We start from the raw sequence: 70534 nt of genomic DNA on the forward strand, positions 1-70534 counted from the left end.
TTTATTTTTATTTTGAGGCAGGGTCTTGATAGGTCCCTAAATTGCCCAGGCTGGGCTCAGACTTGAAATCCTCCTGCCTCAGCCTCCCAGAGTGCTGAGATTACAAGTGTGCACCACTGTGCTACTGAGGTTAAATTCTAACTCAGTCGAACACTAACTACACTTCCTTTCTCTTCCTCCTTCTCAGTGTCCTCCTGCATGAAACAGGAGCAGCCCTCTAGCTAATTCACAAATTGAGAATAAATTGAAAACTGTGGTGTGAGTGTGCATGTGTGTACAAGAAAGCACTTGTTAACTACAGAACAGTGAGTGAATGGGTAGGGTGCCCCTCCTGTGCCATTTGTATAAAAATAGTAAGCACTAAATTAATATGCATCAAATTTTAAAACATTTTAGATGCATTAGAAAGAACCCATTTATAGAAACATCCCACTCCTCTACATTGTTTTAAAAGCTAAAGCCAGGAGGCTGAGGCAATAGGATTATTGCAAGCTTGAGGTCAGCCTGAACTATATAACGAAACCCTGTCTCAAAAAACTAATAATAGGAAAATCTTCTCTAAAGCTCACCCTCCTCTCTCAAGCTATCAAAATATGCATAAACCTTTAGCCCACCTTATCAAAAAAAAGGAAAGAAAAGGCACAAATTCATGCAATTAAGAATGAAAAAGGTGAAGTCACAACAGATCCAACGGAAATCCAGAGAATCATCAATACCTACTTCAAGAACCTGTACTCCAATAAAATGGAAAACACAGAAGAAATGGGCAGATTCCTAGATACATACAAATTGCCAAAGTTAAATGAAGAAGATATAGAAATTCTAAACACCCCAGTTACAATGAGTGAAATTGAAAATGTAATAAAAAATTTACCAACAAAGAAAACCCCAGGTCCTGATGGCTTCACTACTGAATTCTACAAGACATTTAAAGAAGAACTATTGCCATTACTCTTTAAACTCATCAAGGAAATTGAAAGGGAACCAATACTTCCAAATTCATTCCTGGAAGAAAGTGTTACTTTGATTCCAAAACCAGGGAAAGACACAACCCAAAAAGAGAACTACAGGCCGATCTCCCTAATGAACATAGATGAAAAAAATCCTCAACAAGACACTGCAAACAGAATACAGAGGGACATCAAGAAGATCATACACCCTGACCAAGTTGGATTTATACCAAGGATGCAAGGATGGTTTGACATTCGTAAATCAATAAATGTAATACACTATATTAACAGTGTCAAGGACAAAAACTATATGATCATCTCAATAGATACAGAAAAGGCATTTGACAAAATCCAACACCCATTCATGATAAAAACCCTGCAGAAAATTGGAATAGAAGGTCTTTATCTCAACCTGCTTAAGGCTATTTATGAAAAACCAACAGCCAACATCATACTAAATGGTCAAAAACTGAAAACTTTCATGCTAAAATCAGGAACAAGACAAGGATGCCCACTATCACCACTCCTGTTCAATATAGTTCTGGAAACATTACCCACAGCAATTAAAAAAGAGAAAGAAATAAAAGGAATAAAGATAGGAAAGGAAGAAGTTAAACTGTCATTATTTGCTGACAATACGCTACTTTACATAGAAGACCCAAAAAACTCTGCCAAAAGACTTCTAGACTTAATTGACAGATTCAGTAGAGTAGCTGGATACAAGGTCAACACTTAAAAAACAATAGCCTTCTTGTACACAAATAACAGACACTGAGAGAGAAATTAGAGAAACAATTCCGGGGATGGAGGTGGGAAGCTTCCTTCTGGGTGCTGGGACCCGCTGAGCTTCTCTCGGAAACAATTCCTTTTACAATGGCATCCAAAAAAATGAAATATCTAGGAATCAATCTAATAAAGGAAGCAAAAGACCTCTACACTGAAAACTACAGCACTCTGAAAAAAGAGATCGAAGAGGATACAAGAAAATGGAAAGACATCCCTTGCTCCTGGGTAGAAAGAACCAATATAGTGAAAATGGCCATACTTCCAAAACAACTATATAGATTCAATGCAATGCTGATTGAAATTCCAACAATATACTTCACAGAACTAGAGAAAACAATCCAAAAATTCATTTGGAACCAGAAGAGACCTAGAATACAAAAGCAATTCTAAGCAACAGAGACATGGCTGGGGGTATCACAATCCCCAACTTGAAACTATACTACAAAGCTACTGTGATAAAAAAAAAAAAAAAACAGCATGGTACTGGCAAAAGAACAGACCTGAGGATCAGTGGAATAGATTAGAAGATGCAGAAGAAACTCCAGACATACTCAGCCACCTTATCTTTGACAAAGGAGCCAACTACCCTCATTGGAGGAAAGAGAGCCTATTTAATAAATGGTGTTGGAAAAACTGGATTTCAACTGGCCAAAGATTAAAACGAGACCCATACCTATCACGATGCACTATACTAAGATCAAAGTGGATTAAAGATCTAAGTATTAAAACAGAAACACCAAACTTGCTGGAAGATATGTTAGGTAGAACTCTTGAAGACATTGGCTAGGAAAAGACTTCATGAACAAAACCTCAGTAGCATGGGAACTAGCACAAAGAATCAACAACTGGGATCTCATCCTATTAAAAAGCTTCTGCACTGCAAGAGAAACCACCAACAGAGCTAACAGACAACCTACAATATGGGAAAAAATTTTTAGCAGCTGTACCTCAGACAAAAGACTACTATCTAGAATATATGAAGAATTGAAAACAATCAGAGCCCCCAAATTCAAAGACCCAATTCAAAAATGGGCATCTGAAATGAACAGATATTTCTCAGACAAGGAAGTGAAAGCAGCAAACAAATATATGAAAAAATATTCAACATCACTGGTCATTCAAAAGATGCAAATGAGAATAACAGTGAGATTCTACCTCACCCCAGAAAGAATGGCTGCTATCAAGAAATCAACCAATAACAAATGCTGCCAGGGGTGTGGAGAGAAAGGAACCCTTCTCCATTGTTGGTGGAAGTGCAGACTGGTGAAACCACTATGGAAATCAGTATGGAGATACCTCAAAGAACTAGGACTAGAGGTCCCATTTGACCCAGCTATTCCCCTACTGGGTATCTTCCCAAAATAATTAAAAGGATCATACCACAGCAATATATGTGCACCCATGTTTATAGCAGCACAGTTTGTAATAACTAAAGCTTGGAAGCAGCCACAGTGCCCATCAACTGGAAACTGGATAAAGAAGATGTGGGGTTTTTTATAAAATGGAGTACTACTCAGCCAAAAAGAATGAAAAACTAGAGTCATTTATAGCTAAATGGATGCATATTGAGGCCATACTCAAGTGAAATAAATAGGACACACATGTGTAAATACTGAATAGTTTCTCTAGTGTGAGAAACTGGTAGTGTAAACAAGGGTTAAAATGATTAAAATGAAGAATTGATCATTTGAAATAGGAAAAAAGGTCCAAAGACGAAGGGGTGAAGGGAGGGGAAGGGGAAAGGAAAGGAGGGAAAGAAAAATCTATGAGAAAAGAAAAAAAATGGAAACGAAGTCTATGTAAATAGGGAAGGGTGGAGGGAGTGAAGGCTGCACAAGGAATGGGGAAAAAATAAGAACCAAGATATATCATGTACAGGTACAAGCACCCAATGACAAATGTAAACGAAGTGTATACCTAAAATGTACCAATAAATCTTAAGCTTTTTTGGGGGGGGTAGTGGGGATTGAACTTGGGTCCTTGCGCTTGCGCAGCAGGCGGCGAAACCACTGAGCTAAATCCCCAGCCCCAAACTTAAGCTTTAAAAGAAAAAAAAAAAAATCACTTCGCCATATTAGTTTCCATCGTGATCTTAAAATCCATATAAAAGGACTGACTTTGGAAGAATCCCATATACACACGCGCACATGTATGTGCATGCACTAGACTAATGTTCTCCCTCTGCAGAGAGCAAGTAAACCATCCAGTATTCCACTGAGATCCTTGGCAATTCAAAGATGCAAGCGAGCCCCAGGGCTCAGAGGGCCTGGGATTTGGGAGAAAGAATCCACAACCCTCCGGCAGGGTGCCCAGGGCCACGGATCTCAGGCAAGGGACTTCATTCAATCTGTTTCAGGGCTGTCCTGCCTCCCAGTACTGTTACTCAGTACGCTGGCTTCAGAAGCACATAAAATAATTGGACCAAGCCAGGCATGGTGGTATATGCCTGCTATCCCAGCACTCTGAGAGGCTCAGGCAGGAGGATCCCAAGTTCAAGCCCAACCTGGGGATCTTAGTAAGACAATGTCTCAAAATAAAAAATAAAAAAGGGCTGAGGATATGTCAGTGTGATGACCTTGGGTTCAATCTCCAGGAATAAGACAGAGACAGAGAGACAGAAACAGAGAGAGAGAACAGGAATAAAAAGGGGAGGGGGAGGCATACTGATGTAGTCTTTTTTTTTTTCTTATGTACTCTTGTAATCGCAGCACTCGGGTGGGCTGAGGCAGGAGGATCACCATGAGTTCAAGGCCAGCCTGAACTGCATAGGGAGGCCCTGTCTTCAAAAAAGTGAAAAAAGGGTTAAAAGGTTTATGTGAGCAAAGAAAGAAAGAGGAATAAAAAGTGAAGAAACGGTTCATACGTGTTAGCTAACATTATTAAGTAAAGCAGAAAACAAACTAAAAGCCCCAAGCAGGGGGGAGCAGAGGGTGTTTAGGAGGGGCGGGAGCAAGGATGCAGCGACGCCCACGACCCAGAGCCAGGCTGGTCTCAAGGAGAGGCCCAAGTATCCATCGTACAACCATGGAAACGTCGCCCAGAAACCCCGAGGGGCCGGAAGGCAGGGGACTCCCCAGGCTGCAGGGACCCCCGGCCTGGGACTGAGGACTGCGCGCCCCCCACACCAGGCGCTGTCCCCAGGCGGCCCCTGGATCACCCGTGTGGGCGCCCCGGGCTCCCGGGGTCTCCCCATGAGGCACAGGGCCCGGGTGAGCAGTCCCGCCACCCCACCCCGGAAGCGCCTTTATCCGATGAGCTCCTCAGAGCCCCGGGGCAGCTGTCCCACCTCCCTCAATTCTGAAGACTTTATTCTTCAGAGCCATTTCAGTTTCACAGTAAAACTGGACCGGAAAGCACAGAACTCGTGGGGGCCCTGTCCCCAAACCCGAAACAGATGTGAATGTTTCCATTTTAAAACATTTATCACAGTAAAAGGCACACTGCCCTCAGTCCCCCTCAAAATACTCCCTCTGTGGTTGTGCAGTCAATTTAATCAATTCAAAACATTTGTCTTTTGGGGTCATTTTGACTTTAGGGAAGACCCGGCAGTGATACCAGGCCAGCTCGGGTGAACAAAGTGGATGAGGACACACTGTGAAGTTTTTATTTGGCAGGAATTGCCCTAAATGTCTTGAATCCTGACAGAACATCAAGGCAGCTACAACAGCCCAACTAAAGACCCTCATGAAAGAGGACGTCCAGACCTGCCTCCGAGAGTGGCGAGGATGGGATCAGTGCGTTCCACGTGAGGGGGCCCAGGACGATGTGTCTTCTGCTGTGACGATGATTTCCTGCATGGTTGCTGTATTTACCCATTACCCCTCCTACACTGGTGAACCTTTCTCACTCAGAGCCTGCATCCACCCCGGGCTTCATTCACCCTTGGTGTTCTGTGCTCCATGACGTTTAGTTTTCTTTTTTCATTTCATTTTTATGAGTCCATTTTTGCAGTACATAGTGACCATGTTCATCAATGGGAGTTGATACCTGCATATAATGCATCCGAATTTTTTTCATTCTCAAGGAAGAAACAGAAAGCGTGGGTGGAAATTCATAGACCATCAGTGGAGGACCCCTCTCCTCAGCCAGAATGTCCTCCCACCCCCCTTGTAGAACCTCTTTCTTCTTCTACCATAAAGCAAGGGAGCCCGGAGCCGATGAACACGTAGGACACATTGTTAGAAAGGGGTTGGGGAGTCATCTAAAGTCTCAGACTTGCTCAGGAGCCCAAGCTCTTAGGAGTCCCATGAAATCCAGACTTAGTGGTCAAGGTGGGGCTCAAGGCATCCATATGCAGGCATTGGCCACACTTTGAGAACCAGGCTTGAGAAGCAGGGCTTCCCGGGGAGCAGACTCGGTCAAGGCACAGCTTGGCCAGTGGCTGTGTCCATGCAAATGGACAAACCAACCTATCTTGCCAGATTCCACTTTTTTTTTAGAGACAGGATCTCACTATGTAGTTCAGGCTGGCCTCGAACTCACTGTGTACCCCTGGCTGGCCTTGAACTCCTGCCTCAGCCTCCTGAGTGCTGGGGTCACAGCATTCACCACCAGGCCCAGCCACGGTCCAAGGCTGGGCAGGCAAAGCAGCTCCTTCTCATTTCTCTTTAGTAAGAGGCACAGCACCTTAGAGAACCCGCAGTCGGTCTCTGACCTCAGAGTCAACCACGCCCAGGGGACGAAGTTACTGTCCAGTTGGGTGGGGTTGAGGTCACCGGCTAGCAGCAGGTGACCGCCCCAGGGGGTCAGGGGACATTCTGAGCATGCAGGTCTGCGCGTGCCTGGGGAGAAGCCCTAGCATGTGTGGATTCTCAGTCTTCTCCTGGGTCCAACAACACACAGCCATCACTACAGGAGATCACTTCCGCTTCTGGGGCCCTTACTTTCTCATGAAAACTGGGGAGTTGGGCTGGGGCCAGGTGGGAAGGGTTCTGAATCACACGTGAGGCCAGGGCAAGAGGACCTTGTCACCCGACTGTTCCCAAAAGCCAGAGGGGAAGACTTTTCACAATGTGCGTCATTTACAATTTGGGGCGGCCTGCGTGGGGGGAGGCTCTGTTAACTCCAGGGCCCTCCTTATTTTCTGAGGTGTTCTGAGAGACTGAATGCCAAATTTTTGTGACCTATATGGCTGTTGTCCAAAAGTAGGTGATATACTTTTCATGCAGAGATAAGTAAAGGAAAAACTGACCCAAATCAGATCTGCAATGATAATAATAGCAACAAAAGGACAGCAGTCATGGTTACTGCTTGGCTTGTTGAGTGCCAGTTCTGCCCTGAACTTTGTATTCATTACCTCATCAAATCTAGCAAGACAGAGCCGGCATGGTGGCACACACCTGTCATCCCAGCACTTGGGAGGCTGAGGCAGGAGGATTGCAAGTACAAGTCCAGCCCAGGATGCTTAGGCATTCAAGGCCAGCCCGGACTACCCTGTGTCAAAAAAAAACAAAAATAGGGCTGGGGATTTAGCTCAGTGGTAGAGTGCTTGCCTAGCATGTATGAGGCCCTCGCACTGTAACCAATAAATAAAAAATAACAACAATAAAATAAAATAAAAAAGCTGGGGTTGGCAGTGCATACCTTGTAATCCTAGCCCTCAGGAGGCCGAGGCAGGAGAATTACTGAGAGTTCAAAGCCAGCCTTGACTACATAGCAAGACTCTATCCCCAAAACATAAAATAAAACAGAAAACAGGTAGAGGGTGGAAGGAGAGCTGAGTGGTAGTGCACTTGCCTGGCATGCCTGGGCCCGGCTCCAGCTGGCAGAGATAAATACATAACAGTAGAATATACTAACACGATCTCCAGCAGCCACAAAGGAAAGGAAAAGTGAGAGACCTTCTCCTTTGAACAGCGGAACAATGGAAAGCAACCGCTTAACAGTGACTGACCACCACCCAGGAACTGGTTAATAGTAACTAGCAGCGGCTTAGGGCTTGAGAGGCACCCTGTGGAGGGAGAGGGTGAAATTACTGAGGCCCAGCAAGAAGGAGGAGGCTTCGAAAGGTCAGAGCTCAGGTCGGTTATTATAATTATTTGGTTTCTTGAGCCAAGCTCTCACTATGTAGTTCAGGTGGTCTTGAACTCAATACCTGGCCCAGGTTGACCTCCATCTTGTGCTGATCCTCCTGCCTCGGCCTCCCGAGTGCTGGGATGATAGGCGTGTGCCACCCTGTCTGGTTTATTGTCTCTATTACTGATGGTATTCTAGGTGTTTTAATGCAAAGTAGTGGGGGGGGGGTCTCTTTTTGTGATGATGGAGATCAAACCCAGAGCCTTGAGCACGCTGTAGCGTGGAACTGTAATTCTTTTCTATGGACTGCTGGAGTCTTTTGAGGCCTGGAGAGGCTGGGAGGGACGGCACCCAGATGACACCCAGGACGCAGCCGCCCACCCTGGAAGCCCAGGCCCCTTGTGGGCCCCTCCCCCGACACCTCGGCGGTGGTTCTGTCTGCAAAGCTCCCACCTGTGGGGAATTGAGCAGAAAGCAGCATTTCCTGTGGTGGTTCATCCATCTTCCTAGAGGGAGGGGCTGCGGGGGTCCCAGAGCACAGACTGTTTCAAGGGGAAGGCAGCCCTCCATGGCCTGGCCACCCCTCAGCTGTGACGCACTCCACGGGGGCCATGACAAACAGCAGATGGGTCCTCCTCACCAGGAGTGACTTAGCTCCAGCTTCCTGGCCGCACCTCAGGGCTCCCAGACTCCAGGGAGCATGAGGAACTCATTCACCTTTGAAGTCAATTTTCTTCAAGAACTACACTTGGCCGCCACAGGCAGCATTTCAGAGGATTCCACCACCTCTGAGACCGCACACAGCCCTCATTCTGAAGATGAAAAGACTGGGGTTCAGAGAAACTAACAGTGATCGGCAAATTCACACAGCTAGTAAGTGGGAAAGGCAGGATTGAAGTCTGGATCTGTGCCTTGTAAAGCGCTGGTTCTTTTCAAAGGCTGCACTTTGGGTCCGGACTGGTCCCCAAAGGCTTGGGTGTTACTGAAGGAGTGGAACTTTTAGTAGGTGATGCTTTGTGGGAGGATGTTAAGTGACTGGGACCCTGAGCCTTCCTGTTTATTTGTTTTGTTTGCTTTGGTTTTGTTATTTTGAGACAGGGTCTCCCTATATAGTTCACGCTGGCCTTGAACTCAGAGATGTTCCTGCCTGAGCCCCAAGTGCTGGGATTACAGACGTGCACCTCCACACCCAGCTTCCGTCCTCTTTTTTTTTTTTCACTGCTGACATAAGGTGAACAGGCTTCCTCTACCAAGCTGTGCTCCCAGCACAATGTCCTGTGCTGCCACAGGCTACTCGACCATGGACTGAACCCTCTGAAACCATGGGCCAACATAAACCTTCCCCTTATTGCTCCTCATCGAGTTGACTGTGTGAGGTGTATGTCAGAGGGCCACAAATTGGACATCACACTGACACACTCAGGGCCCCAAGCTACCAGGCAGCTGTTCAGAGAGCAACCAACCTGTCTTTTCCTGCTGGGAATCCACCCTCCTTAGAAGACACACATCACCTATTTTTAAACCCAGAAAAATGTGTGACAATGTCCCATCACCATGATTAAAGGACATCACTTTTCTGGGCAGTAAAGCATATGATGTCTATTCTCAAAGTTAAATGCTGTTTGAAAATATGAAGCCATTTCCAAAAAAGCGCAACAGTCTCAGCTGCGATTTCCTCACATTCTCTGCAGGGGCAACACTAAGGGATGAGGCAGAGAAAGGTGATGGTAACCTAACCCTAACCCTAACCCTAACCCTAACCCTAGCCCTAGCCCTAGCCCTAACCCTAAGCCTGAAGCCCCTACCAACTGCAGCATCCCTTTCCAGTGCAGCCTTTGACTCTGGACAGCCCAGCACTGAGGGTCAGTGGCCTGGGTCGTGGAGGGTGCTGGTGAGTGTTGTATGGCCAGACTGCTGCGTGACTCAGTGTGCCCCGTCAGCTGTTGCTGGAAAGGCGTTTCGGGTGGGATTAACATTACTTACCCTTCATCGCATGGATGGGCCCCATCTGATCAGTGGAAGTCTGAGTTTTCCCAAGGAAGAAATTCTCCTCAAGATTCCAACACAGAAATTCCTGAGCCTCCAGGCTCCTGCCCTGCAGATCAACACTTACCTGAGTGCCTGGCCTGCCCTACAGATTTCAGCCTTACCAGGGCCCATCCTCAGGTGAGCCAGTTCCTTAAGCAAATCCCTCCGCGTGTGTGTGTGTGTGTGTGTGTGTGTGTGTGTGTGTGTGTGTGTATGAACACCTGGCCCTGTCTCTCTAGAGAACCCTGACTGCAGCTTGAAGCCGAGCAAGGGAGTCCTTCAGGCTGCCCCGGGCCATGGAAAGCGGCCGGCCCCACGTGGTCTCCCACCTCCCGCCCACATCCCTCAGCCTGGCCCTCCCCACACTCAGGCTGAGGGGGCTTCACAGGAGACGGCTGGGCCCGGTTGGCGGAGTTTCTCCCCTTTCCAAGGTGAGAACGCTGTGTATGGCAGGGGGTGTTGCTGAATGCTTTCCGAGTCCAGGACCAGTGTGCAGAGCCCACCACAAATCCACCTTCGCACGGCTCCAAGAGCCAGCCTGGGTCTCCGAGCTGCTCCCCAGTCTGTGCAGATCCACAGGCCGAGTCCCCCTCTCGTGTTAATCCCTGAATTGAGAGACAGAGGGCACTCAGAGCAGTGAGAAGCTCCCAGCCTCTGCTGAGCCAAGCTCTGAATCGCTGTTCAGCTCCCAAGTTTCCCTCGACGGCCTCCAGCCTAGGCCAGAGCCACGCCATTGAGTGCCAAGTCCAGAAACCCAGGTTCCACACTGACCAGCAGGACTCTGACCTCCCGCACACCTCGGGATGGTCTCTTCCGTCTCTACAGATTGAAATGAGTAAGTGCATCATGAAGTAGGCATAATTCCTTGATCAGATAATACTAAGCTGGGTGTGGTGGCACACACCTGTAAACCGGGGAGGCTGAGGCAGGAGGATCACTTCGAGTTCAAGGCCAGCCTGGACTACACAGTGAGTTCAAAGGCAGCCTGGGCCACAAAGCAAGACCTTGTCTCCAATCACCAGGCCACACCAAGAGCATGATTCTCATCAACACCTGAACTACCAGCTGTACGAATAAAAACTGCAAGTTCCCTCAAAAAACACAAGAGAACTGATGGAAAAAAGTTATAAAAACTTAGAATGTTTCTGAGAAAGAAACTTAACATATTCTTCAGGAATGGAAACAATGAATTAGAGGTTCTCCTGACTTCAAAAAGTACAGAATACCTGAAAAGAAACTTAGCCAGAAACATGCACAAGACTCAGATGGAAAAAAATGTTTTCAGATGCTGAGCGACACAGAAAAAGATTTAAACAAATAAGAGCATGCCTCATCCTGAACAGGAAGATTTAATCCAACAAAGATACCAATTCTCCAAAAGCTATTCTATAGTCTATACAGAGGGCAGAGGGTAGAGCCAGCCCTAGCTTCCATCCCGGCACCACCAATAAAACAAAATAAAATTTGTATGGAAAAAATAAATCAGCAAAGATAGTGGTCAAATTCTTTTAAAAATAAGATTAATGAGAACTGACTAACCTATATATGAAAATACTTTTTCAAAGCAATACAGTATTGAGGAATTAAATAAATCACTAGTACAGAATAGGAAATCCAGAAATATACTCAAATATTAATATATATATTTGTATTAAATATCTCTACATAGGAATTTATATTAGAACATATGTAGGTATGACAATTTATGTTTTTAAAATCCCATTTTGATTTTTTTTTTTTTGGTACTGGGGATTGAACTTGGGTCCTTGCTCTTGCGCAGCAGTCAGCGAAACCACTGAGCTAAATCCCCAGCCCTTAAATTCCCATTTTGAAGCAGTAGGAAAGAAATGCATTATTCACAAAATGATGCTGAGAAAATTAGGTTGCCACTAGGAAAAATGTAAAGCTGAATCCATAATCCACATGTTGTAACAATAACAACCAATAAAAAAATTCCATAATTGGAAACCTCAGAAGTAAAACCATAAAAATACTAGAAGCAAATAAGACTTTTAGAAATAACCTTACCAATAGGGAAGGCTTTGTAAACATTATACAAAATTCTGAAGCCATAAAAGACTAATAAATTGAATTACCCTTTAAAAAGAAAGAGTCAGCCAGGCATAGTGGTGCACACCTGTGATCTCAACACTTGGGAGGCTGAGGCAGGAGGACTGCCATGAGTTTGAGGCCAGCCTGGGCTACGTAGTAAGCCTGCACTATAAAGCAAGACTCTGTCTCAAAATTACGTTAAATTTTACAAAAGAAAACGTCATTACAATTTTTGAAAAAGTATAAAATAACCAAAAAGGAAGCCAGGAATAAATATATATATAATATTTCAGGCCAGGCACTGGGGCATATTCACAATCCCAGCACTCAGTAGGCTGAGGCAGGAAGACCGCCATGAGTTCAAGGCCAGCCTGGGCTACATAGTGAAAACCTGTTTCAAAAAACACTTTTTTTTAAATAAAGTGTTTTTCAGGATGTGGAATGTAGCTCAGTGGTAGACTACTTGCCCAGCAGGCACCAGGCTCTGAGTTTGATCCTCAGCACTGCAAAAAAGTAAAAAATAGATTATATTTCAGACAAAGGGCTACTTTCCTTAATATTCAAGGGACTTCTCATGTTAATAAGATCAATAACTCAATAGAAAGAATAGGTTGAGGATCAAAGCAGAGACAGGCAAAGAGTTCACATGAGAAGAACTACACATAGCTCTTTTTTTTTTTTTTTGGTATGGGGATCGAACTCGGGACCTTGGGCTTTCGAGGCAGGTGCCACTGAGCTCCATCCCCGGCCCGACACAGCTCTTAATCATAGGGAAAGACCCAGCCTCACAGTACAATCAACATGAAACGGAACTCAGAGACACAAGGCTGAAATAGAAAACAGTCAGGCGTGCCGAGAGAGGCCAAGAGAGGCCGAGAGAGGGTGGGCCAGACCCGGGCAGGCTCTGTGAGAGCAGCCGGCCAGCGACCATCAACGTGCCACCTCCAGGGCCCATTTATAGGCGCATTGGCATCTGCGCGAAACGACACCAACGTGGGGCATTAACTGCAGTTAAAAGCAAAAGGTGGGAATAAGCATGAACACAGGTATAAGCAGGGAAACGGGGAGTGCAGTGCTTATAGCTACAAAATGTGCAAAAATAAACTGAAATACACAGCTGGGTACGGTGGGGTACGCCTGAAATCTCAGCACTTGGGAGGCTGAGGCAGGAGGATTACAAATTCAACCCCAGCCTGGGTGACTTAGCCACTTAGTGAGATCGTGTCTCAAAATAAAAAAGGGCTGGGATATAACTCGGTGCAAAGGCACTGGGTTCAATCCCCAGTACCAAAAAGAAAAGAACATATCCGATCATGGGATAAAGAAATATGTAAATATTTTTACTAAATAAATGTAATTCTTATTTTTATTTTTAAAAATTCTCCACAGGACTTCTGCCACTCCTGGAGCTGCTTGTGCGCTCGTTCAGTGAGGGCTTGGTACCTCTTTTGTGAAGCGGCAGCTGAGAAGACTCGGGCGCTCGCTATGGCCGACGAAAAGCCCAAGGAAGGAGTCAAGACTGAGAACAATGATCATATTAATTTGAAGGTGGCGGGGCAGGATGGTTCTGTGGTGCAGTTTAAGATTAAGAGGCATACACCACTTAGTAAACTAATGAAAGCCTATTGTGAACGACAGGGTTTGTCAATGAGGCAGATCAGATTCCGATTTGATGGACAGCCAATCAATGAAACAGACACACCTGCACAGCTGGAAATGGAGGACCAAGATACAATTGATGTGTTCCAGCAGCAGACAGGAGGGTCTACTAAAAAGGGAACCTGCAACAACTCTACTCCAGAACTGTGTTCTTACAGATGCAGAATACATTCTCAATTAGAAAACTGCGATTTGGTTCCACCACATCCTGACTACTACAGTATAGTTTTCTCTATTCTTTCATTTACCCCTTCCCCATTCCTTTATTGCACATAAAGTATCTGGTGTATGTGCACAAGCATATTCCTTTTTTTTTTAACTAAATGGCCAACAATATGTTTTGATTAACATCAGATGGAGACGGGATGGGGAGATACTGGTTCTGTGAAAATAATGCCCTCTCTCCATTAGTGGCATGCTCATCAGCTCTTATCTTTATATTCCAGTAAGTTATTTTGCTCTCACTGTTTTAACAGAAAAGACAACAACATAAAAATCCTTGTGTACCTTGTTTGATTGGAGAATTTTAATGTTTTTCATTTATCGTTGTAAAACCAAGGACAATTTTATAACTCTTTTGTACGTAGCTGTTACATGTAGGGCAATCTGTCTTTATGTAGGAGTAAATTACTCTTTGAAAGAAAAAGAATCCTAGATAGTTTTTCCTTTAAGTCAAGTGTCTTGCTGTTTAAATGAACTTCTTGTTTAAAAAAAAAAAACATTCTCCATAGGAGGATCCAGAACTCTAATTTTAACAGGAACGTGGTTCTCATGGGCCCAGGAGTTGGGGGGACCTGACGCACCCACGGCCTTCAGGACATAGTATGAAGGCGACAGTGACACCCAGGCATCCACTGGGACCATGGCTCTGAATAAAACCCGAGGCTCCGCTGCCAAAGCCTCACACAAGTTTGCCTGAAATAGAATTCTTTGGCACAGCTAAGCACAGAAAGATTTTACGCCACAAGAGGTATTTCCTGTGCTCTCTGGTGTTCTGTTTTCGCCACTGTTAATAATTTCACCAGCTTCTTATACTTTGCAAAATGCCCAGAGAACACGGTGTCTCCAAACATCTACTCTTCGCACTACCTTGGGCTTTCAGAGCAAACACCTCCGCCAGGTACATGGTGCAGGCCTCCTCGTGCCCGCTGCTCAGAGCTGAGGGAGGAGGATCTCTAGAGCCCAGGAGCTCAAGACTCGCCTGGGCTACACAGTGAGATCCTGTCAAAGAAAACCGAAAGAAAACAGAAAGGAAGGAAGGGCAGGGGAGCAGAGGTGGTGGACGGAGAAAGAATACAAGTAGCCAACTGGAAATGCGCCTCCCGTGGCCCAGTGACCTCGGTCCAGGCACACCTGGGTCACAAATCCTGAGATGCTGAGAATGAGCCACAGCCTGAAACGCCAGCCAGTGCGGGGCTCCCCTGTGCGCTTCCATTTCGTCGCCTCACTACATGGTGTCCCGATGAGGCTGCACCAGGGGCTCAGGCTCAAGTCCCTGCATGTCAGGCCCTCGGCAGACACATCCATGACGGAGGGACCTCAGGCCTCGCTGAACACTCAGTGCGTGCAGCACTGTCACTTCAAGCCAGCCTTGGAGTGAGGGAACAGAGTCACAAAATATGGGTAAAACCACAGCAGGGAGGGATGTTGTGTACCGAAACTGTCACCAAGGACAGTTCCTAAATACTCGCCATCACCTCCATCCTGGAGCCTTAAAGGCAGAGAATTGACAAACACGTCCAGAGGAACCCAAGTGGAAAGACCGAAAGGAAACTTCTGGAACAGCTAGCAGAAGACACGGAAGGCAAACAATAAAAAGTTGGTTGTTTCCAGGCAAGAAAGAGCCCACTATGAGACACTGTAGCCACAGGCCAAGCAAAGGCCAAGCAAAGCCAAGCTGTTTTTTCCTTGTTCCCAGTCACCCGGCTGCCAGACTCTTCTGTTTCCAGTCTGGGCCAGGAACCCTGCAGTAGTTTTCTGTCGGGCTGCAGACCAAGCAGGCAGTGTGGGGGCAGCGGCCCGATTTAGTTCACCGGCACCCTCGGCCTCTGTGGACCAAGCCCTCAGGAGACAGGGCAGCAGGAAGAGGTCAGCAGAGTCCAGTGCCCGGTCCCCAGTTACGGGGCCCCTCAGCCTCGGGGAACTCAGGCCAGGCCCCAGCCCACTGTTACCTCACGCAGAATCTGTTCTCGAGACCGTGGGAAAGGGATGCAGGTGGGAGGAGCCTTTGAGTCCATGCGGGCAGATGTCTAATGAGGAATATCTTAGGAGAGGAACCAGGACAGCTGGAATATAAGCACTGCTATAAGTAAACATTATTCATCACTAATTGCTATAGTTTAGCCACGGGGCGGGGGTGGGGGTGAGACAGGGTCTATGTAGTTCAAATTGTCTTTGAACTATGTGGCCCAGGCTGGCCTCAAAAGTCAAAGCAATCCTCCTGCCTCAGCCTCCCAAGTGCTGGGATCACAAGCGTGTGCACCAAGCCCGGCTAGTTTAGCTTTTTTTTTTTTTTTTGGTACTGAGGATCAAACTCGGGACCTTGTGCCTGCGGGACAGGCGGTGGAACCACTGAGCTAAATCCTCAGCCCTACTTTAGTCATTTTCAAAATCTTTTTTTTTTTTTTAAAGAGTCTCATTACATAGTTCAGGCTGGCCTTGAACTCACAGCAATCTTTCCTACCTCAGCCTCCTGAGTGCTGGGATTATAGACACGTACCACCAAGTCCAGCCTAAAATGTTTGTTCTTACCCCAAAAAAGCCACCGAGACAAATACAACGATCTATTTAAATAAAATAGTGACATCAGCTATAGAGCGGTCACTCTCTTGTCACAGTGCAGCACAAGCACCAGTTGGCACCTGGCTCCCTGATGCAGAAGTGGCAATGCTGTGGGACACAGGGAGAGGAGCTGCTGTGACAGCAGCCCCCAGATGTGACACGCCCGACTGTCCTCTAGGAGCTATGCAGAACCAAACACCAGACTCACTGAGCAATTCCACAACATTTCTTTCCCATTTAAAATAATCAACTCTCGCCACACGTGGCGGTGTGCGCCTGTCATCCCAGCACTCGGGAGGCTGAGGCAGGAGGATTGCAATGTCAGGGTGTGCATGGGCTCTGTGAGTCCCCAAATCCACATGCACGCACACCAGCCCCGAACCTGGCCACCAGAGATGCCTATTTCACAACAGAGTGGCATTGCACCTACAGTCCTGCCACTAGGGAAGACGTCCCTCCTCTACAGATTCAGACTCAAGGCCACAGAGAGGCCCCAAGAGGAAGGGAAGGAGGTCCCAGGCGCCACACACCTTGGGGCAGAGTCTTGATTCCCACGGCATCCACCCCACAATGGGAAAGCCAAGCTGTTGGGATCACCCCGAGCACCTCCCAGAGGGGCAGGTCTGCAACCTCGCTGAGCTGCGTTTCAGGATGGTCTTCGAAATGGAAGAGTCAGAAAGGAAATCCTTCTGTTTTGGGGCCTCGCAGCATATTTCACTCACAAGGGAAGAAATTTTGGACTCCCTCAAATGTGTTTCAGCACTGACCGTAAACAAAATGCTTATAATCTCAGATAAAGTCATTCAATACTAGGGTCCAGGCTGGGAATGGTGGTGCACGCTTGTAATCCCGGCACTCGGGAGGCTGAGGCAGGAGGATCACTACAAGTTCAAGGCCAGTTTGGGCTACACAGAAAGACCCCGTCTCAAAAAAAAAAAAAAAAAAAAAATACTGGGTTGGGTCCTTTTCACTTACGAAAGTTGTCACTAATTCGATGTGCCAACTTCACGTAAACCAAGATACACAACATCTCCACAAGTTCAATTCCTGGGGAAGAGGGTGCTCCGAGGTTTGCAAGCATCACGTGCTCTTGTTTTATACCAAGATTCACAGCCTCACACAGCATCAAAGGAAGGCTGAAAGGGAAGGACTCGCCGTAAAAGAACACAAAACAATACCCTTTTTATTTTAAAAACTCTGGTGTGATAGCTTTCCATAGGACATCCCATTTTTTTAAAAAAATGAATGCAAACCAACCTGTGGGTTAGTCACACTGTACAACTTCCGAGTGTTTACAGATGCCTAGAGTATTTACAAATGCTATTCGTTAGGTAGTAAAGTTCTTCCAGCTCATATTCCACAGTCCAAGAAAGGGGTACAGCGGTGTTCTTGTATAAAAATCCTTAACAAGTGGACGAAGGCAATTTTCCTGAGAAGATTTGTTCTTGAAATCGTTTTTCTTCAACAATTGGGAATATAGAAATGGGATGTAAAAGTTGTAAGAGAAGCACAAGAATGTCTACGTTAACATTGTTTCTTTTAAATTATTTTAAGTACCATTAAGTTAAAATGTTTACATTCATTATAAAAATGCTGTTAAATCTTATGCAAGTGATTTAACACTGATTGCTGCAACGCAAATTGCACTTTTAAAAAAAAATTATTGTATACATGGAAGAAAAATATTTTGTTTGCTACCCTGTTTACAAATGGCGACCGACCTCACGTTGGCCAGCGCGCGAGCTGAACGTGGAGCGTCAGTCACGGTGTAGTCAGAGTTAGACGCACCCTCCTCGCAAGCTGAGCTTCGCTCTGGATGAGACCTGGGGACCGACCCGGCCCGCACCGCGCACCAAGCGCCCTCCGCGATCTCTCCGTGCGCTCGGCGTGGGAGCAGGTAGGAGAAATCCAGGAGGAACCACGTGGATCAGAAGAAGCACACGATTCGGGACAGTGTGTGAACCCTTTTCTGAAGACTCCCGGGGGGGCGGCCGGCGGCCATGTCCCCGGTCATCTGGAGGCGGCCCTGGCATGCAGCCCGGGCACAGCCGTCTTCTCATCTCTTCTAAAGCAAAGGCACCAAATCCCGTGTGCGTCGGAAAAATGTTCCCTTACCACCATGGGGACACGGGGTGCAGACCCCCAACGTCCTCCCGCTCCCAGCCGCGCAGCTCAGGCCAGGGCCAGCGCGCACCAGGAATCCTGTCGGACGGAGGACGTGACCTCGGCCGCGGGCGAGGCCAGACTGACGCCGATGTACAGCCCGTCCTGACCCGGATACTTGAGCTCGCTGCTCTCGGCGGGGTTGGTGCCCTCGGCCACGCCGGACATCGCAGGGGGGCCGGCCTGGAGGACATGGGACAGAGGAGAGATGGTTACGCATCACTTCGTCAGCTGGCCCAGTATCCCGCCCGTCCTGGTCCCAGCCACCAGTGCTTTGCACGGGCTGCAGCGGCCACAGAGCCACCAACCTGACGCTGGCACACAAAAACGTTCCCGCTAACAGTCGGTTTTCGAGACAGGCTCTCACTGTGTAGCCCAGGCCGGCCCAAGTGCTCGGCGATCCTCCTGCCTCCCAAGTGCTGGGGTCACAGGCGTGCGCCTCCAAGCCCGGCCCTCTGCTCACTTTGGAGCTCAGCGGCCGGCCGGGGTGTGGCTCAATGACAGCACTCGCCTCGAGTTAAAACACACAGCAAGCTCAGGGACCACGCTGGGGCAGAGAGAAGGCAGCGGAGTCCTGCCTGCGACACAGCCGACGCCAGGGACTCTGGGGGCAAAACACAGGGTGCCACACAGGTGAGCAGCACCCAGGCCTGGACGATGCACACACGACCATGCACTTCGTAAGAGAAAACCTGGGGCTCTGCAGGCACACACATGCACACACGTACACACGCACACACACACGTACACGCAAGCCGTGGTTATGTCACACTGGAAAAAGAGGTGACATGGCCACGCACTCCCGGACACATGAGAAGTCCGCGCCAAGCTTGCGGAAGTAAGCGCCTGTGTGTCACCTCTGACGTCTGCCTCCCTCACGCCAGCAGCGGGCCACGGCAGGAGGAAACGCTAAGTGTCCTCTCCATCACGAGCCTGGCCGTGATTCCTCCAGGCAAAAGTTCACCTTTCCCCCTTTCCTTAATCTTTCCATCCAAACGAGAGAGAAGCCAAAGAGAAAACATCACGTCACTGAGTAGACGCAAACCAAAATAACCACCATCTGTTTAGGCTACGAGTGGAGAAAACAGCGGCGCCTGAAGGACTTTCTCAAACCCAAGCCCAAACCGTGCTCTCCCTGATCGCCTTCTTCCTTCTAAAACCCAGAAGCCCCTCGTTTCTTCTACACTTCCAGGGTTCTGTGAACATTTTCCTACTGTGTAAATGATTTTTCTGCGCGCGTGACCCCATCAAGCCCTTCTCTGGCCACACCAGTGTTGCGGCCTCCCACAGGGGCCAGGTACGACCGCCAGGTACGACCGCGCGCCTTGCTCTCGGCCACCTGAACTTTCTCCCAACCAGACGGCCCAACTGGACACTGCCAATCCTCTCCCCCAGCACAACTGGGGGGTTCTGAAAATCCAGCAACCACAGCACCCCCGCCCCAAGTTTTGTTTAAATAGCACAAGCACAGAAGCCCAAACTGAGGGGGCATCAAAACTGAAAACTTCACAAAGTGATTGAGCTGTCTAAAATATAAAATAAGCCGAGCATAGTGGCATACACCTCCAGTTCCAGCACTCAGGAGGCTGAGGCAGGAAGGTTGCTCCCAGCCTGGGCTACACAGTGAGTTCAAGGCCAGCCTGAAGGAACCGAGACCCTGTCTTCAAAAACAATAGCAATTAATTGTAGCTCTTAATTCCAAAAAGCCAGTGTGGCCTCAGATTTAACCCAGAAAGACAATATTCAATGACAAAGCAATCGTTTGTTGTAGAAAGGAACTGTCTTGCTACTAGAAAAAGAGCCCCTGTAAGCATGCGGATCGCACCCAACTGGCATCAGTGCGCTCTCCTCCAGTGGGGTCCCCAGCCTGACCGGCGAGCTGAGCATGGTTTTCTGCCCTGCAGAGGGGGCCCAGGGGGCCCGGGAGCAGCCGCCTCAGGAGACCAGGGACAGTGGGTGTGGCAGTGCCCCTGTGGTCACCAACAGGGAGCCTGTCAGCAGCTGCACCCTAGACAGCAAGACAGGACAGCGTGACAGTGACTGACGGGGAGGAAGAGCAAGGTCGGGAAAGGGATGGGGCAAGAGGCTTCCTGCGAGGGCCGACAGCAGGCACCTCGGGGATCATGGCCGCCTGCCGGGTGCGGTCGCCACCCTCTGCCCCCCTCTGACTCGAGTCCTGGGACCCTTGAATTATCTGCCTCAGGGATGGCTACAACAATTAAACGGGATCACTGCCGGGTGTGGGGACACAGACCTGGCCCACACCTAGACTCCTAGCACTCAGGAGGCTGAGGCAGGAGGATGGCACAAGTTTGAGACCAGCCTACAAAGTGTTCAAGGCCAGCCTATGAGACCCTGTCTCAGGGATTTAGCTCAGTGGTGCTGCCACCTGCCTCACAAGCAAAAGGTCCTGAGTTCAATCCCTGGTAACAACAAAAAAAAAAAGAACAAATTAAAAAGGCACCTATAGCCCTTGCAAGAATTAAATCAGTTAACAGAGCAATACATAAAGCCCTTATACTGGTATCAGCTTCTTCTATGGTTAAGGCAAAGGACCTAGGCCCTGTGTCCTCTCTGGCTCCCTGCCTCTGCCTGGAACAGAAGCTAAAGGGACCCATCCAGAGAGGAAGCCACCAAGAGTCGCCCCATCCCGACTGCTACTGCCAGTTTTTCACAAAGAGACACCAAAGGCTACGGAAGGCAGCCACTCAGACGGCCCCTGGCTGTTTTGGAAGGAAGCCACATTAAAGATCTTAACACCTCAATGTTATTCTTACACCTGAGCAATAATCCCAAGAGCTATCTGTTGAAATACCTTTTATCTACTTTCCCCAGACAATGTTAGGCATTATGCAGGCCCAGAAGCCCACACAGGGCAGATAAACCCCAAATTCCATGACAGCAGAGCCAGGAATGGTAGCACACAACTGTAATCCTAGCACTTGAGAGGCTGAGGCAGAAGGGTCTCCCTGAGTTTGAGGCCAGCCTGAACTTCATAGCAAACCTTGTCACAAAAACAAAAACAAAAAAAGCAACACCTGAGTTTTTCAAAAAAAAAAGGGAAGGGGGGATGAGGAACTTGTGCCCAAGCCTTGACAATTTTAAAGAAAGGATGTAACAATCACACGTGAAGTGCCGCAAAGGGAAATGTTTTTGCTAGTACGAAAGGCCAATTTAGATGATCTCCAGTCCCCTCATCCCTGGCCAGCAGGGCTGGAGTCCATCCGAAGGTAGCAGTAGTGTCCAGCGACATCAAGAAGTCTGCTCCCTGCTTAACCCTGTAGCCTCACTTCTGGAAATGTTCAAAGGGAAGCCATCTGCCATAGGGTACTTACCATGGTGGAAACCATGGAAACAATCTAAAGCCTATGCTGTGGGAAGGGTCTGCAAAAGCAGAGTACATCCGCTCAATAAGCTACTAGGCAATTAAAAAAAAAAAAAAGATCGGGAGCAAGATGGGAAAAACCGTGTCATACAACGTTGCGTGAAAACCAGCGGGATGAGAACTCTCCATCCTAGCACAAGTACCTTACAGGGTCCAGGAGGGTGGCGGCCAGGGCCGGTTCTGGGCACCCAGACCTCTCCGGAGCCTAAACTGCAAGGCAGAGAACAGGACGCATCAGGACCAGGAACCCCAGGCACCGCACCCAAGGGTGCAGCCAGTCTGGACAGAGTCAGAAGGCATCCTGCAAAACCAGGGAGGCACCAGAAAGCATCTCTCTGCCTCCTGGCACAGGCTGGGGCTGGGCAGCCGTGCACACGTGGAACACACAGCTGCACATAAATTCAACACCAACACGCGGTATCCCTGCATCTGAGTCACTTGAACTGTGACAGAGCGGCGATTTGCTGCAGAAAGACTGCAGCAACGGCCGGGCATGGTGGTGGACGCCTGTAATTCCAAAACTCAGGAGGCTGAGGCAGGAGGATTGCCACCAGCTCCCCTGAGACCCCTGGCTTATTTTATGTCCTTTCCCTCCTAGGGGTTCGTGAGGTACCAACTAAGAATCAATACCATTTTGGGGGAAACAGAAAATGTATGAAGACCAAGGAGTCAGCACCACACACACACACACACACACACACCAGTTGGTTCATGTTTTCCTGCACTGAATTAAGTCCTGAACTTGTTAGTTCAGATCGGGTACCTAACCCAACCTCAACCAAACTCCTTCGCAGAGCCCGAGGTGCATGGGCTCCTTCCCCTCGTGGCCCTCCTGGTAGGAGGCAGCCGAGGTCCCTGCTTTCTGGGGATCAAAGTGCAAGCAGAGGGTGGAGCTGAAATCTGCTGTTTCCATCCCTGCTTATCTCCCCGAAGCCGGGCAGGACAGCTGAGAACTGGCCGCTTCCTGTTGAAAGAATGTTATCAGCCAGGCCAAGGCGCAAAGCCCAGCCTGGCCTGGTAGGCGGGAGACACGGTGGGCTGGAAAAACTCCCTCGGAAAGGAAGGAATGATTCAGGGGCAGCGTGGCTGCTGATGCGGCCTGCATGGAGAAAGAGTCCCTGGCCTGGGAAGCACGCACACCCAGACTCCTTTCCTGTGGAATTTATCTGAAAAATCCAAGACTCCTGATGCCATATGTTCATGAATTTAAGTGCCCAGTGGACTGTCCAGCTGTTTGTGGGCTTCCCAAAAGTTTCACTCCTGTTCTTTTTGTTTTTTGAGAAACTGTCTCGCTATGTAGTTCAGGCTGGCTTTGAACTCTCTGTGGAGCCCAAGCAATCCTCCTGCCTCAGCCTCCCCCCGCCGTGCTTGGGTCACAGGTATGCGCCACCATGCTCGGTTATAAATTTCATTTTTGAAAAAAGAAACTAAAAAGGGGGTCTGCTGGGAGGGCCCGCTTACCACGCACAAGGCCCTTTGTTTGATTCCCAGCACCGTGCTTTGATCTCCTAAGAACACGTGGTCATGTGGAGGAGCGAGACTGGGGCCTGTGGGCCTCACCCTGGGCCCTCCCCGCAGGCCTGAGCTCAGCATGGATGCAGCACTCCTTCCCGCGAGAGCCATCAGTCCTCTCCCACTGCCAAGGACTCCTGCAGCGCCTGCCCTGCCGGCTGCCTTCCTCAGAGGGACAAAGGCCAGCTAGGCAGGAGCACCAGCCAAGGGCAGGTTGGTGGGAATCCACGGTCCTCAGTTTGGCAGATGGGAAACGGGAACAGATGCCAGAGCAGCACAGCAATAGTTTAGATGGCAACACCCAAAAGCCAGGACACGAGTCTCCTGCCCTCCAGGGCATATGAAAATGTCACAGCCCACGCCCTTTAATAAAGGGAGCATGCCACACCCGCACCCCTTCTGTGCCCGCAGTCCTGGCCCCTTGCGATGACCTCTCGGAGAGGTCACGGCTCCCACCTGCCCACTGGGCCCAGGCCAGGCTGTCCATGCAGTGAGGTGCAGCCCCTTCCTCAGGAGACCACGGCGGTGGGAAGGGGGCTACTGCCTCATGGGCGTGTGCACACAGCGGGGAACTGTGGCGAGGCCTGGCCCAAGTCATAAACACCCTCAGACTGGCAGCAAGTAAATCGCCCGGGGGAGGCCTCGTCCCATGAGGACAGGGCCATCCGCTGACCGAGTTTGAACTAGAACTCGGCACTGTTTTCGTCTTCCAATGGAGCGGCAAAGGTCCTGAGGCAAGATCTAAACCTGGTGACCTTCGATCTTAACTTTTATAACAAAACTGACTTTTCAGGAGATTGCATAAGCATCTTAATCTCCACGTCCATGAAAGAAAACACTACAGTCAACAGACCCGGTGGCATTGTGCAGAGAATGGGCAAAGGTGCCAGGGGTGGAAGGGAAGAAAAGCTGCTGCAGCAGAGAAAGAAGAACCTTTAAAATACAACTACTTCCCTAACAGACCAACTCTACATCTCTAAATCTCCACTTGAGGAAAGTAAGGCTTGCTGGGTGTGGTGCCGCATGCCTGCCATCTCAGCACTCTGGAGGCTGAGGCAGGAGAGTTAGGCCAGCCTGGGCTACACAGTGAGACCCCCCATCTCAAAAAAACAAACAAAAGAAAAAAGGAAAAGATTTATTTTAAATGTCTTTGGAGTTTAAAAAAAAAGAAAAGTGCCATGTAATTAAAGCACCCGTCGCTCTCAACTTCCAAGGTTGTACATAAGGAGTGCCACTCCACTCACGCTTTGCAGAGCCAGCCCCCCCCCCCGCCGCCCCCCCCCCCCGCCCCGGCATGGAATCTCCCACTTGCGCTGCACCAAGCTCCCATGGGCGGGATGGCAGGAATCACTTCTCCCCTTTTGCAGAAGGAGGAACACAGGCATTTTACAAAGGCTTGGCGGCCTGTTATCAGCGCAGGACCACGCTGCTCGAGCCGCCTCTGGCTGCAGGAATGTTTCCTTCCAGATGCTCATCTGAAACCCCAGAATCAACTTCACTACAGATCAGAGACTAGATTTAATGAGGACTTTTCTTTTTGGTACCGGGGATCAAACTTGGGATCTTGCGCTTTCGAAGCAGGCAGCGGAACCACTGAGCTAAATCCCCAGCCCCTTAACGAGGATTTTAAATGCAGAATCTTTGTGCTTAAAAGAAAAATAGGATTATAGAGTACATGCCCCAGCTCTAGCAAAACCCTGCAAGCCCAAAACCCCAGCACGACAATGAAGACAATGAAATCAATGCTTTGTGGTTTACTCATTCAAGTGGTTCCTAAAAATCTCAGGTCAATAAAGTAACTTCTTTGTCAGGCATAGTGGCGCATGCCTGTAATCCTAGCACTCGGGAGGCTGAGGCAGTCGGATTGCGAGAATTCAAGGCCAGCCTGGGCTACAATAGTGAGTCTAAGGCCGGGCTGAAGTACATAGTGAGACTCTGCATCCAAAAAACCAAAAATAAATTAAAAATAATTTGTTGTCACTTTTACAAAGTCTGAGGACTGGATCTTTATAAAGCCAAGTGTGACAGGGAACTGGACGGTGCATTGTTACACTGACAGCACTTGTCTTTGAAGATGCCTCTTTAAATCCTCGCCATTTCAGAGAAAATGAACAGGTAGGTCTAAAAAGGAACAGACCCAGCAGGGCGTATGTGATTCATACCCATTAGATCTTCATATTGTTAGTAACTCTTTTGGCATTCGCCCATGAAATGCATAATAAATTACTTTTGTTCCAGGAAAGGAATTCATTTTCTTTGAAGATTCATTTGGCAATAACATTTCAGAGCATTCTCAGCCAGATTCCTTAAATTTGGCCACGTTTTCCCGTAACATTATTTCATATTTTGTGACAATTTTTGTATATTTTTACAGAGGCAGTGAGGGGGCTGGGGGACCAAGAAGAAGCTGTATCTGTGAGGGAAGGCTGTGTCCTGAGACGAAGCCAGATGCTACGGTGAATAGCTTCTGCCTCTACTTGGGCTTCACCTCGATTCTGGCTTTTAGGCTGCAATGAGTCACTTATTAAATAAACCACAGTTCTGTGATAAATGGGGTGGACATCTCTATTACAAACTATTTAAAAAAGTAATAGAGTTTTACTGCTTCCTAATATACACATGAAGCCACTGGACACGAATGCGGTGCGATGCATTTACCACTTACCAACACCCACATGTGCGCGCACACGCGCACACACACACACACACACACACGCACGCACACCGCCTGGTGACCAAACTGAAAGTGTGTCAGCTCTCGGGCCGCAGTGTCCCTGCCAGGTGGCGCGTGACCCTCACCAAGGCCCGGTGCACGGGGTGAGAGCCTGAGTAGCAGAGGGGCTGCAAACGGGAGCCTGGCACATGGCGGGCTGGAGATAAAATGCCAGCCAGTATTTATGTCCGCGGGGCGCAGCGTGCAGAGAGCGGACATGCATAACCCAAGGGTCGCCTGCCTCCCCAGCAGGCAGAGACGCCCGTCCCAGGCCCCACTTCAGCTCCGCCTGCCTGGCTGGGCCACCTTTGAGGCTGCTCTGGACCCTAGGTTATAAATGAGGCCGCGATAATACCTGACTGCAGCTCTCTCCAGGCCCCTGGGAGAGATGAATGCTTTTTTCACTCTTTTTTGATTCATTTAGAAAGGAGTGTTGCGAACAACAGACTGAAGAAAAATGCGCGCCTGCCTGCTAAGGAATACTTGCTTCATGAGCTCACAGAAGCTGTGGGAGGACTGGGGCAGTCTCAAAGCTACAAAGCTCAGTGCTCACCTGGAGGGCTTTAAATCCCACTGTTAGAAAGGTTTTAACACTGCAAACTTCTCTTTGATGTTTTAAAAGAACCTTGTTATAATTGCATTAGCAAATTGATAGTAGTTTTTACTATTTAATAATACTAATAATGTCATTAAACTTACTAATAGCATAATACTTTTCTACCTAATATTACCCATTTACCAATTCAGTCATAGCTTTTTTTTTTCTTTTTTTGGCACCGAGGATGGAACCTGGGGTACCCTACCACTGAACTACATCTGCAGCCTTTTTTATTATGAGACAGGGTCGTCCCTAAATTGCTCCACTGGCCTCGAAGTTGCAATCCTCCTGCCTCAGCCTCCCAGAGAGCTGGGATTATGGGCATGTGCCACCACACTTGGCCAATACATTTTTACTTCAACGTAGAATACTGCTAAGGAGAGTTACATGACGGCCCTGACATACTCAGTCACTGTTTCCCCACCTGTTTTAATGGGATCATATTTGACACTGAAATTACTAATCAAAATTATTCACATCTCTTTAAGAAAACAATGACTTGGGCCAGGGATTTAGCTCAGTGGTTCCGGCGCCTGTCTCGAAAGTGCAAATCCTGAGTTCTATCCCCAGTACCAAAAAAAAAAAAAAAAAAAAACCAAAGTAAAAGAAAAAGAAAACAATTACTTTTTCTCTCTAGAGATCTCAAAAAGATGAACAAATAGCGACAATGCTGGTAGCAACGCTGACTAGGCACAGGTCCAAATCAAAGCCCTGCTTCTTAATCTGACCCCAACCTTGGCCTGGTTCATTTCCTTCTGCACTCACTCAGGGAGGAATAAGAGAAAATCTACTGAAAGCAGCCAGCACAAGAAAGGTACTGCAGAAGAGGCCAGACCCTCGCTGGGCCCCAATGGTATAAATGAGAGTAGCGAAACTAACCCATGACTGTGTGGGTCTCAGTACTCTAGGGGCTCGGGTGGAAGCTTTTAAATCAAGAGTGAAGCAAGGCTGCGGCAAAGCTCACACTACAGAGGACTCAGCATTGAGAGACCCAGGGTTCCGGGTTCGGGTGGACGCAGCCATCGCAGAACAAACGAAGAAGGCGCTGTTAGGACCACCTAACTCCTTCATGAACCTCAGCTCCCAGCCAGAACTGTTAATTTGTGACCAACAGTAATCCATGGTAAATCCAAATTCCAACACTGAGAGAAAGACAGTGGAGTAAAAGGCTGCTAGGAAAGAATTCTCTCCCTCAAGCCAGGCACAGCGGCTCATGCCTATAATCCTAGCTACTTGGAAAGCTGAGGCAGGAGGATCACAAATTTGAGGCCAGCCTGGGCAACTGAGCCAGACCTTATTCAAAATATAAAAAGGCTGGAGATGTAGTTTCATGGTAGAGAGCCCCTGGGTTCAACGGCAGATACAAAAAAAAAAAAAAAAATTAAGAAAGGAATGAAGGAAGGAATGAAGGGGGAGGGAGGAATTTCCTCCCTCAACTAAGAACTGTACAGTGAGCTACCAGACTAAAGTGGTGTTTTTCAATTTCCACCACAGGAAGCAAATATTCATACGTAAAATAAAATCTCTAAGAAGAATTTTATACCTGAACTGCCTGTGTGCTGAGCTCCCATAGACAGCGCATCCGGGGAGCACACACGGGACAGCTATTTAGTGACAGACCCCACGCCTACCACGGACCCCAGCAAGAAGCACAAAGGGTAGGAACCCTTTCCTGGCACTAACACCCTCAGGAGAGGTGACCCAGGCAGCGCCCCAAGCCCCAGACACGGGGAGGCCAGGACCATTCCACGAGCTCCAAGCTTATTTTACTTCCCTGAAGGCTCGGAGGGAAACTGCTTCTAACACAGACACACGGGAGCAGGAACAGCACTGGTGACAGCGATGATCAGCACCCTTGCGCTCGAGAACGCTATCATAACTGGACTGCGACCGACACAGAACAAACGTGTCACCAAGGCAGGGGTCACATCATACAGAAACCGACGTGGCTGGGCCCGGCTTATACCTGGCTTGATGTAGATCTGAAAAATCTACTTTCCTCCTGTTTTACCTAGCAACTTCACTCCCTGCCTCTGGCTTCTTACACCCTATCCTGCAGCCACACTAAACCCCCACAACCATTTCCCACCCACACCCATGGCCAGGGGCCTAAACTCCTTCTCCCCTGAACAAACCGTCCTCTTCTCTGCTGTAAAAGCCCTACCCAACTAATTGCAATTTCCTCTACTCATTTCCAGCCCTACAATCCACTCCTGCTCCTCCGCTGGACTCCCCCAGGAACCCTGCTAATCACTGCTTATCCTTTACAGCACTCACCCATCTGACCAGCAGCGAGATCCACATCTACAAAGCCTCTCAACTACCCCGGGCACCTTCCAATTCTAGGTGCGGGGCCTTGTCTTATCCGGCTGTGAACACTGCCTCCCATCCCGAAAAGGCCCTTAACAGCCAGCAGAGCAATGACTACTCCATTTCCATCTCCATCCACTGCAGTCTCTGAGTTTAACGTGACCATAACTCATATTTGCAGTTAGTATCAGCTTAAGTAGATTCTATTTTTTAGAATTATTTATAGAAACTATGGTTGGGCAAAGTATGTTCAGTGACTCCTAATTCTCAGACACTGAGTCTTATTGCTAATTCCATCTCCAAACTAATCCCTCCTATTCCAAAGGAAACTAAGAATCTTCTTTCTCTATAGATTTGGCAACTGAGTTATAGGGTTTATATAAAGCATTCTGCAGTTTTAGAGTTTTAAGTCATAGAATCAATGAGATCATTTAGGGGCTGCTTATTAAATATCGTTTGAGAGTTGCTGATATAGAACATGACATTTTTCCACAAAACAACCATAACCAAAAAGCCTATAAAATATAACTCAGTCAATAAATGGAAGTCAAGATTTTAATATTCTTATACATCATGGAGAATAAATACCAAAGGATATCATGATGTCTATCTGATCAGTTAATCTATCAATTAATCTATGTCTATCAGGCAAATTAATCAAATGTTTTCTTTCAGTAAGTCTGTAAAAGAAAACTCTTAGCCAGAATGAAAGATTATAGAATAGAAAGACAGTAGAAATTAATCAGCTGTCCACAAAAAATTGTTTAATGTTTTTTTAAATAAAGCACAAGGAATTCCAAAGGAACAAAACAGGCAACATGCTGGGCATGATGGTCACACCTGTACCCAGCACTTGGGAGGCTGAGGCAGGAGGATCCTGTGAGTTCAAGGTTAGCCTGTGCTACATAAAGAGACCCTGTCTCAAAAAAACAAGACAAATAGGCAACGCGTTAGTACCAGGCTTCGGGGCAGTGAGTCTTCCTAACCTCAGGCAGGAAACAAACTGCCTCCCCTACTCCCACACAAGCACAGCCTACAAGGAGAAACTGAGCCATACATAATGTGGCCAGGTCAACCAGATGACCCTTATCACAGGGCATGTCCTCTTCTCCCAGAGACTGTGTTAAAGTGCGAATTAGCAGAAAGTACATAAAGCTAAGACAAAAACTGGTCAAAGAAATGAAGCTTCAGAGCAGGGCAAAAATGATTTCGTGGCACTTGACCACTACTTACCCGGAAGAATGCAATGCCCCAGACAGACATCCTGCCCTTCCTGCCCTCCCCAGCGGGAAGGGAGCCCTGCCACCCACACTAGGACAGTGTCCTGTGGCCCCTTTTACCTGGGCCCAGCAGAACCTCTGGAATAATTTTCCACTTAGAGGAAGTCACAACCACGAGGAAAGGCAGTTGCGTGGTCCCTGGCACCTCCTCTCAGTGGAGAAATGTGTGACCCCTGACCTATCCCCTGTGGAGACCGCTCTTGAGCTTGCCTTGTGTTTCCTGACTCAGTTGCCCCATTAAACTAGGGTGCCCCGCACTGCTAATTCCACCCTGTCTCTCACAGGGACCCCCCCCCAACCCCCAGGCCATCACTGGTGCTGTGTAACACATGCACTTTTTTCTTTCTTGTTGTTGTACTTTGAGGGTTTTTTTAGGAGACAGGATCTGGCTACATAGTTCAAGGCAATCCTCCTGCCTCAGCCACATAATGGGATTACAGTCATGTACAACACCAAGCCCGGCTTGCAGGTGCAGTACTTTCTAAACTCCAAACTCAAGCCTGCCCTGGGGACCTGCTATTTTCCTCAGCTGGCATTTCACAAAATCTCACAGCCCACTGGTCACAGCCAGCTGCCCACCAGCATCAAAAGGGAATGTCAGACATCTCTGCCAGCCCTTCTAACAGCCACTTGCCCAAAGACTCGGCCCCTCCAGAGAAGACACTGGAAGGTCCTAAGGGCAGCAGGCACACGCTCGTCTCTTGGTAACCTGGGACTCCAGTCCCCAAGGCCACCGGAGGACTATGCCCAGGAGGCCCTGCTCCCCAAGCGGCAGAGTCAGGGGGCCTCTGGGGTCCTCGTGATGAGGTCACCATCCATCCAGGTCTGAAGCCCAGGCCCCAGGGCTGTGCCCCCACACCCTGGACCCAGGGGGAGTCAGTGGTCTTCGGGGAGAGGAGCAGCTCCACCCCTGCCCTCGCTGAAGGAATTTCTGCCCGCTTATCTCTGGAGGTGCCCTGACTGCGCCTGGCCGGGAGGGATGGAGCCGAAGCTCGGAGCAGCAGACCTTGAGCGCTCCCACCCCGCCTCACAGATCCTCCCAGCCCTGCCTGGCCTCTGGCCTGAGGGATCTCTCCCCTAAGAACACCCGGGCAACGCCACCTCCCCATGCCAGGTCCAGGGAGCCGCTGCACCCAAGACCATCCCAGAACTCCCGGGCCCCCCCGGTAGCCAGACCAGGGGCTGCCGGGGACTCGCTGAGAGCCAATTTTGAGAAACAGTAACTCCATCCGCCAGGGCACCAGGTCCCCAAATCCATCCTGGACCAGTCTCTATTTCTCTGCCATTTATCATTCAAATGAGGCTCTGGCCACTCCCGACAGCGTCACCCACAACAGTTACCTGGAGCTGGCAGCAACCCCCTTCTTGGCTGGGCGACGTGACCAAAACCCGGCCGCTTGGAAACCAAAACAATGTTCTGCCTCATTTAGCTGCATAGCTGCTTCTGAAGACTTAGGCCAGGAGAACAAATAGGATTCGATAACGTGATCTTTTCATCTCCCCACTATTTATCACTTTATAGCCTTAAATATTCATCTAAGGCTCCTGCTGCGGGGTGGGGGGGAATAAAGAAAAAGAAATACACCAGCATACACCTTTCTACAGATCAGAGAGCTTCTTTAACATGGGACTATAACAGGCAAAAACAACTGAAATGATTTTTTTCCCCAATTCGCCCATTTCCATTACAGAAAAAGCTCATAAGAATTCAGGTTCCTGGACAAAGGGAAACAACAAATACAGTTGTAAGCATAGTTTCAGTATTTTGTTTTAAATATTTAAATTTTGGTTGTTAAAGCCAGCACGAATACGATAGAAAGAGGCCTGGCCTGCAGTTCCCAAACACCTCCAAGGGCCGTAGGCTCCATTCCCCCAGAGCAATTGTTTAGAAATCACAGATTTTTCAGGTCCTGCCCCAAAAGACTTCGATTCAAAAATCCAGGGTGGAGCCCAGGAATCTGTAGTATTTTAAAGTGCCCCAACAATTCCAGGACAAAACCAAACATAGAAAATGACTACTAGGTAAACAGCAACTGAAATGCCAGTGTTTAGTCCTAAACTAGTCTCAGCATAAACCTAAGAATTATCACAAGGCTCATTTTAGAGCCCTGCTTGAGGGCTGGGAGTGTTCTAACTCAAGGGGCCTGAGTTTCCACCCCAGCACCGAAAAAAATTAGAAAAAAATAGAAAAAGAAGAAGTCCCACTGGTTGGGCCAGGTGGTTTTTGTTTTGGTTTTGGTTTTTCCCTTTTAGGAGCATTCCAGGTGAGGCCGGGCGTGGTAGCCCACACCTGGAAGCTGAGGCAGGAGGCTCACTTCTCAGCCAATCTGGGCTGCAAATGAGTTTCAGGCCTGACTGAACTAGGGAGACCCTATCTCAAAAAATCAAAAGAACATTCTAGGTGAATCTGAGAAACATGGGGGTGGGGAAATGCACAGCCTGACAGAAACTCTGACTGTCACCAAGACTCCCCGGCTCCTGGGTACAATCAGGGTGCACTGGACAGCAGACATCGGTGCAAAGAGCAGCCCAGAACACAGCTGCTGGGCTCTGCTTTGGGTGGCCGATAAAGAAAAGGCGACTGGAGCTGATACAAGAACCAAAAGCAACTTCAATGTCACGGACCCCGGGATCCACAGAGCCACGGACATTATTTTTCTGATGTGTATTTGAAATACACACGACAATTCCGCTTTTCTTTAAAAAACAAAAACAAAAAAACCTACGATTAAAAACAATTTAAAGCTCTCCAAACTTCTTGCTTTCCTTTGGGTTAATTTAACCATAAAAAAATGATAGAGATCTTAATTAAGAGGTTTGTAAAGTACTTGAGTTTGTCATTTTGTTGACATTTAAATGTAACTTCCTCTAAAAGCTATTCTTAGGTATCAACTAACTAAACTGTTGGTTTAGATTATTGTGCTGCCAGATAAGATAAAATTTGAGATAATTTACTAGAGAATAACCCACTAGGTTAGGAGTCCACTTTCCTCTAACACTTACCCTCGAGGCTGTCGGTTGTGTCGGAGGGGAAGTATTTTTGCTGCAATCGTCTGAGTTAGAAGAGGTTGAAGTTGGAGTCATAGGAATGGAATTATTGCTATTACCTGCAAGAGTCAAAATAAACCCTATAAATATACAGAGACCTACTGTTAAAGTTGGCAAATACTTCACAATCGAAAGGCATTTTACTATATTTACCAGAGCAAGTCTTTGACTTATTTATGTTTTTAGGTTTTCGTTTCCTGGTTTGAATTCCCTCTTTTTTCATAGCGAGTGGTCGAGGCACCTAAAAAATGTTCACACAGGCCTTAAGTTTATTAAGTATGAGGGAAAACCAAAGACGGACATTGGGACTGAAAGGCCCCACTTAAAAGAACTTGTCATAAATTTCAACCCAATTTTTATACACAATAGAGTCCAAGTACACAAAGGTTATACATTCTCATCAAATGTGGAGACTCCTTAAGAAAAAATGGGGTGGCCCGGCTGGGGGTGTGAGTGTAGCTCAGTAGTAGTGGATTTGATCCCCAGTGAAGGAAAAGGGTAATTTGCAAAGGAGAGTTTAATTCTTGTTTAATTCTTTCAATTCGGTGTTTATTGTTTGAATAGCCTGGACAACTTAGCCAGACAGATCCTGTTTCAAAATGTAAAACAAAACAAAATGTAGCTTGGCCTGGGAATGTAGCTTAGCAGTAAAAGAGTAAAAGCACTCGCCTACCAAGCACACGGCTCTAGGTTAATCCCTAGCACTGCAAAAGCATAAGTAGGTAAATAAATAAATGGAATAAAAGAGATCATGTACTCTTCCTCTTAGGGCTTATTTTCCTTTGTACGTATGCGGTGTTTATATTTTGTGCCAACCTCTGAGTTGAAGTACAAAACCTACCAAGTGGGCCGGGATTTAGCTCAGTGGTTTCGCTGGCTGCTGCGCAAGCACAAGGACCCGAGTTCGATGCCCGGTACCAAAAAAAAAAAAAAAAAAGACTGTACCAAGTACATTTACTCCTTTTTTACAAATGTCTTTGCTTGTGTTCAAAAATTTTAAGACAGAAACTACTTACTGTGCCTTTCTAGTTAGTTGACCTGACTGCTTACAATTCAAACATATGGTCATACCCTAAAATGCACCCTTGTATTTTCACGTTTCTAAAATGGGAAGGTGTCATACAAGCAGTGCTTGTGATAGCAGAGCTGGCAGTGACATTTCTCGGGGGTGGGGGGCACAGGAGATAATAATTCCCATCCCAATGAGAGCACCTTCCTCCGTGAGGTGCACAAACGCAAGCGTTTCGCTCACACCCTTTCCTCTGCTTGAGCAGAGACTACAAGTATGTGCTAGTGAACAGAGTAAGTGGCGTACCCCGTGGAGTTTCATGTAGAGCCCACACGCATTGCACACGGGTTCGCCCTCGGCATTCCGGCGCCACAAGGTGGTGGTGGTGGTGTGACAGTTGGCACAAGACAATCCAAGCCGCCGAGATGAAGGCTGCAAAGGGGCACAAGGAAGAGAGGGAAGACGCACATGAGCGCTGATGTATCTGAGATGATCTTAATTTAGGATCCGCCTCAGGCCCCTGTCTCCATCAGGCACATTCTTTGGTTACTGCTGTTGCTTTCTAAGGGGAATGAGGTTTTCTAAAGTTTGCCAAATTGTCCTTTCTTGAAAGACACCGCAAGTGACAATACAACTGGACATAACATGAGTGTCCCCAGCTCCCAGCTGAGGACAGCCACACCACGCTGTCACAAGTCTGAGGCATTAACAACTGCAAACGCCAAAGTGCTAAATGGCTTTGGTGGCCTCCTCCTGGAAACGTGGAGGTGCTCAGTCTGTTTCTCAGCTATGTGGAGAGGAATCAACCAGAAACCCTAAAGGGGCCCAATCTACATGCATGGGAGCAGGCTTAGAAACAGAAGATATTTACATGATGTGAAATTTTTGGAACCAAAATGCTCCGTTTCCTCCAAATTTTTACATGTGACTTAAAGAATAAGAATTTAAGCTAGTAGAAAGAACTTCCTCCCAAATATAACTTACCAAAGTTAAGTTTCTTTTAAAACCTGTTTTAAGTGACTATAAAAACTGTGCTGTGACTTCAATTTAAAAAAAAAAAAACCATGGGGAACGTTTAGGGACCAAAACAAGTTTTAAGTAACAGAATTTGGTGAGTTAGCTATACATTGGTCTGTACAAGAAGTTATAAAGAATGGACAATAAAAATACAAGTGGAGCCTGTATTAAGCATTCCCAGATGAGAGGACAGGGATCTGCAAATTATTTGCTGGCAAATTGAAATGAAATTGTATTTTTGCATTTACAGTTCACACCCTGCTTATTGCGTTAGCAGCATTCTTTACAGACCAGTTGTAAAAACAGACACTACTAAGCCTTTTAGCACTGCAACATTTCTCAGAAGTCAGTGCTAACGATTCTTAACACCCATTGGTGGCACTGGCTTCTTAGAACCTGGTTTAAATGATAGGAAACCTATTTGGGGAATTACTTTGGTAAAATGATGAAAATACTAACAAAACCTTACACTGGGGCTTCTTTACTTGATTTCCCTCTCATTGAGGTGGTTTTTTTGTTTTGTTTTTTTTAAAAAACATACAATTTTCTGGGCTAGCACTCCTTTCTCTCCACGAATGTGAAATCTCAGTAAACAATGGACAGGAAGATTCATTTTATAAAATGGGCCATTTATGAGTTTCCAGTGAAGTCCGGAGCCAATGTGAAGCAAACTTGTTATCAGAATTTGCCATTTTAACAAAGAACTTTATGATTGTCAACTGCAGATCATAAGGGAAGCCAGTCCTCATAAACATGTGAAATGAAGGTGAGTGGGTTATAAAAGTCCCTTGTAACAAGCGATCTCAGTTCTATTCCTCACTGACAAGGAATTCAAGTTACACCATAAATCTCGTATTTTGCAATGCACTGCAAGTTCAAATCCACACTGATTGGTTCTGTACTGCTGGCTAAACAAACTTGGGTTCAACATTCTGTTTCTGAGAACTAACCCAGACTCATGAAAACCATAAATAAGAAGCCCACAAGAAGAGCCAATTGATAGAGACACACCCTGCAATTGGTATCATTCCGAGCTCAGTTACAAAGCAAGCTGGCTGACCTTGGTTCCCACCAAGACACCTGCCACACAAAGAAAACTGGTCTAGAAATGTGGAAAACCATTCTCTTGCTTGTAACAGTTATTTCTACTGAAATGCACAAAATAAATGATACTATTTAAGCATGGATGTTACCAGATGAAATCTGCAATGCAACTAGACCCTTAATGGCTACTATTACACCACCGTGAGACAATGTTACCTTTCAGAGCTCAGCTAGTATTGACCTCAATGTGCCTTGCCCCCAAAATAGTAACTGTCAGCATCCCAGTTCAGGAACCGTCAATACTTGAAACCAAGGAATTTCCTTGGAATATTTTCCTATTACTTTTTCTCTTTTAACATGGTGTATATGAGAATAATGAAAACCACAGAGTTACAAAGCTACCGGTATCCTTTAAAGGAAATTCTAAGCCATGGGGAGGCTCTAACAAGGTTAAGGCACATAACTCATTAAATTAGCTGAGGCCACTTAATTTTAAATGCATTAAAAACAAAACCACCATAAAGCTAATTGCTTCTTTTCAAGGTGTCAGACTACCTACATTGTGGTGCAATTTCACTCTAATCTATTTAACACAAACAACGTGTGTAGCATTTGTTCTGCTAATTAGAGCATAACAATTAAATAAATTACCTGGATACTTAAGATGTCTGGCATCTAACTGCAAAATTTTACTTTAAAAGGTGTCTAGGCAATGAGTGTTCGGGCTAAACAAATGTTAGCCTTGAATGGAGTTTGGGAAGCTTTATTTTCTCTACTATAGCAGTAAATACCCACTCCTCAGAAGCTTACATCACAATGCCAAAATGACATTAATCCCTAGAGAAAATCAGAATTCCCATACTTTAAAAGATGGGGAATCTGTTGGAATTGGTGAAAGTTCTCCATTTGAGAATTATGTACCTATTCCACCTTTTCCCAAGTTCTATGCAGCTCTCCAAGGAGCCAGATTTCAAAATAACCAAATTGAGAGTCAAATATTCACCAGATTCAAGGGCAACCCCAAAGACGTCCAGAATTTGGGGCTAAATCTGTCGCTTTGAGGCCCAATGAAAGGACAAAATAAACGGGGCGCAGAATGTGACTGGGGAGACGGAAGTGGTGTGCTTCTGTCCTCCGTGCGCTGAGGACAGGGTGCCCTAAGGGACCCTAACTTCTCAGGAACAAGATTCCACCCAGACCCAGGGAGACGCAGGGTCAACCTTCCCTCCCCTGCCCAGTTTTTCTCCCCCAGCACATCCGAGCCCCGCGGCGCACTCACCACGCGCTTCTGCGGCTTGATGAGGGGCCGACTGAGGCCGTTCATCTTGCTGTAGAGGCCGCAGGCGTTGCACAGGTAGTGGCCGGTGCCGTCGCGTCGCCACAGCGGGGTCTGGATGGAGCCGCAGTTCGCGCACTCGCGGCTCTCGGGCAGGTCCTCCAGCAGCTCTGCGGCGACAGCACAGAAAGCGAGACGCGGGTGAGGCCGCGCCGGCCGAGCCCCACACCGTCCCCGGGCTCCCCCACGCGCGGCCAGGGACACCGCCCACCCGCATCCCCTGCGCCACGGTGCTCAGCGCCCGGCGAGGCGCCTGTCCCCGAAGAAGCCAGGGAAACCCAGGGGCAGAGCAGGAAGCACCCCAGAGCCTGCCATGGGCTGCGCGGGACAGATTGGGCCCCCTGACCCTCTCGGGCTGTCCTCACGCTCTTTAAATCTGAAATCCCACCTCATCACAACGTGCTGCTTGCCACAGCCAGCGAGCGGCAGAGTAACACTGACCACCCACCTCCGAAACCCACGAACACCCCAGGACACGCTGTCTCGCTCATTTTTTGTTGTCTTGTTTCTTGAGACAGGGTCTCCCTGTGTGGTCCAGGCTGGTCCTGAACTCACCATGACGCCCAGGCTGACCTGGAACTCACAGCAATCCTCCTGCCTCAGCCTCCCCTGGGATAACAGGCGAGCACCACCACATTCGGCTGCCGCTTTTATCTCACTTTTATCTCTAGCAATTTAATAAGTATTTTCCAATCTGCCACATTTCCTTATGTGCCTTTTGTTCAATAAAAAAGATAAGTGAAATTATAAGTTCTATTCTTAGGCACAAATGTCAATTAGAATGAGAAAGAAATCATTCAGGTCTTCTGGAGAAAAAAAATCACTAAGTATTGAGCATAGAAATTAAATTTCAGCCAGGGGTGGTGGCACACGCCTGTAATCCTGACACTCAGGAGGCTGAGGCAGGAGGATTGTGGTGAGTTTGAGGCCAGCCTGGGCTGCATAGTGAGTTCAAGGCCAGGATGAACTACATAGCAAGACCCTGTCTCACAAAATAAAAAAGAAAGAAATTAAATTTTATTTGTATGCCAGAAGCAACAAAATATTGATTTCTACCTGCAAAGTTTTCACAAAAGGTTGATGTTTTATGGCCTGGGAAAATTACTAAGACCTTCCTGGCGATGAAAAAAACCTCTGTTTCCCTACACTAAAATTTTAATTCATGTAATCTATTTAAATGTGCTTATTTTAATTTTTGTAGTGATCTGCTTAGTTTTTAGAATTCACAACTAACCTAAACTCCCTAAGAAAAACAAATCTTAATGAAGAATAAATGCTTGTAACATTTATTACTTTCTTAGGAGAGTTAAAAATGAAAGAATCTATTTTCTAAAATGAGATAGGTATTTATTAAATACGGGATTCTAAAAAAAATAAGTATCTCCAATTTGGCATTCTTAAGAAATGTTTCTGAATCGCTTTTTAAAGTAAATAAACATCACACCTCGACATTTTCCTTGAAGATTAAAGGCCCTAGCAAATCTATTCTTTCTCCTGCAGTGTATAGCTAACCTCTACTGTCAACTGTGTGGTAGCTATTTAAATGTGATTTTCACATAAAAATGCTTGAGCCCATTAATACTATTTACCCTACAAAATAAGAGCCCTGCCTCTTTCTTGAGTTATTCCTTGGGCTTAAAGGAAGCCAGCATCCCACAGAAGCTGAGTTCAAAGTTGTCATGGAGACACTGCAGCTCACAGCACATCACAAAGATTTATTCTTCTCCGCCCTAAAAGCCACTATTGACCACAGTAATCAGTAAAGCACGCTCGGGACTTCAAGGACACTGAAGTTAAACAAGGTATTTATCTTTGTTGTTGACTTTAAAATGTTACCTATCAGAGCCCCTGGCCGGAGGAGCAGGGACATTCCCTGGAAAACCAGGCCCTGGGCCTGGGAACAATAAAGGCAGACATCGAAGGGGCCGGCTCTTGATTCCTCTGAAAACCCCAAGACAAAATTTCAAGTCCACCGTGGATAAATGCAATCTAGGAACTTTGCTTTTTTTATTAATTAAAAAGCCTCTTTTTCTTCCAACTTCTCCCCCCCACAGCCACCAAGCAACTATGATTCCCTTTCTAAGTTTTTTTCCTAAAAGCTCTTTTTATAAAAATGACAAAAGTCTGACCACACCAAAAGCGGTATCTGCCTCTGAGGTGACTCCTCAGGGTGCTCTTGGTCCCCAAGAGCCAGCGATGCTGCGCAGTTCTGGGGCACTTTGGAGGGCCGGACTGGGGAATGGGGTGAGGAGTGGGAGCCCACGAATCTCCAGACATGTGGCGGAGCGTTTCCAGAAGCTTCTACACCATCCACATTGATAAAGCACGGTGCTCAGGTTTTAGTCCTGGCGTCTACCCAATCAATTAAACAGTCTGCCTCCAAAAACAGTTTAAGAAAAAAAAAAGTGAAGCAGGAGATCTAGCTATAATCAGGCTAGGAGAGCTGAGAGGACAAGCAGAGTTAGGGTCCCTCCCCTCACCCCAAGTACTAGTTCAGTCCAGGCTGCTTCCGGACCAGACTAAGCAAACCTCTGGGCATGGCCAAGTCCCTGTTTTTATTAATATACAAAAGGGTTTGTTGGGGTTTTTTTCTCTTTGTCAGGTCACAGCCAGAAAGCGCAAAAATGAGAGAAAGAATAGGCTAAGTTTAAAACAAAAGGAAACTGCTTTGCCTGCCACTGCATCAGCCTCTAAAAGGATCTCAGGCGAACCAGTCACTGTCAACAGCTGAGCGAGGACTCCAGGGTCTGGAGTGGCTCTGGCCCACATGACACCCGCAGGGCCAGGAGGAATCTGGAGGGGAGGCTGAGGTGTGTGGACCAAGGGTTCCTTCGGTTGCAGAACTAAGCACCCAGCCACCATTCCTCCCGCCCTTTGAAGACCCCTGCCTTCCTGTTCCTCGCTCCTAGCCAGCCCCGGCTAGGCTCTCTCAAATCCCAGGCCCACAGGGCCCATTCTCCCCGCCCCAATCCACGCAGAGCCCCTAAAGACTGCAGTGCAGGAAAAGGCAAGAGAGGGGAGTCTGAAGTGAAGTCTTGGCAGCCCCCGGAAGGAGGGAAGAAGAGGGCAACCTGCTCAGATGCAGACCACTAGCGTTCCCCTGAGGCTTCCGAACCCCAGATGAGCATGGTCCCACAAATAAGGGACCCTAAAAGGACTCGAATCCCTAACGGGAGCACCAAGGCTCCCCAGAGAGGCCCGGACCTGGGGCATGAGACACCTGGATGGGACACCTGACTGTCTCCACCTCCCTATCCCGTGACTCTGGGGCGCCACCTCCAACAAACAAACGAGCAAACAACAAAAGCCTGGATTTTCCTTAGAACCCAGGTTATCAAACAGGTGGAAGAAAAGAGACCTGTGAGCCCTATGGCTGAGAACAAAGTCAAACAACAATGGCACAAATACAAATGCTTTCTTCTACAAGGAGACACTTCTAAGAAGATGGCAGTTTTGCTTCCCAAGTTTACCTCCACACGGCCTGAAACAGACCTGGGAAAGGCGGTGTGTGGGCGCAGGACGCTGTGAATGTTGGGGGCTCACGGCTAGAAAGAGGGGCCCGGGGCCTACCAGCCGTCCCCAGCATAAATTCACAGGGCCCGCAGGACCGGGCTCTTCGCAGCTTTCCCTTCCCTCACTGGGGGAGGGTGCCCAGCGGACCACCTGGGTCCTGAGTGGCTGCAGCGCCTACACGGGCTCCCCCGGGAGCACCCCAATCCCTCGCCTCTTCAAAGTTCGCCCGAATGAGATGCGTGTGCATGTGGGGGGAGGCACAGTACCCCAAACTCCCCCCAAGGAGGGAGCGTGGATCTCAGGCCCTGCCAGTCCCTGGAAACCTCTTTTCCCAATGCCTGCCCGGAAGCGGAGGGTCTGGGAAAGGAACTGCACCCTCCGCTCCACAGCAGCCCTGTGCGCACTGCCGGCCCCCCGCGGTCGCCCCGTGTGTAGAGGCACCGGCCGGCAGGCGGGCCCTGCGCCCTCCGCGGCGCGCTTACCTGCGCTGGGCCCCCGCGGCACGGGGAGCGGGCCTCCGGCGCGGCTCTGCAGGCTGTGCAGCACCGGGGTCTCGAAGGGTCCGGCCGGCCAGGCAGGCGTCAGCGGCGCGCCCATATAGGGCGAGTAAGGGCTGGGGTGGTGGTGGTGGTGGTGGTGGTACGTCCCGTTCAGCGGCCGTGCGGCGGACAGCGAGCTGTACTGGTGCTCCCGGCCGCCCATGGGCGCCAGGCCGCCCCCGGCGCCTCCGCTCACGCCGCCCGTGCCCCCGCCTCCGGCCGCCGCGTAGCCACCGGGCTCCCGCGCTGCGCCAGTGGCCCCGGGTGGGCTAGGCGAGTAGGGGAAGCGCGCGGAGCCGTGCGCCCCGGCCGAGCTGGCGCTGCCGGGTCCCGGGGCCCCGCCAGGCGCCGTGCCGCCCCCGCCGCCGTAGGGGGGGCTGTCGGCCGCCCCCTGGGGCCAGCCGGGGTGTGCGCCCGCGCCGCCCGCGTGGCTGGGGGGGGCGCCGGCCGCGCCCTGCAGGTAGGGCAGGCCGGGCAGCATGGAGCCCACGCGCGTGGTGGGCACGTAGACCGGGGAGCTGGCGGCCGCCGCCGCCGCTGCCGCCGCTGCCGCCGCCGAGTGCACGAAGCCGCCGGGGGCGCCGTCGTAGGTGGCCGGGCCCTGGCCGGAGAGCGCGGCGAGCGTCTGGTACATCTCCTCGGGCTGCTCGGGCGCAAAGGGGCTCAGCTTGGCACCCCGGCTGGACCACAGCAGCTTGCTGGCCGTGGCCGCCTGGTCGAGGTCGGTGAAAAGCAACAGGTCCTCCCAGCTGGACAGGGCGCTGCCGGGGCCCGCGACCCCCGGCGCCGCAGGTCCGTGCGCTGCCCCGAAGGCGTGCGAGGCGTAGGGACCGAGCAGCAGCGAGCGGGCCGGAGGCCCCGCCACCGCCTCCGCGTCGAGCTGCGGCGTCCTGCAGGGGCCGGCGCCGCCCCGGGAGCACGAGGACGACGACGAGGAGATCGGGGAGGGCGGCGTGGACGGCTCCCGCGCTGGAAAGGCCCCCGGGTCGCCGGCGTCCGCAGCCGCGGCCCCGAAGCGCTTCGGCAGGCACCAGCCGCCGTCAGTCAAGGCCATCCACGGGCCGGCGCCGCGCTGAGCTGGCTCCTAGCTCCTGAGGCGGGTGGGGGAGACAGGGGCGGGGAGAGAAAAAGAGGGTTCACCGAGAGGCGGGCTGTGCACCCCGCGCTGCCACCCGCCTCCCCAGCTCAGGCACGTCTGCAAGATCCCATTTGGGCCTTGGCGCGGGCGTGGGCAGAGAAGGGGGGCTGGGCGGCCATCAGGGTCCTCTGGGGACCCCCACGCTCCCCGGCGCCCCTTCCGCAGCATCCCCTTCGCACGCGTCAGACCCGGGTAGCGGCGAGGCGGCCGAGTCTCCTTCCGCCCCGGTGGCCGCCTCTGGCCGCTGACCCCACACGAGCTAATTTAAGTAGCTGCGCGGGTCGGCAGTGGGGTGGATGCCCCTCTCCCCGCCCGGAACGCCCCAGGATGAGGATTTCCCGCTGGAAAATTGTTCGCGCCCAGACGACAACCTGTCCCCGAAAACGAAACCGCCGCTTTGCCCCAGAGCTTCCCCGACCCTGCGCACCAGACGGAACTCGATCCTGGAGAAATGCCACTCGGCCCAGAGAAGTGGGATGCCGGGGCGGAGAGGGGGTCCCTGATCTCCCGAGCAGGGGTCGGGCTAGGAGACGCAGCGCAGAAGTCTGGCGTCCCCGCGCGCCGCACACCTTCTCCCCGCGCGCGCGCGCCCCGCGGCCCGGCCCGCGGCCCCCGGTCACCCCGGCCGAAGACCGGACAGGCCTGAGCGTTCCGGAATCGGACCCGCAGGGTGGAGCAGTGCGCCGAGAAAAGGTGGGGGAAACTCAAGGGAGGGGGCGGGAGACTGCCCCGGAGCCGAGGCCACCCCACCGGGGCGAGCAGGAAGACTGACCGAGGCTCGGAGGGGTGGGAAGGGAGGCCAAAGGCGGCCAGCCGGGCCTCCGCGGGCGGCTTCCCGGCCCGCCCCGCCTCATCGGAGATAACCGAGCTGAAATTATTGCCCATACCCGGACGCGGCCCGGAGAGAAGCAGGAGGTCCCTCTGCCCGCCTGGCTCCGGGCGCCCGCCCCCTTCCCGGAGATAACTCGCAGATAAGACTGCGCGCAGATAAGCGCTCGGGGCGAGGAAACAGCACCAGAAGTTGGTTCGCGGCGTCCCGGGAACCTGGGAGCAGCTCCAGCCCTCGCGAAGGGGAGGAGGGCGACACCCGCGGAGCCGATCGCAGCTGGGAGAGCGCCGGAGGCCCGGGGCACGGGACGCGAGGGAGGGGAGCGGGGAGGGCGAGCCAAGGAGGAAGCGGCCGAACCTCGGGCGGGCGCGGCGCATGGAGCACGGTGGCGGCGGCGGAGAGGGCTCCGGGTGGCGCGCAGCGAAGCCGAGGGCGCCGGCGGCGGGAGAGCGCGAGTCCAGGGTCTGCGCGGCGCGGCTGGAGAATAAAAAGGAGAGAGGAGGCGCCTCTTACTGCTCCGCCGGAAAACTGCAGCCTCTGCTCCTGATTGGACTCACCGAGCCCTAAACAAACAGCTCTCGCCGAAGGGTGCCAGGCTGTGGGTCGGAACTGCACTCTGGGAGCAGCTGGGCGCGGAGGTGAAGAGGAGGCGGAGGAGGAGGAGGGATCGAGGGGAGGAGAGCAAAGAGGGTGGGGAGGGGACGGCGAAGGGGAGGGGAGCGCGCCGCCGGACAGACAATGCGCGCCGCGCAGCCTGCGGGCTTGGGCCAGGCCCCTCGTCTCTACGTCAGGGAGCGGGGACGAGCGCCCCCAGGGGGCGCCCAGCCCGGGGACGCCGAGGAGGGGCGGAAGCGACAGAATGCCCAACCTGACTGGCGACCTAGAACCAGCCAGGCGCCCCCGGGTCCAGGCACACTCGCGTGCGCGCGCGCTCACACACCCGGCGAAGGGGGGGGGGGGGGGCGCCTGGGCGCTGGGGGTGCACAGCCCGGCGCGTGGCAGGAGCGCGCCCTAAAATGAGGGGCGTAAGTGCTTTGCCCCGCGGCCCCTTTTCTTCTCTCCAGTACGTGAGCCGTTTGGCTCTGCAGCGGTGTCTAACCGACCTTAAACTTTCCGCGACCCTATTTCGGGATGCTAGGGCTCAGGTCGGGGAGAGAAGGAGCCCAGGTCCCCACTCCACACCTCTCCCTGGCTCTTAAGATACTCTCTAACTCCTCGGGAGGATCGCAGTACCCAGCCGACCTTTGCGAACGTTTAACTCGGGGTTGCCCTGTGCAGAAAGCTTAGTCTGCGAGGTGCGCGAACCGGCCAGGGGTTTCCCCCACCAGTGGTGCCTGGGGACACCGTGCGTTTTGCCCTCGCGTGTACCGCGACTTTCCCGGGACCTCAGGTAAGGCGCAGAGAAGTCGTGGGGGAGGTGGCATCTTCCCTGGGCCGCGTGCGAAATCCGGGCTCCCCGCCCCCACCCGCGCACACACACCCCTTTTTCGCTGCCTCGCAGCTGTGTACGAACCGACACGGTCCTTGGCGACCAAGGGACTGGAACGGGCGTCGCGGATTATCACCGCCTCTGTCAGCAGCGCGGCGCGCGCCCGCAGACTAGTCCGCGCTAGCCGGGACCCCGGTCCGCTGCCTTAGCCCCGAAAAGGCCGTGTGGGGGCGGGGCGGGGCGGTGGGGTCAGAAGCGCGGTCTCGCGGGGGTGCGTTAGTGCGCCTCCCCTCCCCGGCCTCATCGAAGTAAATGATTTTCCAAAGGTCAGTCTCCCTGTGCGCGTTTGGGCTCTGATTTTTGTTTTGGGGTGGTTTTTTTTTAATATTTATTTCTGTGCTTTTCCAGTTGGGGAAGGGAGAGGCGCCTGGGCAGAGCTGAACTGGGGTAGGGAGGTTCGTGGTAAAGCGGGGCTCGCAGGGACGGCGAGGGCTCTTCGCAAGCAGGGTTTCCTGGTCCTGGAACGTGAGTTGGGAACCTGGGGAGGGTGGGGGCGGCAGTGCGGGATGGGGAATCCAGGAAGTGGACGGAAATTCTCCGTTTCTCATTCGTTGTAAATTGCTGCTGAAGACCTGAATTTTAAATTGCTACCGAGAAAGTCCATAAACCGTTCTCGCCCGATTTAGTCACTTTTATGACGTCGCTCCTCGCCAGCCCCCGGCCCCGCGCGGGTCCCAGTCGCAGCGAGTTGGGAAAGGGTAAAGGTGGAAAACTCCGGAATGGAGGGAAGACCGGCCACGGAGCCGGATCCAGGGCTTTAAATTTTAACCCGAGTTCGATCGACTGCAGCCCCCAGAAAGGTTCCCACCGCGGCGTCCAAGGTTTCGCAGCGCTTCGGTCCCGGTCCCGTGGCGAGTTGGACCAAGTGTTGAAACGGACTGCATTTTGCAAAGCTCGTGTGTAAGCAGTTACGTAAATGTTCTGGACGCTTTATTTCCTTTGAATCCAATTGTATTTTTTAAATCGTGTTTCTCAGATTTGCTGCTAAAAGGAATTTTTAAAAACAATTTATACTTGTTAAAAATAAATGCTTTGGTCAAGTTTGCATCCAGGCCACGAACGGCCTCCAAGCCAGAGCCTAACTGAGCCCTGGCGCGAGCCTGACCCTGGTGCAGTGTAAATTCTTTATTTTTCCAAGTTTGGGGTGTCCTTGTGCGCTTGCTGGGACAACAGCTAAACCCCGCTGCCCTCGCTGTGGGCAGAGAGCAGCCTGGCGCCTCGGGGGCGCGGGGACGCCGCCCCGTCAAGGACTTTCGGGGTCGGGAAGGGACCCGGTAACTATGGTCCAGACCCCGGTCACCCCAACAGCGTCCCAACAAAGGGAAAATAGGTGTTTGTTCCTTTTTCGGGGCTTCTCCCCTCCAGACTGATTTTCAAACCAAATGAGGGAATGGGGAGAGAAATTTGTCAGTTGGGTTAATTTTTAAATAAAGGAAAACTGTTTAACCTGGACAGTGATTAGGACAGAAACCAGGCTGCCAGACCTCTTGGATCCACCTTTTGCGAGGTGTCGGCCCTGGCCCTGGGACGACGTCCTCGGGCAGGGGCTCGTTTTCCGAGCCGACGCCGCCGTGCGCGGAGGCCAGCAGAGTCCGGGGTGCGAGGGAAGGGCGCACCCCAAGCCGGGAGAACCCAAGGGAGGCTGGAGAGAGTCCCGGAGCCCCAGGTGGACGGACTCGCCTTTCTTTTCCTTGCTTTTGTTTTTCTTTCTTCAGAGGTCCTCCTCTCTCCTCCGGCCTCTCCGGGGCCGCTGGGGCCCCGCTGGCCCTGGCCGAGCTCTGCCTCGGCAGCCGGGCCTGGCGCGGCCTGTCCCCGCTGATTTATTTGGGCCGCAGGGCGGCAGCCAATGGGGCAGGGGGCGGGGGCTGCGCCGCCCACACGGAAGGGCTGGAGACCCAGGCGGACGCGTCTGGCACCCGCACTGAACCCCAGCTCCGCGCGGGGTCGTCTCCGGGCTCTCGGCTGCTCTGCTCCGGCGACCTTTCAGAAACACAGAAGAATCCAATTTCTGGATTAAAACATACTTTTAACCTTAGATTTAAAAAAAAAAAAAAAAAGAAAACAGCTTCATGGGGCTGTGAAGGTTGCACCGCATTTCTTCTGCCCAAGGACGCGGGGTCCGCTGCCCCCTCCCCGCCGGCGTCCGCTCCAGGCCCGGGTGACGCTGACCCCGCGCGGCCCTCGTCCCGCAGCCCGGCCGGCACCGCGTGCCGCCGCCTCCGCCCGGCCCGGTCTGCCTTCTTTCTCTGTTTTCCTTTCCTCTTCCTTTCCCCTTCCCTTTCCTTCCTTTCTCTTCTTTCCTTTATTTCCTCTCCTCTCCCTCCTTCCCCCTTTCCTTCCCTACCCCTCAGATCCGCTCCGGGAGGCCGCCTCCCGCGTCAGCCTCCCCACTTTCTTCCCCGGCCTCGAGCTCCTTATCTGGCCACCCCCTGACCGACGACGGACCTCCCTGCTTCCCCGAGGCCGCCCTAAGCCAAATAAATGTCGCTCCCAGGGCCGCGAAGTCTGCGCAGCCGGCGGTGCCTTCCTGGGGTCGCGGGAGAAGGCGAAGGCGAAGCTTGCGACTCGCACCCGATAAGATTCCGCCGGCGCCGGCCCCTGCCCGCGGCCTGCTCGCCAGACACCGCGACCTGGGGGGAACACTGGGGTCCTGGGCCCCCCCGCCTGGGAAGCCCAGGCAAGGGTTCCCAAGGAGCTAGAACTCCAAGTCGGAGCAGGGACCCTGAAACGTCCCTGCTGTAATTCACAGAAAAAACAAACCGAGGTCAGGGGGTGCCAAATTACCGTCCCTTTTTGATTATTTATACACAAGTAATAAAGACAAAGACAAACCACCCCGACCTCTGGCCTGGTGATGCACGCCTGTAATCCCAGCACTCTGGGAGGCTGAGCCAGGAGGATCTCCATGAGTTCCAGGCCAGTCTGGGATTAGTGAGTCCATGTCTAGCCTGAAATACATAGTAAGACCCTATATCAAAAAAAAAAAAAATTCACCCCTAGCTGCCTGCCCCCGCCTGTGGTCTTGCCCTGGCCTGTGCCATCCCATTCCATTAGGGTTTGAACACAGGCGACCTGGAAGGTGGGCAAAGCTGTGTAGACCGAGGCCATCCCGGCAGCAGGTCTGGGCCAGGGACTAACTGCGCAGGTGCGAGGCCGAGGAGCACTCAGCCCCCCGGACTGGCTCGCTTGGGAAGCCGGGTCTTCATCATCCGTGTCAGTCCCGCCTGGCATCGCCACCTGCCTGGGCAGCAGCTGGAGCATCCTTCGCTCCCCAAAAGCGGGCATTCGGCTTGGGGAGCAGCTCTGAGGTGGGCGGAGTCAGACGCCCAGATTTAGGCCCTGTCCTCGCTGCCCCGCCCCCCCCGCCCCCCCCCCCCGCCAAACTCCAGTTCCCAGCAGCCTTTTCGGGCCCCTTTGAGCCCAGGAAGAAGTGGGGAACAGGAGGGACCCCTGGGGTCCCCGCCACTGCTTCTCCCACCCTGCCTCCCCTGTCTGTTCCCTGCCAGATGCTGGGGACCAGACTCACATCCAAAAGGCACCCCAGGGTCCTGCCTCTGACCTCCCCAATCCTCCACGTATCTAATTCTCAGGTCAACTCAGCTTCTGGGGTTGGACACCAGGGCACTGGAGGAAAAGGGCTCTGCCTGCTTTCAGGCAGGCAGGACCCGGCCCACGCTGGTACCCCTGGGGTGCAGCGGGTCCACGGCAAGGTCCCATGCAGCACCACCACCCAGGGTTATCCGCTCAGACACCCTTGCTGCCCTTGGGTAGTGTTTGTTTTTGGTTTTGTTTTTTCCCCAAGGAGGAGGGGCAGGAATTGCTAAAAGGAAGCAGAAAAGTAGCAAAAAGAGGGCTTCTGAAGATTTGCTAAATTACAAGTCCCCTCCGTGAGTCAACTGAAGGGGAAAGAAAGTGCCAAAGTCTCATCACTCAGGAGGCTGAGGCAGGAGGATCAAAGTGAATTTGAGGCCAGTCTGGGCTACAGAGCAAGACACTGTCTCAACAACCAAAAATATGAATAAAGTAAAAGAAGAAAGTGCCCAAGAAAATGTAAAAGTCACTACATCCAACACTCAGAAGCATGCCCTTTCCATTCAGCTGTGTTGCAAACACTCAGGACGCAGGCGCCTCTGGCACCCACTGTGCAGCCCCTCAGCTTCCTGCCAGCCTCAGACTCCACTGGACCCTTGGCGTCCGCACTGCAGTGGAGACCGAGGAGGGAGCTGCTGGTTCCCAAGTGTCTCCCTCTAGAAGATGGCAGCTCCACCGCCGCCAGCTTCCAGGGAGGGAGGAGACGCCAGTCTCTTCTGTCTCTAGAAAACCGCAAAATTCCAGTTGTCTTCCGGGATTTATAGGAGCCCCTGGGCAGCTCGGACACTGGGCGGCTGGCCTGGGTCTGACAGCACCTCTTCCTGCTCCATGGGCAGCAAGCTGCCAGATCTGTCTATGCCACTTCCCTGGTTGCTGAGAGGATTCAAAGACAGCTTAGCTGGAAGTGCTCACCATACCTGGCACATTCGTCAAGCACTACATAAGGACAGACTATTATTACTACTGAGCCTGAGCTGGGTGGTGGTACATACCTGTGATCTCAGCACGCAGGAGGCTGAGGCAGAGGGATCTCCAAGAATTCAAAGTGAACCTGGACTACATAGAAGATACTGTCTCAAGAAAACGACTACTAATAGAAGTTGAAGGCTTTCCTGTCCCTGCATTGTGGTAGGAAAGAGAGAGGGGAGGCAAAGAGGGCCTTTGCTTTGACCCTGTAAAGGGGGAGCTTCCTGTCACCCCCGACACAACCCCCGCAGATGCTGGGAGCCTCAGGCACCTTCCACAGGACGCCATGACTCAGGGGTCCCAGAAACACACACGCACCCTGCACTCCTTCCTACAGAAGAGAGGAAGGCGCTCACAGACAGCACTGTGCAGGGCGGCCCTGAGGGCTGGCGCCAGATACTGGAGGGGGCAGTGATTAGTGTCCTGGCCATCTTTTTGTTTTTGAGACAGGGTCTCACTATGTAGCCCAGGCTGGCCTCGAACTCACAACAATCCTCCTGCCTCAGCCTCCAAGTTCTGGGATTACAGGCAAGTGTCACCATGCCCAGCTATTGTTTTTTGAGACAGGGTCTCACTATGTAGTTCAGGCTGGCCTCAAACTCCCAGCCATCCTCCTGCCTCAGCCTCCAGACTGCTAGGATTACAGGTGCGCAACACGAAGCCAGCTCTGGCTATCTAATATGCAGGAATTCATTCACACATTCGTTCACTCATTCATTCACAGGGCTAAGACGCAACCCAGGGGCTCACACATGCTGGGCAAGACCTGTGCCACTGAGCCACTCTATCTACTAAACAGGAAAAGCCAGGCTGCTCTAGGCATTGTCCATCTCATGTTCTTTCTGATTCTCCTCCTCCTCCTTCCAGCCTGTCTAAACCTCAATAATGAACATATTTTTTAAAATCTGTGAACCTAACAAAGACTACTGTTCTTTGATAATAAAATGAACAGGGAAGCCAGGCGTGATGGTGCATGCCTGTTGTCCCACCACTCAGGAGGCTGAGGCAGGAGGATCGCCGAGAGCTGGAGGCCAGCCTTGGCTACACAGAAAGACCCTGTTTCAAGAAAAAAAACAAAACACAACATGACAAGGAAAAGAGATTTGCTTCTCAGAAGCAAGGTATGGAGGGAACATAATTCTTCTCTCTGCAGGTTTTCTGCAGGGTGCGTGCCCAGAGCTTGTTTTCCCTGCCCGTCCTTTGATTTACCGAGCGCTGTCATCCCTGCTCTTTACATGCACAGTCACGCATGGAAACCTGATAAAGCTCAAGATCCGAATGATTTGTGCTTATGCAGATTTAGCGCCCTCCTGCCCCACTCTGGCCACCAACCCCAGGCTGCTGTACCCAGGACAGACCTCTGGGCCAGCACAGCCAGAGGGCGGGTCACGGGGCAGCGAGTGTGGCCACAGCCAGCTCCAGCTTCCTCCCGGGCACACACTGTCAGCATCCTCTGTGCCAACTCTCAGCTAACGGCCAGTCTGCAGCCTGCCTGGGGAGGTACAGTAACTACAACTTGGGGATTGTTTGGTCTTTTGAGACAGGGTCTGGCTATGTAGTTCAGGCTGGCCTTGGGCTCATGGGGATCCTCCTGCCTCAGCCTCCTGAGTGCTGGGGTTACAGGTGTGCGCCACCACGCCCGGGCTTCATTTCTCTTGAGTATCAGAATTTTCTGGGTTGGGGGTGTAGCTCAGTGGTAAGCACTCACCTAGGAGCCCTGAGCTTGATCCCCAGGGTCACAATAACAATAATAAATTTCTGATTAAGATAAACATCTTAGGGAATGGCAGTTTAAGATCTTTCTTTGTAGAAACCACTGTTCGAAGACTGTGAACTAAGAAATGTGCAATTTTCCCAAGGAAGGCGACACCGTCAGTACCAGAGAGGATAGCTGTGTTACCTGTCTGCAGGTCCCAGCCACCTCTGCCTGAGGGCTGAAGGGAGACTTCACAGATATCAAATCCCTCTTTTCTGGCTACTCCTAAGCCAGCTTACGACTCTGTTTATAATACCACACATTAAAGGCATGTGGCTGTCCAACAAAAACAGTGTGAGTGTCTCACAATTCTTCAGGCTGGCGACACACAGCCTGTGCCCCGCCGCGTCCTCCAGAAACCGCAGTGTGGACCAGAAACAAAGCTGCGGACCTCTGCGGAGCCCGACCGACCGCCGCGCACGCTGGCTGCCCCTCAGCGCATGCGCGGGATTCGGTCCCGGGTGGAATTGAAAGCCTGGAGTCGGGTGTTTGAATCCCAGCTATGGCGCCCGCTGTCTCTAGCTGTGCATCCTTATGAAAACCCCTTAACTCCTCCACTTCTCATGTCCCTCACCTGGAAAGCGTGGTGGCGGTAAATGCACTGATTGCACAGGATTGTTACGGAAGCCTAAATGGGTTCATATGAATAACATCCTTCATGCCCAGTGTGAGCACACACCTGTCACCCACTCGGGAAGCTGAGGCAGGACAATCACTATGAGTTTGAAGCCAACCTGGATACATAGGGGGTTCAAGGCTAGCCTGAAACACATAGTGAGATTGTCTCAATTTTTTTCTTTTTTTCCTATTATTTAATAAATAATAAATTTTATTTCATTTTATCCAATTTCCCCCTCAAGACCCTTCCCCTCCCCTCCCCATGTACTAACGCTTTGTTTCCAATTTTTCCCTCTATTTTCGCTTTTTTTCTTGTCTCTTCCTTCCTTTCTTTCTCCCTCCCTCCTCCCTTGTTCCCCTTCCCATTTGAACACTTTCTTCCCATTTCCCAACATCCATTATACATCTCAGTCCTTATTTCCACATTCAGTTTCTCACACCAGAAAAATTTTTTTCTAAAAGAGTTAAAATCAACATGTCTAAAAAAAAAAAAAGAGTTAAAGTCATCATAATACAGTGCTCCATGCACACCCAAGTTTATAGCAGCATAACTCATAGTAGCTAAATCTTTGAGGCAGCCTATCTGTCCACCAACGTCAACTGATAAAGAAAATGTATTTACACACAATGGAGTACTACGCTCCCATAAAGAAGGCTAAATTTGAGTCATTTGTAGGAAAATGGATGCACCTTGAGACCATAATGTTAAGTGAAGTAAATCAGACACAAGCTTAAATATCACATGGTTTTTCTTGTGAGAAACCCAAGGTATAAATAAGTTCAAGAGAGAAAAAGGTAGATAATAGGAAGTAGGGGGACAATGGGAAGCAGATGGAGAGGTGGAGGGAGGGGAAGGGATGAACAAGATTGGAGACGCGTAATGTGTGTGCAGCAGCTCCCTGAGGAATGCCAACATCACTGCAGACATGGACTAGAAATACAAGGAGAAGCCACTCCCTGGGCCCCTGTCGGGAGCTCACAGAGGCACAGCCGCCAGCCTCCTAGATCCGCCACCACTCTGGCCCATGGTGTCCCCGGAGTTCCCATGTTGGGAACTCAGTCCTCCGAGTCCGGTGTCCTTGGAGTGGACGAGGTGATGGGAGGGGCTCTGCTGGCCCAAAGAGCGAGCCCAGCCCCCCGCCCCAAGGCAGTGCCACAGGGAGGCCTCCCAGTGCAGTTGGGCCCTGGCCTCCAGACTGGGAGCCAGACAACCTGGGGCATTGGTCACAGCCAAGGAGGACAGACTAAGACCCCGTCTAAGGGCGCTTCTCATCCACAGCCTACTGCCGAATCTGGGTGCTGTCATTTCCTTCTTTTGTTGCTGTTTTTGAGACAAGGCCTCACAATGTAGCCCAGGCTGTCCTTGAACTCATGGTGATCCTCCTGGCTCGGCCTCTCAAATGCTGGGAGTACAGGCGTGGGCCACCACACCCAGTTCTCACACTGCCGTTCTCTGCGTCATCCTTGTGGGGGGCGGGGGGCTGGGGCTCAAACCCAGGGCAGATTTCAGCTTCAAGACCAACTTCCTTTTGCCAATAGCAATGACAAAAAGGAGTGGAATTAGGCCCAGCATCCATCAAAAATAAGAAGGAAAGTTCACGCCCGAAAAGAGAAAGAGAGAAACGAGCTGTGGTGAAGGCTCCCCCACAGGATAGGTCAGGTTTCTGTCCTTCCTGCATTTGTTTTCCCTGATTTCTTTCAGGGTTGTTCAGATTTCTCCGAATTGGTGGGGCACGAGCAGTGTAAGAACCGTGACCCCCTTGAGGAAAACTGTCACCCACACAAGGGCCCCCTTTCTTGGAAGCCCCCAAATATGCAGGACCTACAGTGGATGTTTACATTTTTAAAATGTGTTATGGATCCCCCTCAAAATGCTCCTCCTGGCTTCTGACACACTAGGCCCATCCTTCTCGCTACCTTCCAACGAGGTTCTGGATGTGCTCCTCAGTGTCTCCCGGAGCTGTCATCAGAAATTCTGTGAGTGCTGAGTGCTGCAGCTGAGCCCCATCCAACAGAGAGGTGGCCGTGAAACTATCCCAGTGCATCCTCAGCCACCTCACTCACTGGATCTGGCACCATGTGGCTTCCGGCTCTCCCCCAAAGTCAAAGTGACCCTGAAAAGTGAACATCTTGACTGAATTCAGGACATCTACACAGCCACAACCCCCCTACTAAGACACTCAGGAAAGGACCCCAGAACCGCTTCAGAAAGTGGCAAGAATGAGGGGTGAGTGCGTTGGACATGCGGGGTGGTGTTTTGGAGGGGATCCATGACAATGTGTCTTTTACTGTAAATCATTAAAATTTTAAACTTTCTGATCACATTCCAGGGACAGAAGCAAATTGCAAACAGAGCAACTTCCAGCCAGCCCCTACCCCAGGCTCCCACTGAGACTTCCTCACTGGTGACCGTGCAGTGAGGAACCAGAGTACAGGACAGGAGACGTGGAAAAGGCAGGAGACACGCCTGAGACAGAGATGGGGTCCGGATCTTAGGGGCCGCTCGGGCAGAGCGCGACGCTGGTCTGGGGGTCCTGCTCCATGCCCCTCCCCAGGGCCCAGACTCAAAGTCCTTCCCTCCTCCCCTCGCCCACTGCCACCCCAGGGGACATGAAGTAGACCAAGAAGTAGGTGCCGCAGCCACTCAAGTAGCTTCCCCACGATGACTCTGAGGGAGGATCTCCCTTACTCCAAGCCACTTTCCACGTTTACTGAATCACTTGTTTTTCAGTCTATAACTTAAATATTGAACCAAAGTCTTATGAATCATTGCATTTTTTGTGTTCAAATCACCTGCACGTGGCCAGATCTCTCTGCTCTTAACAAAAAGCCCCTGCTTCGACCAACCCCCAGGTGGAGAAGGAGGAAATGATTATTTGCTTTTGCCTAGAAATATGAGTCTGTTTGGGTCTCTCGGGTTTCCATAAAAATGACAAATCCAAACAAAAAAAAATGAGTTTGCCCTAACAAACAAGGTATTCTGTGTATAAATATTTAGGGGCAAGATGTGAATGCTATGCTGGAATTTCAAAAATGGATAAAATACTGTTGGCAAATCCTCAATTGCTATGAAATCAAGCATGATACAGCTTGCTGAACAGAGAAAGAACAGTCTTCCTCCGATGCCTTGTTACTCAAGAGTGCTGCCCTGCTTCCGGATTTGCTTTTACCTACTTAAAATAAACCCTGACTAAACCTGGGCAGGGTGGTACACACCTGTAATCCCAGCACTGGGGAGGCTGAGACAGGAGGCTCTCAAATTCAAACCCAGCCTGGGCAATTTCATGACTTAGCAAGACCCTGCCTCAAAATAAAAATAAAAAATTCAAAAGAGCTGCAGGTGGGTTCAGTCCTCAGTCCTGAGAAAGAAAGACAGAAAGAGAAAGCTGGCTCAGTAGTGCTTTCTCCATGCTCACATTAATAACAGTAAATTCCCCGCTCTCTAGAGTCTTCTCTTTTTAACGAATGGTGTCCGCAGCATCGTTCAGGAGCTGTCAGGCTGCAGAGCATAACAAATGGGATTGTGATTAGAAAATAAACTGGCCTTGGATGAGGGACGCTGGAGGAGAGCCCGGAAGTGAAGCCAAGGGCAGTTCCTCAGGCCCTGGGCACTGCTGTCCCGCCTGAGACCTCTTTCTGCTCTCTACCTCCCCAGATCCCACTGCAGAAACCACAGCTTCCCGCTGAGCAACTGGCGCAAGCCCAGGGCCCCCTCCAGCTTTCCAAAGGCTTCCAGAAAACAGCTCTTTGCTTCATTGGAATCCTGGAAACAAACTGTTCTACCAAGGGTTAAATCTGTAATAGTTGCTGGATACTGTGGCACATGCCTGGCATCCCAGCACTCTGGGAGGCTGAGGCAGGAGGATCGCAAATGTAAACCTGGTCTGGGGAACTCAGGGACTTAGCAAGACCCTGTCTGAAAATCAAAAAGGCTGAGGGTGAAACTCAGTAGGAAGAACATGGGTTCAATCCCCAGTGCCACAAAACAATTTGTAGTGGTTAAGCTATTACTGCAATAACACTAGGACTTTCAATTTGAGGTATTTGTAAAATGTTTTTTGGTTTATTGATACAGGTCTCACAGTTCAGGCTGGCCTTCAACTCTCTATGTAGCCCAGGCTAGCTTTGAACTCACAGTAATCCTCCTGCCTCAGCCTCCTGACTGCTAGAATCACAGGTGTGTGCCACCATGCCCAGCTATGGAATTTTCTTTATAATAAAGACAAATACTTTCATAAGTTTGGCATTTTATCGTATTTCTTGCAAATGAAGTGTTTGTTTCAAAGTGAAACCAATCTGTTCCTCAGAGTAGAAGTGAATGCTGATTTTGTTAAGGTCCTGTACTCTTCTTCTTACTCTTTCCTCCCCCAAACATTTGCTTCTTTTAACTAAAATGACCATAACTTTTGCAATCAGGAAATACTTTTTAATTTGGGCAATGTATAAAGGATGATGATGGGTGTAATGTTATTAGCTGTTTTATGTTAATAGTTCGATTTCGGCCAGGTGTGGTGGCACACGCCTGTAATCCCACCACTTGGGAGGCTGAGGCAGGAGGATCACCATGAGTTCAAGGGCAGCCTGGGCTACATACTGAGACCCTGCCTCAAAAAAACAAAAGGGGGGGTGGATTTAGCTCAGTGGTTCCGCCACCTGCCTTGAAAGCACAAGGTCCCAAGTTACCAGCTACCAAAAAAAAAAAGAAGAAGAAGAAAAAAGAAGTTCAATTTTGGGTATCTGTTCTCAGGACAAGGAAGTCCCAGCACTCCTTGGCTTTATATCCTAAGCTTTAAAAAAAGTATGAATGTGCCAGGTCTGGTGTACACCTATAGTCCCAGCTCCTGGGAGGCTGAGAGAGGAGGATCACAAGTTCGAGGTCAGCCTGGAGTTCAAGCCCAGCCTGAGCTACAGAGCAAGACACTGTCTCAACACCACCCCCCCAAAAGCATGAATGCTTTCTTGCTAACACACTCTCCTAAATTTATTTATTTATTTATTTATTTATTTTTAGGACCTAAATTTAAATTAAGGGTTCAAGGCATGTTTTCCAAATGATCTACTCCTGAGATACACCCTTCTCTACACAGGGCTTGAGGTTAAAACCTGGAGGAAGCCGGTGTGGTGGCCCACCCTGTTATCCCAGCAACTCAGGAGGCTGACACAGGAGGATCACTGAGAGTTCCAGGCCAGCCTGGGCTCCATAGTGAGTTCAAGGTCATCCTGAACTACATAGCAAGATCCTGCCTCAGAAAAGAAGAGTATTCATCTGGTGTTCTCTTTTTCCTACATGGTTTTCTCTGGTTGCTGCCTCATTTTCATGCCTTTATATTTGTTCGGGCCAAGGCTGTGGACATTTCTTTCTCTTTTGCAGAGTGAGGTGCAGCTGGGGCCTCATCCATGCCAGCCCAGCGCTGGACACAGAGCTACATTCCCAGCCCCGGGGTTTCTGCTTAACAAGTCTCTTCTGAGCGTGTGTTGTTCTTTGAAATAAGGAAACAATTCCAGGAATTCAGGGAAGCCCAGGCCACCCTGGTCCTGGGTGTAAAGCTAGCCTGGCCATCGGCGGGCGGCAGATCAGTCAGCAAATATTTATCCAGGGCCTACTTGGTGCCAGGCAAGTGGGCAAACACTGGGCAGGCACATAGCGACCTCCAGACAGGTCAGCAGCCACCAGGAGGGCCCTCGGGGTTCAGCAGGAGCCGGACTCCACATGGCTGTCTGTCCAAATTGCCTCTCCCCCGGGCCAGGAATCCTAAGAGAAAGACGCATGTGACAATAGCTATACAGGTAGCTTTTCAAATGCAAGATTCCAGTCACTAGAAATGGCACAAAACTAAACTCTTTCTCTTACATGCTATTTTTAGGGGGAAAAAATAATAAATGACAAGAAAACTAAATCTAAGAAATGAACTTGCACTAAGGAGGCTGAGGCAGGAGGGTCGCCGTGAGTTTGAGGCCAGCCTAGCCCACATAGTTCAAGGCCAGCCTGAACTATAGAGCAAGACCCTGGCACAGAAAACAAAAAAGAAAGAAGAAAAAGGAAACGAATTTACAACAATCAGCTGATCTATATCCTTTGTTAATGGGACTATACAATGGGAGTGGCTGTTGTACTGATGGGAGATACTGGCCTATTTTATTTATTTTTAGGTTTTGTTTTCTTTGAGGCTTGGTGACAGGAGCTGGCCTAGCATTCTGGGACCACCAGGCTCCATCTGTAGCACCACAGAAACGCTAACTCAGTAATAGAAACCAGCGTGTTTTCAGACATCCTGTGACCTCTGTACCCCGGAAGTAGTATCATTTTCAGAGAGGTCCCACACAGAAAGGGAGAAACTCCAGGCCTTGCAGCTGCCTGGTCCCAGCCGTGCCCCTCCTGACCCGGCGCAGGGCACCTAGGCTAGCAGGTTTCACTTTTCTCGCCTTAGAATAGAAGTGCCAGCTGCTACCTCCATATCACTGTACAGGATTCCTGCCTCAGCTTCCCAGAGTGCTGGGGTTACAGGCGTGCGCCCCCAGCTTCTCAGTTTCTCATTAAAATTTCTGAAAGGGTTTTGTTTGAATGCATTACACAAACATGATATTTAGTATCTTCCCTATTCTTTAGCCGAACGTGTGTGTGTCTGCTCGAATGTTCCTGTCCCTGCCTCTCGCCTTGCTTCCGGTTGGGCCAGACACACCGGTCTCCTCCCACCGGGGCCCAGGCTCCCCTGGAGGCGGATGCAGATCGAGTTCCCACTCGGTGTCAGCCTCGGTGCCATCCCCGGGCGGGCGGGCGCCAGGAGACTGAGGTGTTCACGGGCGTGGCCGGGATCGCTGCCGCCTGTGCCCAGCTGCTCCGCGCCGAGTCCCCAGGCAGCACCGCTTCCTCCTTCCTTTCCCCAGGCTGTGCCCACTGCCCCTCGGACGCCACGTGCCCGGGCTCCCCGGGGCTCCGCCTTCCCCCTACTGTCTTCTCAAGCTCCGTGGAGATGGAATTGTTTAACCTCACCTCCTGGGTTAAGTGTTTCCCAATGGGGGGTGAGATAGGTTCTCGCAGTGTGGCCCAGGCTGCCTTCCAGTCTGCGACCCTCCTGCCTCAGTCTCCCAAGTGCTGGGAGCACAGGCATGTTCCACTTCCCGATTTCCGGAGATGCCCTCTCTGCCAACCCGGAAGAGCCCATTTTATGCGCACTATCCTTGCAAACACTGCAAGAAGCTCAGTCTTCTTGGTTTTTGGTTTTTTGGTACCGGAGATCAAACTCAGATCCTTGTGCTTGCACAGCAGGCGGTGAAACCACTGAGCTAAATCCCTGGCCTTAAGAGCCCATTTTAATAACATTGAGAGCCGCGGACCCCAATTCAGTAAAACAAAAGCACCCTCGTGACCTCCACTCACATCCCCCGAGCTTCTCTCAAACTGATGAGCAAGGCTTGTTGGTGCACACTTGTAACACCAGCTACTACTTGGGAAGCTGAGACAGGAGGATCCCTCAAACCCAGGAGTTCAAGACCACCAAGACTGAATCTCAAACAAAAAACACAAAACAAACACAAGAGATTGGTCCTGCTGCAGTGGCACAAACCTGTAATCCCTGTACTCTGAGCAATTAAGCAATTTATTGAGACCCTGTTTCAAAATAAAAATGAAAAAGAGCTGGGGATATACCTAAAGGTGAAGGCTCTGAAAAAGAAAAGAAAAGAAGGAAAGATCAGTTCTGTTCCCAAGACCTAAATAATTTCATAGTTCTTAAAAATGTTTCATGGCCAGGTGTGGTGGCACACACCTGTAATCCCACCACTAGGGAGGCTGAGGCAGGAGGATTGCCAAGAGTTGGAGGCCAGCCTGGGCTACATAGGGAGACCCTGTCTCAAAAAACCAAAAATGAATGAATACATGCTGGTATTTCCCACAGGACAGTCCTGTAAAAACTTCAATGATTTAATTCTGTGATGCAAAGAACATACTTGGAATCATCTGTGCCCACGGGGATACATCACACGCCACGGCAGTGTCTGACTAATAAGGACGTCTGTACTTTGCCCTTGACTGTTTCCACCAAGGGCAGCTCCAGGCATCCCAAGGCACAGCGGCACCAGGCTCAGGGACAAGGACAAGGGGACAGTCCAAGTCCTGACCTGTGGTGAGACCCTGTCTCAAAAGTCTTAAAGTAATGTGCTGGCAGCTAGTGAGACCCTGCCTCAGAAAACAAAACAGAACGAGGTCTTAAGGTATACAGAGGAGCACTTGGAGGAGCCTGAGGCCAGAGGATGGTGGCGAGTTCAAGGCCAGCCTGGGCTCCATAGCAGGATCCTGTCTCAAAAAAGCAAAGGAAAAAGAAAGGGTCGGAGATTTAGCTCAGTGGTTCTGGTGCCTGCCTCCCAAGCTCAAGGTCCTGACTTCAATCCCGGGTACCGAAAGAAAAAAGAAGGAAGATCCCAGATTTGTGTCATAGTACCTAGGTTTTATTTTTTTTGCTTTTGAAACAAGTCTCGTTATGGAGTCCAGCCTGGCCTCAAATTTAGGGTCCTCCTGCCTCAGCCTCCCAGAGGGCTGGGATTATAGGTGTGGGCCACCAGGCCTCTCTTTCCCTTATGTCAAAGGGTGACCTTGCTTTCGGACCTGGCCTTCACCACACCTCCCAGCACATTCCTCACAGAATTTCCTCCCTCAAAAGTGGCTTGGCTTGTTTGATGTCTACGCACCCTGAGAATTCTTACCTGACCAGTGATCAGATACCCTCTCCTGAGCCCCAGGGCCCCTACAGGAATAACAGCACCTGGAAATGAGCAAACACTGTTCGTGTGTAGAGCTATAGAAACTTCCTCACAGAGCTGGGCATGGAGGTGCACACCTGTAATCCCAGCACTCAGGAGGCTGAGGCAGGAGGATCCCTGCCTGGGCTACATAGTAACTTCAAAGCCAGCCTGAACTATATAGTGGGATCCTGTCTCAAAAAAATAATAAATGAGAGAATTTCCTTACTGAGTCCTAATATACACTAATCCTGCTCAGTGCTATCTGCCTCATGCTCATAAAAGGGTGGGAAGTGCCCTCTCCGGTAACTGGGGGGGGAACTGAAACCCAGAGCCCAGATGTGGTAGGGTCAGAACTGGGAGCCAGGTTCAGGACTGCACAACTGCCTTTCATGAGTTGGGCTGGAGTGTCTTCCTAGATCAACCTCTGGTGGGTTGGGGAATGTGAAAAGTGGGTGAACATTAGCCCCTCAAAGAGCTGTGCTTCTGTCCCCTCCCCAAGCCCCAGGAAAGGTCCAAGCAGCCAAGGGTCAGGCTGGTGATTCCGCCCCAGGAACTGGGGTTCAGGGTAATCCCAGCATTTCTGCCTCACGGCTCAGGCACAAGAACACCCAGGTGGCCCACACCTGCATCCAGTACTCGGGGAGGCTGAGGCGGGAGAATTCAAAGTTGGAGCCTAGCCTGGGCAATTTAGTGAATAGCCAAGATCCTGTCTCATAATTTAAAAAGTAATAAAAGGGCTGGGAATGAAGCTTGGTGCAAAAGCCCTGGGCTCAATCTCCAATGCTTTGAATTTTTTTTAAAAAATGCATCTTCTAGGCAAAAATCAACTTAGCTGTGCTATGCTGAAAGAAAAGCATCCAAAATTTTAACGTGAATTTAAGTATCAAGAAAGCAGGCAGACTTGAACAGCAGCTTAGGAACAAGACCATTCCCCTGCTCTCAGCTCTGCCTTTTGTGTGATCACCACTGAGTCTTTTCGACTTTTTAATAAATTTTATTTTATCCCATCCTCCCCAAGTGCCCTCTTCTCCCTATGTACAAAAGCTTTGTTTCCATTTTTCCTGAGTCTTTCATCTTCCTTTGCTCCTGCATGGCTGAACTTGCAACCCATGGCCTCACTATGCTGGCCAAGCCCTCTGTCACTGAACTAACCCCTAGCACTTCTCTTGTTTTTATTTCTGTCTTTTTCTATTCCTTAGTTTCCAATTTAGAAAATGGCCTTAATGCTGGGCATGGTGACACACCCCTAAAATCCCAGCACTTGGAGGCTGAGGCAGGAGGATCACAGGGATTTTGAGGCCAGCCTGGGCTACACGGTGAGTTTGCGGCTGGCCTGAACTACATAGTGGGGTGGGGGGAGAGAGGAGAGAGAAAGAAGAAGAAGAAGAAGAGGAGGAGGAGGAGGAGGAGGAGGAGGAGGAGAGGAGAGGAGAGGGAGAATGGGAATGAGAGAGAATGAGAATGACATGCAGCTCTGGCTCCCTAAGGAGCGGCCAACCATGGAGCCAGACAGCAGGAAGTGGCCCTGTCCCCTGTCCCCTGAGCAGCAATTCTCCTGACTCCCACCAGTGCCCTGGGCCTGGAACAGCCTCCTAGGGGCATCTGTAATTCCATCTGACCCAAGTTGCTCTGTGGGACCCGATTCTTCCCCTGCTTTACTTCCTAACCCTTCCTGGGATCAGGGCCTGGAGTCAAGTCAAACACCTTGACTATAACTGCTGGAAGGGCTGGGCTGACAGCTGAGAAACCCAGTGGTTCTGCGATGTTCTGGTCTTAGCCCTTGCACTCAGAGAGGCTCCAGGGTTCCACAGCCGCCTAGAGATGTTTGGGCTGCACCACAGGGAGCAGAGATAACCGTCAGGTTCGGGATCGAATCGAACCCGCAGCCTCCAGGGCCAGACAAGCGATGCCACGAACCGTGCCCCAGCGCGCATGCGCACACGGAGCACCTCTGCCCTTTGCGTGGCACTACACCCCCAGCCCTTTCATTTTTTCTTTCCAGTCTGTCACTAAGTTCCCTGGGCTGGTCTAGGACTTGCAATCCTCCTGCCTCTGCCTCCAGACTGCTTTTTGGGGGAGGTGGGTGCTGGAAATAGGGAACCAGGGCCTCACCCCCCGCTGGGCAAGAGCTGGAGTGCCAAGGCCGCCGCCAGCCCTGGGGAGCAAATCTTGTCAGCCCCTCAGCCGCACCACAGAAAACCAAGGTTATCCTGAGCACGTGTGAGCTACATGACTTTGGCAGACATCACACCCATGCGCCTGCACAACTGCACTGACTGGGGGACCGAAAATACAAAGCGCACAGCTGTGCAAGGCCTCCCAGTGGGGTCCCCTTGTCATCTCTGGGCTCTGCCTTCCAGGCACCTTGGCACTCCCAAACTAGACTGTCCAGGAAACCAGGGGATTAGGAGTTCCAAGCCCGACGTCTCCTTTCATGGACCAAACATAACAGAAATAACAAAAAGCAATTGTTTAAATCTCTAGTTTTCCTAAAATCTGATTGTCTTTCTTTTCCTTTTTCTTATGTTTTACTCTAAAGAAACACAAACCATCAAGAGGAACATTAAACTGGGTGTGGTGGTCCGCACTTGTAATCCTAGCACTCTGGCAGGCTGAGGCAGGAGGATTGCAAATTGGAGTCTTGCCCCGGCAACACAGTGACTTAGTAATTAAGAACCTGTCTCAACATCCCTTGTTCCTGGGTAGGAAGAACCAATATAGTGAAAATGGCCATACTTCCAAAACTGCTATATAGAGTTAATCCAATCCCGATTGAAATCCCAACAGTTTAATTCACAGAACAAGAGAAAACAATCCAAAAATTCATTTGGAACCAGAAGAGACCTAGAATAGCAAAAGCAATTCTAAGCAACAGGGACATGGCTGGGGGTATCACAATCCCCAACTTGAAACTATACTACCAAGCCACTGTGATAAAAACAGCATGGTATTGGCAAAGAAACAGACCTGAGAATCAGTGGAATAGATTAGAAGATGCAGAAAACAACCCCAGACACACTCAGCCACCTCATCTTTGACAAAGGAGCCAACCATCCTCACTGGAGGAAAGATAGCCTCTTTAATAAATGGTGCTGGAAAAACTGGATTTCAACCTGCCAACGATTAAACTAGACCCCTATCTTTCACCATGCACTAAACTAAAATCGAAGTGGATTAAAGATCTAAATATTAAAACAGAAACATTAAACTTGCTGGAAGATAAGTTAGGTAGAACTCTTGAAGACATTGGCATTGGAAAAGATTTTGTGAACAAAACCTCAGTAGCATGGGAACTACCACAAAGAATCAACAACTGCTCTCTCATCTTATTAAAAAGCTTCTGCACTCCAAGAGAAACCACCAACAAAGCTAAGAGACAACCTACAATGTGGGAAAAAATTTTATCAGCTGTTCCTCAAACAAAGGACTACTATCTAGAATATATAAAGAACTTACAAAACTCAGACCCCCAAATATAAAGACCCAATTCAAAAATGGGCATCTGAAATGAACAGACATTTCCCAAAGAAGTAAAAGCAGCAAATAAACATGAAAAAATGTTCAACATCACTGGTCATTCGAGAGATGCAAATGAAAACAACACTGAGATTCCACCTCACCCCACAAAGAATGGCTGCTATCAAGAAATTAACCAATAACAAATGCTGGGCGGGGGTGTGGGGAGAAAGGAACCCTTCTTCATTGTTGGTGGGAGTGCAGACTGGTGCAACCACTGTGGAAATCAGTATGGAGATATCTCAAAGAACTAGGGCTAAAGGTCACATTTGACCCAGCTATTCCCCTGCTGGGTATCTTCCCAAAAGAATTAAAAGAATCATACCACGGCCATATATGTGCGCCAATGTTTATAGCAGCACAGTTTGTAATAGCTAAAGCTTGGAAGCAGCCCAAGTGCCCATAAACTGGAGGCTGGATAAAGAAGATGTGTTTTTTTATAAAATGGAGTACTACTCAGCCATAAAGAACGAGAAACTAGAGACATTTATAGCTAAATGGATGCACATTGAGGCCATACTCTTTGCACATCAATTTATTCTTTCTTTATTTATATTTTTGGTACCAGGGATTGAACTCGGGTCCTTTCGCTTTTGAGGAAGGCAGTGGAACCACTGAGCTAAATCCCTGGCAAAGGCCATATTCTTAAGTGAAATAAATAGGACACACATGTGTAATACTGAATAGTTTCTCTGCTGTGAGAAATTGAAAGTGTAAATAAGGATCAAAATATATAATTGATAATGTGAAATAGGAAGAAAAGGTCTAAAGGGGTAGGGGAAGTGGGAGGGGCAGGAAAAAATGGCAACAAAGTCTCTGTAAATAGGGAAGAGGGTAGGGGGTGAAGGGAGGACAGGGGAATGGGGAAAAATAAGAACCAAGATACTCATGTAAAGATACAAGATCCCAAAGATAAATGTAACTGTATTGTATACCTAAAATGTACCAATAAACTTAATAAAAAAGAGAACCTGTCTCAAAATTAAAAACAAACAAAAACAACATTTTGTTTGTTTGTTTTTGTTTTTGTTTGCAGTACCAGGGATCAAACTCAGGACCTTGCTCTTGCTAGGCAGGTGTTCGGTGCCACTGAGCTAAATCCCCGGCCCCTAAAAAGAACATTTTTTTTAAGGGCACAGGACATAACTCAGTGTGAAGGGCCTGAGTTCAATCTCCAATGAGAGAGAGAGAGAGAGAGAGAGAGAGGAACAATAAACATTAAAATTAACCAACCCGGTAGCATACTCCTGTAATCCGAGCACTTGGGAGGCTGAGGCAGGAGTATTGCCAAGAGTTGGAGGCCAGCCTGGGCTACATAGTGAGACCCTCTTTCAAAACACAACAAAACAAAAAATTCCACAACAAAAATAAAAGTACATTAAAATCAGCCCCCAAGAACAGTGGGCCGCGTCTTCCTAGCCAATTCCCCATCTCCCCTCCTGCCCCCAGACGCCCAGGAAGCTGTGATCTCCATGGCAGGGAGAAACCGGGTCCTCACAATAACCAAAGTTCCAGGTCCAGCTGTTGTTCGTTGCTAAGCAACGGGTGCCATGGGTGACCCCGCGTCCGCCACTCCACTGCCTTCCGTTGAGTGACCGGAAGCAGCGCGGGCTGGGAGAAGGACGGGCTGGAGCTGCAGATGCCCATCCCGCCGTGGGCTCAAGGGTCGCGCCGCCCCTGTGCCACGGGCCTGCGCGACCCCAGGCTGGCTCCCTATGCCGTGGGTGGCAGAGGTGGGTGGAGAGGAGACAGATGAAGCTGGGGTCAACTTCAATGGAACCGGGAAGGGCGGGCAGAGCCCTGGAGGTCGCTTCTGAAGGGAACCGAGAGCCTGGGCCCGGTCCCATCTGCCCGCAGGTGCCCACAGCCTCTCCACCCGGGGAGCCACGTGCTCCTACTTAGTAATAAGGCTTTCCAGCGAGTAAAAGGGCTTCTGACGAACACATGAAGGAATTATTATCCTCTCTGGATGTTTGCAAAATTAAGCTCCCTCCGTGTCAATGCCTTTTCCTTCTTTGGGTAAACGCAGGAAGAAATTTGCGGTGTTCGAAGCACTTCCTTTCCCAGAAAGGCTCTAGAGGGGGTCGGCCCAGGGAAGCCCCTGGGAGTGGAATCGCAGCCTGTGCCAGGCGTGGGCTGGGCCCGGGTGCAGGACCTCTCCTGCCCTGTGCGGGGCCCTCTCCCACCCTGTGCCCCCAGCACATGACTCTTCCGACAAAGACGCCTACTTCGGTGTAGTGGGTATTCTTTTTTTCATTTTTTTTTTTAAAACAAGGTCTCCCTGTGTAGTTCAGACTTGCCTTGAACTTGCTATGTTGCCCAAGGTGGCCTGGAATTCACTTGCACCCTCCTGTCTCAGCCTCCGGGGTGCTGGGATGACAGGCATGTGCCTCCAGGTTTTGTTGTAGAGTGGCTATTTGAATAAATCGGTGCACATGGACTCAGCACTCTGTCCCAAATACTGGGATTATGGGAGTGGGCCACCAAGTCAGCAGCACTGATGCAATTTACAGCTAACACAGTCAGGGCCTCATTGTTTTCAGCCACTCCAAAGCCACCAGAGCAGTTGTCCAAAACACCACAGATTCCCCTGAGGAGAGCTTTCTGTGGCTTTCTATGTTTCCAGGGAAAAAAAAAAGGCCAAGCGCATCAGCACGGCCCACAGTTCTAGCCCAGCATAAGGTTCGCTTCTGTGTACTACATGCGAACAAGACCGGCCTTTCCTTATAGCCTGTAACACCTTTTCTGCTTATCCGCCCCCTGAGCTCTTATCTGCCAGGTTTCTGTTCAGATATAAACTCTCTTCAGCTGGGTGTGATGGCATATGTCTGTGATCCCAGCACTTGGGAGGCTGAGGCAGGAGGAGCGCCGTGAGTTTGAGGCCAGTCTGGGCTACAAAGAAACAAACCAACAAACAGGTAAGATGAGGAAGAGAGGGAGGGAGGGAGAGAGAGAGAGAGAGAGAGGGCAATCACAGGTGGAGAGAAGAAAGCCCAGGACACCCGGGCCAGGTCCTGGGGACGCTCCTTCCCCTGGATCTGGGGGTGATGGGTCGCAGGACCCTCCAGGATACCAGGTCTCAGGGTACTTAGGTCTCCATGCAAAACGGAGTCGTGTTTGCATACAACCAAGCACAACCTGGGACAGAGCAGAGACCCGATGCAAATGCTAGGCACACTGTCACTGCTGCATCCTTAGGGAACACGGACAAGGAAAAACTGCATCAGTTTGGTGCAGACAAAACATTTTTTCCAAATATTTTCAACACATGGCTGGTTGAATCTTCAGTTCCGGAATCCAGGGTCTCGGAAGGTTGATTGTATTCTGAGTTTCGGTCATAAGATAACATTGTTTTTTTTTAAAATGACAATGATAAGGAAATGAGAGACCTTTACAACAAAAACCACAGCACTCAGAAACAGGAAACCCAAGAGGACATCAGAGAATGGAAAGCTCTCTCTTCCTGGGAAGCCAGAACTGATAGAGTCAAAACAATCCCACTTTCATAACTGATCAATTTAATGCAGTTGCAATCCAAATGCCAACAGGATTCACCACCGAACTGGAGAAAGCAATCCTAAAATTCATACAGAACCCAAGGAGACCCCAAAAAGCCAGTCCTGGGCAACAAGAGCAAAGCAGGAGCCATCACAATCCCAGACTTGAAGTTGTATTACAAAGCTGAGGTGATAAAAACCCATGGTACTGGCATCGAGGGAGACACAAGGATCAGGGGACAGAACAGAGTAGAGACAACCGGGTACAGTCAGCTCTTTGATCCTTTCTTTTTTTTTCTGGAGACAGAGTCTCGCTATGTATTCCAGGCCAGCCTTGAACTCACTATGTAGCCTGGGCTGGCCTCAAACTCATGGTGATCCTCCTGCCTCAGCCTCCCAAGTGCTGGGACTACAGGTGTGCACCACCATGCCTGGCGGCTATTTGATCTTTGACAAAGGGGCCAAAAACATACACTGGAGGAAACAGCCTCTTTAACAAATTGTGCTAGGAAAACTGGATTTCTACATGCAGAAGGTGAATCTGGACCCATGTATCTCACCATGCACTAAATTAAAATAAAAATGGATCAAAGAGCTAAATGTTAAAATGAAAATGCCTAACTTTCTGGAAGATAAAAATAGGTAAATGTCTTGAAGACACGGTACAGGCACGGACTTTCTGAATAGACCCCCCAATTGCACAAGAATTAATACCTAAAATCAACAAATGGGATCACATCAAATTAACAACTTCCGCACAGCAAAAGAAACAACCAACAGTGTGAAATGACAATTTCCAGAATGGGAAAAATTGTGCCAGCTTTTCCTCAGACAGAGAACTAATATCTAGAATAGGTAACGAACTCAAAAAATTAGATCCCCCAGGATAAAAGGCCCCCCCAAAAAAATGGGCAACTGAGAGGAACAGATACCTCTCAGAGGTACAGGTGGCCATTCGGTCCCAGAAGGAAGGCTCAACCTCTCTGGCCATGAGAGAAATGCAGATGAGAACAACACTGAGATTCCATCTTTCTCCAGGAAGAAAGGCTATCACAAGAAATCAGATAATAACAAATGCTGGCAAGGCTTGGGGGGAACAGGAGCCTTCATCAGTCTACACTGTTGGTGGGAATGTAAACTGGTACAACCACTGTGAAGGTCAGTATGGAGATTCCTCAAAAGACGGAAACTAGAAATTCCATTTGACCCAGCTGTTCCCCTTAGAGGTGTCTTCCAGAAAGGAACTCCTCATGTTACAGCAATCCACGCCCATGTTTATAGCAGCACGACTCAAAATAGCTAAACCTTGGAAGTGGCCCATATGTTCATCAGCAAATAAATGGAAAAAGAAAATGTGGTATTTACACAGAGTGGAGTACTACTCTGTCATAAAGAAGGCTGCACTTGAGTCATGTGCAGGAAAAGGGATGCACCTTGTGGCCATAGTGTTAGGTGAAATAAATCAGATCCACAAGCTTCTGTGAGAAACCCAAAGTATAAATAAAGAGCAAAATAAAAGATAGATAATGGGAAGTAGGGAGGTAGATCTTTCTAAAGGGGGAAAAAGATCCAAAGGTGGAGGGAGACCAGAAGGAAAGGGGAGGAAAAAAGGAATTGAGATGTGTTTTATAAATGTAAAACTCCCCACAAGAAATGTAAACATTATATACTGCAAACACATACTAACAAATAATTGGTCAGGGTTTTCTGAGACAGGGTCTCACTATGTAGCTGAGGCTGACCTCAAACTTGAGGAGATCCTCCTGCCTCAGCTCCCAAGTGCTGGGATGACAGGTGTGCACCACTACACCCAGCAATATAGTGCCTTTCTTCCACCAGCATGAAGGTGTTTCCTGTTTGTGCGGTCACATCCCTGCAACATTTATCCATTTTATGTTTTTTCAGGCCACAGGGTCCCTCTGAGTTCCAGAGTTGGTGCTGACCACAGGACATTTTCACTGCACATTTTCACTACAGTCCGAAGGCCAGGCTCCTTGGCCTCTGGCTCTGACTGCAAGGCTTGAGCATGGGGGCTCCAGACCCTGCTTATTTCCATCTGGGTGCTGGGGGAGGGCATAGGAGAGGCTGCACTGGGCTGGGACAGGAAGGGAACATGTGTCATCCAAGAATCCCGCTGGGAAGGCGCGGGCAGGCCTCACAGGTGCTCCAGCTGATAAGGAAAAGTCACCTTCACAGCGACACCGGAGACGGAGCAGGAAACCCCGGGGAACCGAGGACTTCCAGGGCATGCGAGGTGCTTTTTATTCTTCCAGTCCATGTCTGCCGGACTCAGGGTCCCAGGCTCCTCCCGACTCCCCCCGTCCCTCATCTCTCTCCCTGCTTCCTATTGTCTGCTTTTATTTTGCTCTTTATGTTTACTTTGGGTTTCTCATAGAGGAGAAACCATTCGACGTTTAAGCTCGAGAGTCTGATTTATTTCATTTAACCCTAGGTCCCAAGGTGCATCCATTTTCCTCCAAATGACGTTTTTTCCTGAGTCAGAGGTTGAGAAAACAAAGGGCTCCTTAATCTGAACCAAGATGAACTGGCTTTCAGCCTTTGTGGTTCAATTCCCAGGAGGTAGAACAGTGAAATTCCTCCTCCGAGAAATCCTTCTTGGCAGCTGCGCCTGATGCCACACACTTGTGATCCCAGCA

The 70534-nt window shown here is 50.0% G+C and overlaps 1 protein-coding gene, 1 long non-coding RNA gene and 2 pseudogenes across 6 annotated transcripts; 3 read left to right on the forward strand and 1 right to left on the reverse strand.

Annotated features, from left to right (window-relative positions):
• The first annotated feature begins 13239 nt into the window (after positions 1 to 13239).
• On the forward strand, positions 13240 to 13781 carry LOC110350874 (small ubiquitin-related modifier 2 pseudogene; annotated as a pseudogene).
• Positions 13782 to 17428: 3647 nt separating this feature from the next.
• Gata6 (GATA binding protein 6) lies at positions 17429 to 45348 on the reverse strand. Of its 4 annotated transcripts, none has more exons than XM_087194167.1 (8): positions 45219 to 45348; positions 41682 to 42829; positions 37630 to 37796; positions 34596 to 34721; positions 33434 to 33521; positions 33236 to 33339; positions 31574 to 31683; positions 17429 to 18617 (listed from the first exon to the last, which is right to left on the reverse strand). In XM_087194167.1, the coding sequence occupies exons 2-8, from the start codon at positions 42790 to 42792 to the stop codon at positions 18383 to 18385; spliced, it is 1941 nt and encodes a 646-aa protein (XP_087050293.1). In that variant the 5' UTR covers positions 42793 to 42829; positions 45219 to 45348; the 3' UTR covers positions 17429 to 18382. The 4 variants fall into 4 exon arrangements, with proteins under 4 accessions (XP_087050293.1, XP_087050286.1, XP_004853221.2 ...); XM_087194160.1 differs by lacking the exon at positions 45219 to 45348 and adding an exon at positions 44063 to 44364; XM_004853164.3 differs by lacking the exons at positions 31574 to 31683; positions 45219 to 45348 and adding an exon at positions 44063 to 44356.
• Positions 44415 to 56519, forward strand: LOC147830151 (uncharacterized). 2 transcript variants are annotated; one of them, XR_015444428.1, is made up of 4 exons: positions 44415 to 45095; positions 45543 to 45659; positions 54025 to 54352; positions 54456 to 56519. It is a non-coding gene; the product is annotated as an uncharacterized LOC147830151 (long non-coding RNA). The 2 variants fall into 2 exon arrangements; XR_015444427.1 differs by lacking the exon at positions 44415 to 45095 and adding an exon at positions 45374 to 45460.
• A 9500-nt stretch (positions 56520 to 66019) lies between these two features.
• Positions 66020 to 70534, forward strand: part of LOC147830152 (putative uncharacterized protein ZNRD1-AS1 pseudogene) — a 15130-nt pseudogene continuing 10615 nt past the window's right edge.

Source organism: Heterocephalus glaber, unplaced genomic scaffold, assembly GCF_053883595.1.
Source record: "Heterocephalus glaber isolate CG9 unplaced genomic scaffold, H.glaber_assembly_v1.0 deba00000331, whole genome shotgun sequence".
NCBI lineage: Eukaryota > Metazoa > Chordata > Mammalia > Rodentia > Bathyergidae > Heterocephalus > Heterocephalus glaber.

Coding starts and splice junctions, on each gene's coding strand:
- Gata6 (XM_087194167.1), bottom strand. CDS start 42,792: ATGGCCTTGACTGACGGCGGCTGGTGCCTGCCGAAGCGCTTCGGGGCC. Junction 34,722..37,629: donor TCAAGCCGCAGAAGCGCGTG/GTGAGTGCGCCG, acceptor GCCCCTTTGCAG/CCTTCATCTCGGCGGCTTGG. Junction 31,684..33,235: donor CACAACCGACAGCCTCGAGG/GTAAGTGTTAGA, acceptor TCCTGGCCTAAG/TCTTCAGAAGCAGCTATGCA.